Genomic DNA, 67,262 nt, shown 5'->3' on the forward strand with positions numbered 1-67,262 from the left:
CTTACCGGGGCCTGGGGAGGCTGCGAGGGTGCCGGGTGTGGGGGTGGAAGACAGCATGCCCTGTCCGGCCCTCTCCCAGTTGTGGAGGAGGGTGGTGACAAAGGAGGGCATGAGGCCAGTCCCGGAGGAAGCGTGTGTATCTGCCGGAGGTGGCAGAAGGGAAGGCCCATTGCAGGGCCTCAGTGGTGTGGCAAATGGGGGCCTCCATAGATGGGGGTCTCTGCAGATGGGGGCCTCTGCAGATGGGGCCTCCACAGATGGGGGCCTCCGCAGATGGGGTCTTCCATAGATGGGGCCTCCACAGATGGGGGCCTCCGCAGATGGGGTCTTCCATAGATGGGGCCCTCCATAGATGGGGGCCTCCGCAGATGGGGGCCTCCATAGACGGGGGCCTCCGCAGATGGGGGCCTCCGCAGATGGGGGCCTCCACAGATGGGGCCCTCCGCAGATGGGGCCCTCAGCAGATGGGGGCTCTGCAGATGGGGGCCTCTGCAGATGGGGTCTTCCAGAGATGGGGCCCTCCATAGATGGGGGCCTCCGCAGATGGGGCCCTCCAAAGATGGGGCCTTCCACAGATGGGGCCCTCCACAGATGGGGCCCTCTGCAGATGGGGGCTCTGCAGATGGGGGCCTCCGCAGATGGGGTCTTCCAGAGATGGGGCCCTCCGCAGATGGGGGCCTCCACAGATGGGGGCCTCTGCAGATGGGGTCTTCCAGAGATGGGGCCCTCCATAGATGGGGGCCTCCGCAGATGGGGCCCTCCAAAGATGGGGGCCTCCGCACATGGGCCCTCCGCAGATGGGGCCTCCGCAGATGGGGTCTTCCATAGATGGGGCCTCCGCAGATGGGGCCTCTGCAGATGGGGCCTCCACAGATGGGGTCTTCCAGAGATGGGCCCTCCATAGATGGGGCCCTCCGCAGATGGGGGCCTCTGCAGCTGGGGCCCTCCAGATGGGCCCTCTGCAGATGGGCCCTCCGTAGATGGGGCCCCCGCAGATGGGCCCTCCATAGATGGGGCCTCCGCACATGGGGCCCCCGCAGCTGGCCCCCGCAGCTGGGCCGCACTGAGGGCTGTGGGGTGCATGTGCAGTGCAGGCTCTGGCACTGGGGAGCGGCCCCTGCACTTCTGTCCGTGTGGTGCCCCCACAGTGGTGGGTGGGTCTCAGGAACAGCCTGGGCTGAGGATTTGAAATAGCTGGGGTCGACCCTCAGAAGAGCGACCTTCTGGCTGTGTGTCCGTGGCCGGGTTGCTCGCCTTCTCTGAACCTCCTTCATTCACTCCACAAGCATCACTTGAGCTCTTGCCGCGTGGCAGGCATTGGGAAGACAGGGACGGACAAGTGAGAGAGAGTCCAATCCCCCAGGCAGCCACCAGTCTCACCTGAGCGTCCCCATTTTTAAAGTGGGGGTGGCAACGCCTGTCTCCCAGATAGTGTGTGCCAAGGGCAGGGCCTTGGGTCTCAGTGGTCTGTGGAGACTGGTTTTCCTCCTCGTCCTGGAAACCTTGGAGCTGCACCCCTCCTTCCAAAGGACACAGCTCTCAGCTGGAGGGGACGGGGGCCAAGGGGGCCCCTTCAGGTGTGACCCAGCGCCCAGATGGCCCTTGTCCTGCTCCGTGGGCCTGGGGAGCCAGTGGCAGAGGCAGGTGGGCCGGGGTGGAGGAGGTGGGGGCCGGGGAACCCGAGAGCCTGGCACCTTCCTGGCACCAGTGCAGGGACGATGCGGGCTAGGTGCGGGCCTGGAGCATAGAGAGTCTCTGTGGGCACCCCCGCTCACCCCCCACCCCACCCAGGACGGGTACAGGTGAGGGACGGACAGAACTCCTCTAACGAGTTGGGGCACCCTCTTCTCCCAGGGCGGGGCTCCGGGGAGAGGGCTGGGGAGAGGGCAGCGGAGGCGGCTGCCAGTTTCCCACTGGGCTGCTGTTTACACCCAGGCGGTGAGCTGGCTCTTGGCTTCGCTGCCTGCTCACCTGGCCAGGTATGTCAGGAGAGGTGGCCCGGCAGCTCCATCGGCACCCAGCGCTCTGACCCTGCTGGGTCTGGGCCAGGAGAGGTGGCAGCAGAGGAGGACTCTAGGCCCCTGCTTACAACTGTCTGATTTTTCTCACCGCCTGCTTTCTGACATGGGCCAACGGCAACTCCTCTGAGTCTAAGGAGCTGCAGATCCTCTTGTGGGGGGAGGAAGGTAGTGCCTCAGGCGCCCCTGGGCCGGCAAGGCAATCCCACGGGGGGAGCTGGTGACCTCTCTTCTGCACCCACGGGCTTGGGGTGGGGGGGGTGCATCTCTACAAGGGCAGCTGCTAGCTGCTGGCCCAGAGGCAGGTGAGGAGGAAACAGGCCGCAGCTCATGCAGGAAAGATGCAAGTGAGGCCCAAGAGAGTCAGAATAGTCAAGGGGGGCGCTGGCTCAGCAGAGAGGCTTGCAGTTGCTGACCTGAGCCGTCTCAGGGCCAGCCGTTCACAGCAGTGGGGAGGCGGTCCAGCAGAGATGGAGGAGGGGCTGGGAGTCCAGTCCCCTCTCCTGACACCAGCTGGAGGGCACATGGATCCTGTTCCAAACTCACCCACCCACCTGTTCCCTTCCACGTCCCAGCCATAGCCGTGGAAAGAACCAGGCTTGGGAGCTGCTTGGTCAGAACTGTGCAGCAAACCTCTTCAACCTCTCTGAGCCTCAGTTTTCCTCTTCGAAGTATGATGGGCAAAGTGTATCTGCCTCTCAGGGCCCGTGTGAGGCCATATGATGTCACACCAGTGGTCAGATTGTTGTTGTTCAGTCGCTCAGTCATGTCCGACTCTTTGTGACCCCATGGACTGCAGCACGCCAGGCCGCCCTATCCATCACCAACTCCTGGAATTTACCCAAACTCATGTCCATTGAGTCGGTGATGCCATCCAGCCATCTCATCCTCTGCCATCCCCTTTTCTTGCCCTCCATCTTTCCCAGCATCAGGATCTTACCGATGAGCCTTCACATCAGCCAGCTGTGCCAGGCAATTTGTATCTGCCACGCATGGTTTAATTTATTCCTCTTGTCAGCTCTCTGAGGCAAGCGTCATTATAGCCCCATTTGACAGTCAAGGAAGCTAGGGCTTAGAGAGTCCAGGGAGACACGCGGTGAGCTGGGAGAAGGGAGGCCTGTGGCCACTCCTGTTGCTCTCAGAGGACAGAGGAGGGAGGCAGGGGCTTGGGTCGGGGCCTGGACGTGTGGCAGCTGCAGGAGAACAGACCTGCAGTGCGGTCCCGGGCTGCAGCTGGCCCCCTCGGAGGGGTGTCTCACCATCCAGACAGGGGTTTCCTTCCAGCCACCTTCCCGACTTTCATTTTCCGCAGCAAAGGGTCCCAGCTGCACGGCTGGCTCCCTAGTGACATGGACTGGCACCCAGGCCCCCCACCCCCAGCTGAGGGGGGTTCTGCTCGCAAGGATGGCCTCGGCTTCTCAGTCCTTGCCCCAGGGGACACTGCCTCCTCCCAGCCCCTCTGCTGTCCAGGCCAGAGCCCTGCCTCCATCCTGTGCACGTTCCCTGCTTCCTTGGGCTCCTGTCGCCCTGGTCTAGGCATCCTCTGGCCGGGGCACTGATGCTGGGGCATCCAGAGAGAGGTGGGGAGGGGTTCTGTTTTGGCCCAGTTCTGACCTCACTTTCCTTTTAGGGGCAAAGAGCAAGGTGCAGGGACTTAAGGCGCCATCAGCACACAGCCTCGGAGGAGGAGCTGGGAGTGGACCCCAGGGAGCCCACTCTGGTGCCCGCACGTCCACCCCCACTCACTCAGCCTCTGCTAAGCCCCACGGCCCCTTTTCCAGACCCCCGCTGCCGCCCAACCTGCGGCCTCCAGTCTGCCCCTTTCAGAAGCCACATCTGGACCATCTCCTGCCCCTCTGCTGAACCGTCATCGGCTCCGCTGCGCTTCCTGGTGACGTGCTGGCTCCTAGCGCCCTCCCAGTGGTGACCGGCCAGGCCACAAGCCAGCTGGGCCTGGGGCCTCCTCCTGGCCCTGCGTCCAGAGTGAGGGGGGCAGAAGTTCCCCGTAAGTCGCCAGGAGACCCCTCACGTGCTCTGGGTCCCACTTGGGCAGTCCAGCAGGGCCCCGCCCAGGGCTGAGTCCTCCCCCTGGAGACCCCTAGGCCCCTGGAAACCAGAGCTGGTGAGCGGGCAGGCGGCCTGTGCAAAGCTCCCTGCGGCGCAGGCGCGCACCGGCCCTGCTGGGCACCCCCGGCCCTCTCCTCCCCAAGCAGGTCCCCTTCCAGGGAGCAACGAGCCGACCAGCTGCCTCCTGGCAGGCAGGCTTGAGGGGCAGGGCGGCGAGGCCTCATTTCTGTGTATCTCCACCTCCCGGCAGGGAGGCCTCCGCCCCAGGGCCCACCCCACGTGCCCAGCCGCCCCCCGCAGGTTGCTTTCCGGCCTGGGCCCGGCTCAGCCTCAGGACTGCGGGTCACGTAGCCAGGCTCGTTCGGGCCGGGCTGCTGAGCACAGCGGTTTCCTGCCGGGAGCACACAATGAGGCCTGCCGCGCGGGACCCACCCGGGGAGGCGTGCCCGCCAGTGCTTAGCGCGGCGCCCTGGGACAGGCGACGCCCTCTCCGAGCCTCGGGTGCCCTGGTGAGAAGTGAGGGGTGAGACAAGGTCACGGGAGGCCACTCTCCCACGAGGATAAGAGAAACTCTCCGTGAGTCCCGAGTGTGCGTCCTCATGAACACCGCAGAAGCTGGCGCCGGGCGAGCGCACAGCCACACCGAGCCCCGCTCCGCGGCCCCGCTCCCCCTCCGCGGTCCAGCCCCGCTCCGCGCCCGGCACCCTTCCGTGGTCCGGCCTCCCAGAGCTTCCCCTGCTGCTCAGAGGTCTGCGCCCCGCGCCAGCCCCACGCTCAGCCCATGTCTCCCCATCCTCCCCACAGAAGGCACCCAGCCCAGATGGGTTGAGCACGAGAGGCATGTTGGTTCAGATCCGATCAGAGGGACCTGGCCTGCGGTGACCCGAGTCTGCGGACCCCGGGGGGCAGTGGGACAGAGGGTTAGGGCGACGTTGGAAGCGGAACTGAAAACGGAAGTGAATTGAGGCTGAAGGGAGAAATGAAAGCTGAAAACGGCCGCAGGGGCAGACGGAACCAGCCACCTTGGGACCAAGAACCGTGTGACAAGTCCCCAGCCAGGGGGTTTCCAAGCCTGGGAGCCCAGCATCTTGCAGAGTTAACTTCTGACCCCCACCTGGCTTCCCCTCCACAGGACCCTCAGCCTCGACAATCCCTTATTAGTCTCTGGGTTTGGACCGGGCTTTCTGACCCAGAGCCTAGGCCCCAGGGCCTGACCATGAACCAGAGCCTCCCAGTGGCCGGGAGAGGGGATGTGACCACACTCTCCAGGTGACAGCGCTCCAGGATGGACCCCAGAGCCCCCTGGCCTGACTCTGCCGAGGATCAGGGTCGGTACAGGGGGTTCCTGGGAGAGCGGGCCCCAGGGAGGGTCTTCCTCAGAGCAGGGCAGGTGTCTGTGGATGAGGAGACAGCTTTCCGCCTGGACGCTGAGGCTTCCCTGAGGGTAGGGGTCGTAGCTACGGTCCCCACGGCGTGTCTCCCCCTCCTCAGGCTCAGTGTCCAGAGCCTGACAACGCCCCTGCCTCCTCACCAGCCCTCCAGGATTAGAATGGACCCTGGTGATGGTCAGCCATGACCTGCATCCTGCCCCCCGTCAGCCACTCAACTCTGAAGCTCAGGGTCCCCAGAAGGATCAGCCCTGGACGAAGCCCCAGTGATGCATCCTCGCCTCCTGCCTCTGGTCTTCTCCTCCTGACGTGGAGTGTGGCCGCCCTGCTCTCCTGGGCAGATGGCATGCAGGATTCCGGCACTCATGTCTGAGTTTCCTCAGCCGTACAAAAGTCCTTAAAATAACCCCACTCCCTAGGTCAGCTGTTGTTTAGTTGGTAAGTCGTGTCTGACTCTTTGCGACTCCATAGACTGTAGCCCACCAGGCTCCTCTGTCCATGGGATTCTCCAGGCAAGAATACTGGAGTGGGTTGCCATGCCCTCCTCCAGGGGATCTTCCCAATCCAGGAATCGAACCTGTGTCTCCCGCATCGGCAGGCGGATTCTTTACCACTGAGCCACCTGGGAAGCTCCTAAGCTTTTAGGACCAGAAGGACAACATGTATGGGAACCTCCACCCAGGGAGGTGCAGGATCCTGAGGACTTTAATAAATTGTTAACAGGATTGACTTGCCGTCCCTCTGCATGCCTGTTCCTTCCCCTCTGCCTCCCTGCACTTCTGACTTCCGTATCTCATGGTTGCCACCACCTTGGGCATCCAAGCCTGCTGGAAGAGCCCTCGGTCCTCAGACAGACCCTGCCCCAGAGCCACTAGCTCTCACGCCACCACAAGCCTCTCCCCAGATCAGCTTCTGCCTCTCCCAGCAGGCCTTGCTGGGCCTACTCCGTCGGATGGCCCAGGGCTGAGGTCATTGCGAATCTAGGGAATTGGGACCCGGGTGGTAGGGCCTGTGGGAGGACAGGAGCAGGGTCCTGGGACCTGCATGTTGAACCTGCTTCCCAGTGGGTTCTGCTGCCCACTGTCCTGCCAGCTGGAACAGGAGCATCTCACCTGTCAGCTGAGTCCTGGGGGCCCCTATGTCAGCTCTACCCTGACCTGGTTACTGCCACTCCCTGCACTGGAAAGAAACACTCGCAGAGTGTCTGTTTCTCCCCCGACTCACCCCACCTGCTTCTTGGGCCGCAAAGGCAGGAGTGGGCAGGGCAGGGCTGGGCAGGGCTGCAGAGACCAGCTGGGCTGTGTTTGTGTTGGGGGTTTTCCTCTTTAGCTGGTTTTCTAGACAAAGAACCTGGGAGGTTGTGGGGCCAGAGCCAGACCCACCCCATTATGGGACTGGAGGGGTCACAGTGGAAGAGGCGGGCGTCCCAGAGCCAGGCGCTCTTAAGGAATCCTGCAGCTCTGTGATGCAGAAGCTATTACCCCATTTTACAGAGGAGGAGACTGAGGCTCAGAGAGGCCCAAGGACATGCCCAGGAGCACACAGCTGGGGAGGGAGCTGGGAGGGGTGACTCAGCAGGGAGCCGAGTCTGGGGCTGCCGCACTGGGCCCCCAGCTGCTCTTTCCTCGACCCTCCTGCCTCACCACGTCCCTCCTCCCCACTCTGTGCTCCTGCCCCCCTCAGGCAGCCTCTTTCCTCTTCAGGAGGCCGGTCCTCAGCCTGTCCTCAGCGCTCTGCTCCTAAGTGGACGCAAACTCCTCGTGGCTTCACCGGTCAAGGTGCAAACTGTCCAGACTGGGTCACAACGGCAACGTTTAAGAGGCTGGCCCAAGTCACGACCTGCTCTCAGGTGTCATCCACGGCTAGCTCGTTCGGTTCTCACAGCAGCTGTGTGAAGCGGGTGCAATTATTACTCCCATTTTACAGGCGAGGAGCACGAGGCCCGGAGAGGCAACCTGCCTGCGGGGGGCACAGCCAGGATTCAAGTCCAGACAGCCCAGACTCTTCTCCACAGTCTCCGCCTGGCAGTCCAGCCCAGACCGCCGACCTCCTGCTTTCTCCTGGGCCCCCGGCCCGGGGGGTCACTACCCCTGCCCGGCCCTGCCATGCTGCCCATCGCTCGCTTCAAGTGCCCACCGCCGCCCCATCGCGAGGTCGGGGGTCTCTCAGGCCCCTTTGATGAGTCCGCGCTGCGCGGTGCAGGTCCGCGCTCAGAGGGACAGGGCGAGTTCGGCCTCCGCTTCCCCACAGCGCCCCCTGCTGGTAACAGCGAACGCTGCCCCGGGACCCCCGGCTCAGGCCAGGCCCCACCGCCCTAGGAACCCTCTGGGTTTATAGAGACCCTTTCTTCCAGCAAGCTCAAAGCACTTTCCCATCTGTGATCTCCCTGGCCAGGGCCCAGCCTCAGGAGTGTGGGAGGGCTCAGCATTTCTCTCCCCACTTTACAGAGACAGACCGAGGCCTGGAGACAGACGGGGCGAGCCCCAGCGTGCCGCTGCAGATCCAGAGAAGAGCTCTTTTCTCCAACCTTCTCAGCTACAGATGAACAAACTGAGGCCCAGAGGGGAACAGGCTTGCCCAAGTGATACCTGGGCTAGAGCCCTGGGGTCCTAAATACTGTCCAGGGCTTTCCCACGACATCAATATCTCTGCCTGCAGCTCAGCTAGACTCGGCCAAGTCATTAAACGTAACGAGCCTCTGTTGTCTTGGGTGTAAAACCAACCCTGCTTCCCGCTCTGCCTGCCTCCCAGGGGACAGGGAGATGGCGGACAGTCATGACCGGCTGAGGTCTGGTGAGGTGAGAGAGAAGGCGGTGACCCCTCAGCACACATTTCAGTAGGACCCCACGCCTGCCGTAGACACAGCACAGGAGGAGACTCCAGTCCCAGGCCCGCCCTTCAGACAGGCCAGTGCGTTGATGTTCTGCCCATGTCCTGCCCCCACCGACTGCTCAGAGAATCAAGGGCGGGAGGGAGGAAGTGGTGACCGTCTCACCCTGTGTCTCAACTCCTGACCCTTGCGGTGCCCCTCCTCGCACATCTCACCATTTGTCAATTTATTTATTCCAGTGACTTGTTCTTGTCTGCCTTCTCTGCCAGACTCTAATCCAAGTGTCAGCAAACTTTTTCTGCAAAGGGCCAGGTAGCAAATATGTTTAGCTTTGAGAGCCATGGCATTTCTGCTGCAAGAACACAATTGTGCTGCTGTCAGGCAGGGCGGCCATACATAAACAAATGAGTACAGATGTGTTTCCACAAAACTTTATTTTAAAACGATGGCCAAGGGCCAGATTTGGCCCATGGGTCATAGTTTGCTGACACCCACTCTAAACTCCATGACAGCTGGGGCCTTCTGATTACTCTCAGCTGTGTACCATTATCTGTGCAGACAGCACACTGCTGATGCTGATTTGATCAATATTTGATGAAGACATGAATGAGGAGGGACACAGGGAAGGCCTCTGCGGCTGAGACTCGAGGGATGGATACAGGGGACATGAACTAATCGAGGGGAATGCACAGTCTGTGCAAACATCCAGAGGCGGGAATAGGGGCAGACTTCGGGACGGGCACGCCTGGAGTCTCCCGGCTGCCCCAGCACGGCCACAGCTCGGGCCTATCTTGCAAGGTTCCTGGAAGGATTAGTTAAACAGGACAGGACTGGGAGGGTCTCAGTACAGCAGCTGGCATACAGGAAGGCCTCAGCTGCCATGATTATCATTGTTGTTGTTATTAACCCAAACATACCCACCTGCCCCCCAAGCCCACACCAACGGCCCCCTGAAATCAGGAGGCTCTCCCACACTGGGGGTGTGCCTCTGATGCCCATGAGAACGGCCCCCGAAACAGCTGGGGGACAGCTGTCCTGACGCAGGAGACACCTCACCCCGCTGGTGCCTCCTCAGTGCCTCGTGCTGTAACTGATCCTCCTCCATCAGACTGGGGCCATATTCCCTGTCCCTCCCCCGTCTAGTCCCCCTGGTCGCCTGGAGGGACTCCGACCTGTCATCTCAGTCCAGCTGGAAGCCCCCCCAATCTCGAGCCTGGAGCTGAGAGTGCAAAACTCTGAGGTCAGCCTGCGGCCTTTCCTCTCACTTCCCTGAAAGGCCCCGAGCCCTGGTCTCCGGGACCCCTAGGCAGGGCCTGACCTCCAGAGGAAGCCCCTGGCAACTGAAGCCTCCAGGTGGAGCAGGCAGTCCCTCCAGCTGCAGGGTTCCAGGCCCAGCTGTACTCCTAACTGGCCTTGGTTGGCTTCCCAGGCCTCGGTGTCCACATCTGTACAGTGGGAATCAGGACCAGGTAACGTGAGCTCAGGAGTGTTGCTGGCCTAAATGAAGACTGTGTGCAAATCTGGTCAATGCAGCCTTGTATTCTGAGGCATGGAAGGGAGATAACAACTTTGTGCTAATAAAAAGGCACCCTGGGACTTCCCTGGTGGTCCAGTGGCTGAGACTCTGTGCTCCCAATGCAGGGGGCCTGGGTTCGATCCCTGGTCAGGGAACTAGATTCCACATGCCACAACCAAGACTTCACATGCTGCAATTAAGACCCAGCAGAGCCAAAAAAAAAAAAAGAGGCAGCCCTTACTAGGGCACACCCAGCCCGTGCCAGAGCCCAGGGCTTGCTGACCAGAGCACAGGCAGGGTTTCCATGTCCTTCTGCTTGGCTGGGCCCCCTCGTGCAGAACACACCACGCACAACCTCACACAGTGGGTGAGTCCGAGTCGCTAAGCTCCCGTACTTTCCAGGTAAATTGGCCTTTGAAGGTTAATGACAGCCGTGAAGAATGAGGCTGTCTCAGGCTGCCCCCTGGTGGTCAGATAGCGCATGACACACACGGCCCCGGAGGCGCATCTCAGGGGGGCCTTAACCCGCCTTCGTCCCTGCAGGGGGCCTCCTCCCGCCGGCAGAGTCAGGGTACCAGCCTCGGAGCCCTGAGAAACGGGTCCTGTCATGGAGCAGCTACTGTAGGCCAGGCCTGGGCCGGGCACTTTAGAGATGAGCTCAGTGAGCCGCGCTCACTCACTGGGCCAGGGCCGGCCTCACCCGAGTATCACCGGTGCCCATCACAGCAGCTCCTCTGTCACCTGGGAGCCCGGTGCAGAACTTACCTTTTTCCGTTTTCCGGTCCCACCCAGTCATGAGGGAGGAGGCGGAGCTCTCACTAGGCTCCCCGCTCTGGCTGGAAGCCGCCGGCCGACGCTGGATTGCAGAGCAGGCACCGTCTGAGGTCAGCAGTGGGCTTCTTGCCCAGGCGTCTCAGAAAGGCCCCCGGCCCTGGTCCTCAGGACGCCTGGGTCAGGCTGGGCCTCCAGAGAGACAAGGAGCTGTACTGGGGCCCTCATCCGGGCCTCGACAGCCCCCAGCCCGCGCCCCAGGGGTGACTGGAAGGGAGGCTGGCTTGCAGATGGAGAAGGAGGATGGGGCTTCCCAAGGCCCTCTGGATGAAGACGAGATCCCAGCACCTGGGGATCTGCGCCCACGGCCTGGCCAGCTCTGCCACCCCACCAGCTCACCCTGTGCGCGCCAGCCACACAGGCCTGGCGGGGAGGGAACGGTGCAGGGCAAGGGGAGCCACACGCAGAAATAGCTAGGTCAGGGAGGCCAGTGGTGCACACCCGTTCCAGCCGAGTGTGGCAGAAGAAGAGCTGGAAGGCCAGCTCGCAGAAGAAGAAACACAGACTCGTCCTGCTGAGAATCGGACCCTTCCTCCCTTCTCCACACCATCACCCACGCCGTCTCTCTGCCGGGCCGGGTCCCACACACCTTCCATCTGTGGACTTATCACCGTCACCTCCGCTGGACGCTCCATCCACCTGAGAGACCAGACCAAGTCCTCCTCTTCCACCCTCTCAAGAGCTCTTGTCTAGAACCTTCCAGGGCGGTGGGTCTCAATTTGCCTGGGCCGTTATCAGGTTAATGCCAACCTCCCCCACCAATCTGTTCTCCCTCCCCAGGGAATGTGTCTCCATCACCACCCCACAGCTCTGGGCACATAGTAGGTCTCTGGGAGTATCTGCAGGATGAAGGAGAGTGAAATCAGACAGCCCTGGCTGCAACCACTTTCTGGATGTGTGGCCTCGGAGAAGTCTCAGGTTCTGTCCTCTTTCCACTTATCCAGCTCTGTCTTTCCTGAGAAAACCGGTGTTGAGGAGATGTCTGAGGCTGGGAGGTGGGCACCTCCAGTCTGAAGTCTCATCCTCCCCCACTGGACCCTGGGTGTCATAGATGCCAGTCCCTGTGGGCCCGTCAGCACCCTGCCTCCGAGTCTTTGTGGACACGGAGCCCTCCTTCATCTCTGCATGCCAACATCCCTCTTAACCTTTAAACTTCCACTGCGGGCTCACCCTTGCCTTGACACCGTCCTCCTGACCCTTGGCAGAAGCAGCTCTCCCCCGACCACCCCTCGCTGGCGTGGGGTGCCCCTCTGGCCACCCTGACCAGAGTTACTTATGCACGTGGCTCCCCTGCACCCCGCCGTTCCCCCTCCCGGGACTGGGCGGGGACCGAGTCCGACTCATCCCTAACCTCCCGTTGGTTGACCTCTCTCCCAACAAATGCCGCAGTGTCTCCTCTCCATGCTCCAACGCCCGCCCAGGGCTAGGCACTCAGCATGGTGGACGTTCACTGTCCACCAGGAGCAGCGGGGCAGGCCACGCAGAGGGGGTGCTGGCTGGACCCCCCAAACCATGTCGGGAGAGCACAGCTGGCACGCTCCTCTGGCCCCTCTCCCACCAGGAGCCCCCCTCCCCCATGCATGGCTGGGGGTGGGGGGTGGAAAGTCACCAGGCAGATGGGCTCTGGGCTGAGCCGGAAAAGGACAGCCTGCCCCCGGGGAAGGACAGCCACACATCTTGGCGCTGTTGGGGAATCGTCCACTTCGGCAGAATTCCAAGGACTGGGAAGGTGAATGTGGGTGTGCTGGGGGTGGCCCACCCCCTGAGGCCCAGTTTCAGCCGAGGGCCAGGGCTGGGCTGACGGGCAGCAGGCCTGCGTTCCAGTCCTCACTCGGCCACCAGCTGGCTGTGTGACCTTGGGCAGGCCCCTGCCCCTCTCTGAGCGTCCATCTGGACAAAGAGAGCAGCAGTCAGTGGAGAGCTGACCAGCGTGAATGCTGAGGCTGGGCTGGCCAGAGCCCCACCCTGGACGTGTCTCTGGCCGGGGGGCAAGCGGCCTGGGGTGGCACACTGCCCAGCCTGCCCGCGGGCCTCTGTCTCAGCCTGAAGGGGTGCCGTGGCTCCCCAGGCACCCTCCCCCGTGAGTCCGGCACCCCCGCTGCCCCCGGAGCGGTGGGCCACCAGCAGGGAGCCTCCGAGGCTATGACCCAGCGTCCTGCGTCAGGGTGAGTCACAGCCCTCCCTCCAGCCGGAGCCAGGCACCCCATGCCGGGAGGAAGAGAAAGCCCCCCCCCCCCCCCCCCCAGCCTGGGCCGCAGAGCACGGACGGGGCCTGGCTGCCGGCGCAAGGGCGAGGGCACATGGCGCACGGCGGGTCAGAGCTCCCCTCCAGAGCAGGCTTGGCGGCAGGCTGGGGGTGTGAGGCAGGCAGGGCATGGCGGCCTGGAGCAGCCCAGTCCGAGGGCCGTGCTGGGCTCCAGGACCAGCGCGTCTGTTGTGGTCACGCTGGCACCTTGTAGGCGCTTTGCATGCGTCTGCTGAACAGAGCTTCCTCAGCATTCCCGCTGCGTGAGGAAATGCCGCGCACCTGTGTTCACCATCACTCTATTTTTGCTCTAAGTACCTACCACGGCGTAGTCATCTTGCACACATTACCTCACGGGGCCTTACAGCAATCCCGTGAGGTAAGACTTCTACCCCAGTTAACAAGCAAAAACCCTGAGGCTCAGAGAAGGGAAGCAACGCAGTGGGTGTGAGCTGAGCCCACGTTCTCACCAGCTGTGGACACCCCTGGCCCGGGTCGCTCCCCATCAGGACTTTTCTCCGGAGAAGGCTCCAGGCCTGAGGAAAGAGGAGGCGGCAGTGCCCACCCCAGGCCCGGATCCTGCCTGGCAGCAGGCCCCGAGCCCCACCACACGGCCACCCCAGCTGCCTTCATCCCTCAGAGCCCTGCTGGGCGGGCACCAGGGAACCTGGCCTGCTCACTCGTAAAAGGGGCACCGTGCTACCCGCCCTGCCTGGCGCACACGGAGGTGTCAGGATGGATCGAGATGGAAGGAGGCGACAGTGAGCGCTCGGTGCCTGAGGGCTGTGTGGGACCGCGGGCTGGGGAGCTGGGGTGTCTGAGCACGACTGCGAGTGGCTAGAGTGTGTGAATGTGGGCGTGCGCGGCGGTGAGCGTGTGGGTGAAGCATATGTTCACACGTGCAACTGTACGCACGTGTACTCACGGGTGGGCATGTGAGAGGGTGAGTGTGAGTGACTAGAGGGGCCCCGGTCACCCGCCCTCACGCGGAGGGGAACGCAGGCCCTGACCCTGACCTACGGCTCACCATCCCCACCGTCTACAACCCCGGCCTGGCCCATCGACCCCCAGTGAGGGGCTGACGGGCAAAAGTCGCGGTCCCTCCCCGCGCAGGAGCCCTGGGCAAGGCGTGTGACCGCCTCTGTTTCTTCCCTGCAAAGCGGTTCACTGCCGGTCCTGCGCTCCGCCCGGCTGGCCGGACGCTGGAGCCTCCCCGCCCCCGCCGCCCGTCCCTGCCTTTCACCCCGCACCCCGGCGGCCGGAGGGCCCCGGGTCCCCACCGCAGCTCCGCCTCCGCGCTCAGCACCGCCCCCGCCGCGCGGCCACAGGTGCGCGGCCGCCGGGGCTCGGGCCCCGCCCGCGCTGACCGCGGCGGGGCGGTGCCAGGCTAGCGGGCGGCGCGATCCGGACGCCCGGGCGGCGGCGGGAGCCGCGGGCCCGACCCCTCCCCGCTCGTCCGCGCCGGCGCCGCGCGTGGGCCCCGCGCCCGCGGAGACATGAGCGCCCGGCGGCCCGGCCCCGCGGCCCCGTGATGGGCTCCTGCGTGTCGCGAGGTGAGGGGGCCCGGGCCGTGCTGGGGGAAGGGGCCCCGCGCCGGGGTCGCGCGCAGTCCCTCAGCCGCTCCGAGGGGCCTGGGCGGGTTTGGGGGAACCACCTGCCCTTCCCGGCGGCCGCACCCCACCGGCGCCCCGGGGACGCGGTGCCCCGCCTTCATCCACACCCCAGCAGGCGGCGGGAGCCGGGTCTCTCCCTTCCCGGCGGCGCACACCCCTACCTGGGGCGGGGGACACGGAGCGTCTGAGCGCCCCCCCCGGCCTCTCCGGAGGGACTCGGGGCACTCGCGGCGCAAGCCGACCCCCGTTCCCACACCCCCCAAGACGCAGGGCCCACCGCTGTCCGCGAACCCCACTCCCTGTCTTCAGACTGCTTGAACACCCACGGCAGGGGTTAGTGGGATGAACAGGGTCTAAAGAAGGCCCCCTCCCCTCCTGCCGGCGCCTCACCCCCCCCCCCCAGCCTGGTCCGGGGACAGGTGGGGACAGGCAGGGACAGGCGGGGACAGGCGGCCGGACCCCCAGGAAGCTGCGGCCTGTGTCTCCACCCGGATCTCTGCTGCCCGCCGGTGCCTGACCCCTGGCTGTCCTCGGGGTGGAGCAGGGAGCCCCCGGAGCTGCCCTGGGGGGCGGTGGGGTGGGCAGGGAAGGGGTGGGCAGGTGTGGGAGGCTGCGCCTGGTCCCTTCAACCCTGCAGCGGGAGCAGCTGGGCTGAGGTGAGGGGGGACAGACCCTGGCTCCCACTCTGCGGTATGAAGCCAAACCCACTGACCCCAGGCACGGCCTTGGGGGGCCGCCGCCTCATCATGCACCCCAGCCCTCCTCAGGTGTGGAGGGGTAACCAGGCATTGGGAAGGGGCTGGGCTGGCTCCAGGGGACCCGCCATGGGAGACAGTGGGGAAAGGGTGCTGCCTGGGCGCTCTGCTCACCAGGCCCCTGGGCTTCTGGTAAGCCGCTCAGGATGTCTCAGGAGGGTGGGATTGTGCGTGGGGGCAGGGCTGGGTGAGGTTCTTTCGTTCATTCATTAAACTGACGTCAGCCTGACACCTACTGTGTGCCAGCCACTGTGTACACGCTGGGTGCCGAGAGGCGGTGAGCCCAGCACAGCGTCTGCTCTGAGGCCTCCAGCCTGGCCAGAGGGGAAGGTACTGTTTAGAGTGGAGAGTACTTAAGTTTCTTTAGAACCGGCAGGCTCTTGGTGTGTCTGCAGAAGCCCGGAAGGCTGGGCAGGCTCCTGGTGTTGGGGTCCTGGGGTTCCCTTTTCTGTGGCCCTCCCGCACACTCGGCTGTCCTGAGCCAGGTGCCGGAGGCCCGGCCCCAGGGGACTTGCCCGTTAGCCGCAGACCAGGGCGGTGCTGTCAGGACTGGGGTGGGGGCTCGAGTCCTCTGATGCCCCTGTAGCTGGTGCTGGGACCCTCTGCAGTGCCCTCTGTGTGAGGTCACCCTGAGGTCTCCACCCTTCCTGCAGTGGCTTGGGCTCCTCGTTGTGTATCCTGACCTTGTGCCCTCCTGAGGGGGTCTGCCCACTCCCAGTGCCAACATGCCCTCAGGCAAGTTGGATGCAGGTACAGAAAGTGTGAGCCATTACTCTGGTTCTGGGGGTCTGAACCCCTGAGTGGAGGCCACCTGCCCCTCTAGCTGTCACTGCTCCTCCCAGAGTACGCTTGGCTCACCAGGGAATGTTCCAGGCTCAGCTCGCCAGTGCGGGGTCTGTACTAGCACAGCCCCCATTTTACAGACAGGGAAACAGAGCCTGGGCTGCATGGTTAAGAAAGAGCAGAAGCGAGGCTTGAACGCGGTCATGCTGGCTTCGGAACCTGCGCCCTTGTTCTCTGTAATACACAGCCAGCCGTTGGACCCAGGGCTGGCCTGGCCCGCTCCTCTCCAGCCCCCGGCCTCTGGCTTCCAAGAGCCTCTGAGTCTCCACGTGCTAAGTCACTCAGTCGTGTCTGACTCTGTGCAACCCTACTGGCTGTAGCCCTCCAGGCTCCTCTGTCCACGGGATTCTCCAGGCAGGAACACTGGAGTGGGTAGCCATGCCCTCCTCCAGGGGATCTTCCCGACCCAGGAATTGAACCCGCGTCTCTTAATGTCTCCTGCATTGGCAGGCGGGTTCTTTACCACTGGCACCACCTGGGAAGCCCTGGGAGTCTCCACACCCGCCCCCATTGCTAACAACAGCCCCCCGTACTCCACGTACCAAACTCGCAGCCCAAAGCCAGGCCAGAGACTGCATCCTGCTGCTGCCCATAGACACCCAGAGCCCGCAGGCGACTGCCGCTGCCCAGCCAAAGTCCAGGCTTCGGGCCACAGCTGAGAGAGCCACCCCGCCCAGCCCCGGGCAGCAGTTAGCCCCCTCAAGCAGGCCCGAGTGTGAACTTTGGAGCCGGCCAGCCTGCTCTGCCACCTCAGCAAGTTACTTAACCTGTGTATGTATCTCAGTGTTCTCATCTCTAAAATGGGAATAATACTGCTATGGATGTCTTAGGGGGACTGAAAGTGAAAGTGAGAGTCGCTCAGTTGTGTCCGACTCTTTGCAACCTCATGGACTGTAGCCCGCCAGGCTCTTCAGTCTATGGAGTTCTTCAGGCAAGAATACTGGAGTGGGTTGCCATTCCCTTCTCCAGTGATCTTCCCAACCTAGGGATTGAACCCAGGTCTCCTGCATTACAGGAGATTCTTTACCAGCTGAACCACCAGGGACACTAGGAGGGGATTAAATGACTTAATTCATGTAAAGCACTCAGACCACTACCTGGCATGTAGCAAGCCCTCTAAGTGCTGGCTGTCACTTTAGTTTTTAATTTTTATTATTACCCTTCTGTGCAGACAGCTAATCCAGACCCTCTTGGCTGGGACAGGGGAAGCTACAGGGGCTTTGAGCACCATCCCGCCTTGTAGGAAAAGACACGCGTGAGGGGCTGAGGACGTGGGGAAAGTGATTGGGCCCAGATGGAGGCACCAAACGCCTTTCCTCAGAGCTGTTTTGTGTTGTCTTGAGTGCTTATCCTGAGCTGGCTGAGGCATCACTCTCCTGACCTTGTTAGACCCCATTCAACCCCGAAAGGGGGGTGTAGGGCTCAGAGATGGGAAAGGTCTTGGCTGAGGTCACACAGGCAGGACCCAGAGAGGCAGGATTTGAATCCAGGACTGCCTGATCTTGGAGCCTGAGCAAAGAACCCCTGCCTTTTGCTTTCTCGGGTCCCCACTTGGAGAGCGGTGCCGAGCAGGTGGCCTGTGCTTGAGACAGTCAACTCTGGAAAAACGCCCATGTTGGCATTCGGTTTGGCTTTGCCGCCACCCACGGTGACAGTCTGTACGGAGCGATCTGTGTCTGCCCGCCTCGCTCCAGCTCCAGGTCTCTCCGGGCCCATCTCCTGCCCCTGGGGCTGAAACTCTCTGCCTGCCCCTGCCGACTGCTCCAGACCACCCGTCACCCTCCTGGCCCCACCCTGGGTCCAGTGCCCTGGGAGCTGTGAGTTGTGAGACCGGGGAGTTCCTTCTGGAAGGTCAAGCATCTGATGATGCCTGGGAGGGGCTGCAAGCTCTAAGGGGCTGACCCGAGCACCCCCAGCACCCCCAGCGCTCTGACCCCTGACTGTGACCCCCATCCCCACCCGCAGTGCTCTGACCCCTGACTGTGACCCCCCCATCCCCCACCCCCAGTGCTCTGACCCCTGACTGTGACCCCCATCCCCCCACCCCCAGTGCTCTGACCCCTGACTGTGACCCCCCATCCCCACCTCCAGTGCTCTGACCCCTGACTCTGCCCCCCCATCCCCAGCACCCCAGGCCCATGAGCAGAATCCCTCTGGGCACCATGGGGGGACTGAGGAAGGGGTGGATGGGGCCCTGCCCTTAGAGGCTCACAGTCTGAGGCGGAGACGCAACCTTGTCCTTGCAGCTTTGTCTCCGGGGGAGGCAGGACACACACACTGGGACAAACAGCCTGAGGAGCCGCTCAGGAGCTCAGCGCTGGCCAGCGGGCAGGGCACACGCTCTGGGGTTTGACTGGCCCAGGCTTCAGCCTCTTTCTGCCACTTACGAGTAGGTGCCCTGAACCTCTCTGAGCCTCAGTTTCCCCATATGTAAAATGGGTGTGAGTGAGTGAAGCTGTGCAGTTGTGTTTGACTCTTTGCGACCCCATGGACTGTAGCCTGCCAGGCTCCTCTGTCCGTGGAGATTCTCCAGGCAAGAATGCTGGAGTGGGGTGCCATTTCCTTCTCCAAGAGATATTCCCGACCCAGGAATCGAACCCGGGTCTGCTGCATTGTAGGCAGACAGTTTACTGTCTGAGCCACCAGGGAAGTAAATGGGCGTTCAGTTCAGTCGCTCAGTCATGTCTGACTCTTTGCGACCCCCTGAATCGCAGCACGCCAGGCCTCCCTGTCCATCACCAACTCCCGGAGTTCACTCAGACTCATGTCCATCGAGTCAGTGATGCCACCCAGCCATCTCATCCTCTGTCGTCCCCTTCTCCTCCTGCCCCCAATCCCTCCCAGCATCAGAGTCTTTTCCAATGAGTCAACTCTTCGCATGAGGTGGCCAAAGTACTGGAGTTTCAGCTTTAGCATCATTCCTTCCAAAGAACACCCAGGGCTGATCTCCTTTAGAATGGACTGGTTGGATGTCCTTGTAGTCCAAGGGACTCTCAAGAGTCTTCTCCAACACCACAGTTCAAAAGCATCAATTCTTCGGCGCTCAGCTTTCTTCACAGTCCAACTCTCACATCCATATATGACCACTGGAAAAACCATAGCCTTGACTAGATGGACCTTTGTTGGCAAAGTAATGTCTCTGCTTTTGAATATGCTATCTAGGTCATAACTTTCCTTCCAAGGGGTAAGCGTCTTTTAATTTCATGGCTGCAATCACCATCTGCAGTGATTTTGGAGCCCCCCAAAATAAAGTCTGACACTGTTTCCACATCTATTTCCCATAAAGTGATGGTACCAAATGCCATGATCTTAGTTTTCTGAATGTTGAGCTTAAAGCCAACTTTTTCACTCTCCTTTTTCACTTTCATCAAGAGGCTGTTTAGTTCCTCTTCCCTTTCTGCCATAAGAGTGGTGTCATCTGCATATCTGAGGTTATTGATATTTCTCCTGGCAATCTTGATTCCAGCTTGTGCTTCTTCCAGCCCAGCGTTTCTCATGATGTACTCTGCCTATAAGTTAAATAAGCAGGGTGACAATATACAGCCTTGATGTACTCCTTTTCCTATTTGGAACCAGTCTGTTGTTCCATGTCCAGTTCTAACTGTTGCTTCCTGACCTGCATACAGGTTTCTCAAGAGGCAGGCCAGGTGGTCTGGTATTCCCATCTCTTTCAGAATTTTCCACAGTTTATTGTGATCCACACAGTCAAAGGCTTTGGCATAGTCAATAAAGCAGAAATAGATGTTTTTCTGGAACTCTCTTGCTTTTTCGATGATCCAGCGGATGTTGGCAATTTGATCTCTGGTTCCTCTGCCTTTTCTAAACCAGCTTGAAACAGCTTGAAAACGGGCGTAATTTGTAGAGCTGTTGTTTGCCACTCTGACTCTCTCGTTTGGCACCTGGCTTGCAGGGTCTTAGTTCTCTGACCAGGGATTGAACCTGGGCCCCCAGCAGTGGAAGCACTGAGTCCTAACCTCTGGACCATCAGGGAATTCCCTGAAGGGTTGTTGTTAAGATAAAATGGGAGATAACAGATGGCAAGGCCTAGCAGAGGAAGTGTTCAGTCAACAGTGTAAGGAAATCACTGTACACCAGACTATGCCGAGTAGGGCTGCTGGTTAGGTAACGGCCTAATGCAGCTGAGGCTGATCTAGGCAGGCTGCTTGGAGGAGGTGAGGCTAGATCAGGGTGTTCAGAGAAGTTGGGCTCTTGTTGCGCAGGCACACCAGCCCGGGGAGTGAGGGGCCAGGATTCGTGCTCGGGGCAGGCCCCTGGGGGGAAGGCTGTGCCTGCCATGCTATCTCCAGGGTGGGGCTGGAGCCTGGCCCGCCCCTTGCACTCAGCCCTGGGGCCCCGAGACGCATGGGGGAGGCCCGAGACGGCCCAGGGAAAGCATTACAAGGGCCTTCGGGCCTTGGTTGTGTCTCAGATCCTGCGTGTTTTCGAGAGGAGCCTCATCCTCTCTGGGCTGCTGGGCTGGAGCAGGGTGAAGCCTGGGACCACTGTGCCCCCCAGGGCATGGGCCCTGGGCAGACGGCAGGCACTGACTGATGGGCAGGGGCACCAAGGCCCAGCTCAGGGGCTGGAAGGCAGAGAGAGGAGTGCGGAGGGTTACGTGGCGGCCTCACCCCAGGCACGAGCGGAGAGGACCAGTGTGGGAGCTTTGCCGCAAAGGGTGAAGCATCGGGGGCAGCTGCCTGCGTGGCTGGACGCGGGCGGACTGAGGAGCCGGCATGGGAAGGCAGGGGGCACCTTGGCGTGCTGAGCAGCTCTGGTGGAGGCAGGGGATGGGGGGGATGGAAGGAGAGGATGGCGCCGCCCTGCAGGGCCAGAAGGCCCTGCTGTCACAGTGACCGGGCCTGTTCTGCGCCCGGCCCGTGGTGGAAGGGCAGTCAGAGAAGGGACCTCAGACTCTGGGTTCAGGGGAGTGGGCTGTGCACTGGGAAAGAGCAGGTGCCCCACGGCTCCCGTGGGAGAGGAAGACGCCCCCAGGAGCGCAGGCTGGGGGTTTCTGCAGGCTGTCCCCCAGCCCCCGCCTGCATGAAATGCTGTGTTTTTCCAGTTGCCTGTGGTGACGTGGCCTCTGGTCCCAGCTGGGCGAAGAGCAGCCTGTGATTTCCCTCGGGGCTGGTTCATTACCTGACGTCTCCATGGCAACCAGCCTGTGACATCACGGGGCCAGAGTCCTCAAGGGGAGAAGGCGGCTTTGGCAGAGGCGCCTGCACCCCTCCTGAGCTGGGGGGTAGGAAAGCTAAGGAGGGGCTGGGAGCAGGAGTCCAGGTCTGCACCACGTCGACAGATAGTCTTGTCCGAGTCCCATCTCCTCCAGGCTTCAGCATTACTTGCCATCTCCCCTCGTTTCCACTCTGTGGTCCCAGTTTCCGAGCAGCTTCTGGCAACGGGCAGGGGCCTGGAGGGAGCCCTGCACCCTCGGGAGTTCCCGGGGCAGCTGGTAGCTAGTGTCACCCGGCCTGAACATTGGAGGCCCTGGCTGGTGGGTGCAGGACCCTCAGAGGTCCTTTCAAACTTTTCTGACTGGACCCATAAGAATAAATGTGCTTTGTATTATAACCCAGGACACACACATAGAAAATCCTTACTGTATACACACGGGTGTCTTTGCAATTCAAAAGAGGCTTCACGAAATAAGGCTTAGCCTGATTGTGCAGTGAGTTCTGATATTTTTCTGTTCTACCCCATTCTGTTTCATTCTTTTAAAATACGACCTAGGAAATTGCTTGCTTGACCCACTGAAGGTTTCCACCTGCCCTCCGCCTGGTTTGAACACCAACTCTGAAGGGCCTGGAACATGGCGTCTGTACACTGGAAAGTCTGAGGGCCAGTGAGGCACAAGATCTGCCCAGAGTCACACGGCCAGAGCTGAGGGTAAGGAGCACAGTGCGTTGCACGCTCCGGGGGCACACGGCCCCATCCTCATGGCCCTGCACTGCCCCACTGCTCCTAGCGCCCGGGTCACTGAGCTCTGGATCCAGGGCTGGAGCTTCACCTGACTCCACTTCCCTTTTCTCCAGTCCCTGCCCCAGACGGTCTCACTGAACCGCCCCGACCTGCCAGCCCGTAACACCCTTTGAGCAGATCACAGAACCCTCTCGCCTCTTCTGGACATAAGTCCAGTCCATCCAGTTCAGATGACAGCTTTCCTCTCCCGTCCCATCTGACCCTCCCCTCATCCCCTGTGGCTGAGGCTTGTTCTTGTTTTGTTGCTAAATTGTATCTGACTCTTTGCGACCCCATGGACTGCAGCATGCCAGGCTTCCCTGTCCATCACAAACTCCCAGAGCTTGCTCAAACTCATGTCCATCGAGTCCGTGAGCCCATCCAACCATCTCATCCTCTGTCATCTCCTTCTCTTCCCACCTTCAATCTTTCCCAACATCAGAGTGTTTTCCAACGAGTCAGCTCTTTGCATCAGGTGGCCAAAGATTTGGAGTTTCAGCTTCAGCATCAGTCCTTCCAGTGAATATTCAAGACTGATTTCCTTGTATTCCAAGGGACTCTCAAGCGTGTTCTCCAGCACCACAGTTTGAAAGCATCAATTCTTTGGCGCTTGGCTGGCCGTACCCAAGGGTCATGGTCTGCTCTTTGCTCTGCTGGCCCCTCTCTCCTTTGGGTCCCATTCTCCTGCGGCATGCTGGAGTTGGGCACAAAAAACTTGAGAAAAAATGGGGCAGAGACCATTTTGTATTTGTATCTATCTGGAGCTCTAACAGTCTCCCTCGGCTACCCCTGGCTCACTGGTGACTCCTCTGTGTGGTTAGCACCCAAATGTTCATTCCTTCCTTCTTACATCGAATATTTAACGAGCACCTACAGTGTGCCAGGCCCTGGGCAGGTGCTAGGGCCATTGTGGCAAATAAAACAGACAGAGTCTCAGCCCTCCCAGAGCGCGTGTTTTAGGGGAATCCATGAACAAGGAAACAGACACACGCTTTGTGGAGTGATGGGTGTAAAACAGGGTGAGGGGCTGGAGAGGCGTGGGTGTCCTGTTAAATGAGACAGTTGGGGAGGCCTCACTGAGGTTATAGCATCTGAGCAGAGACCTGGGCGGAGTGAGGCATGAACCGTGTGCATGGGGAGAGAGTCCCAGGTGGAGGAAAGAGCGGCCGGCTCACAGGATCTGATGCAGGAACGCCTGGAGTGAAGGGGCAGAGGAAGGCTGGGGGTGGGTGGTGGCCAGGGTCTCCCAGGTTAGCACGGGAGATTCTCCAAGCCCATGGCAGTGGAAGGGGGTGGGCCCATCATGGGAGATCTGATCTGGTCTGACCTCTTCATCCCCTGTTCAACTCGCTTTTCTCCCTACAGTGGTCCATCTTCCATCCTCTTGGGGCTGGGATCCCATTGCCTGCAAGTGGCCCTCTTAGGGGGCACCAGCAAGACACACCTGGCCCCTCTGTGTCTGCCTGAGCCGTGACAACACAAACCTTGCCTTACTGGAGGTGGGAGGGCAGGCTGCCCCTGCCCCAGTCATGGACATCCAAGCAGGGAGGGGTGAAGTGGGCAGATGTGGTGGCCTCTCCTCTGCAGGCTTCCCAGATCTCTGCAAGTGTGTCCCTGACATCCCCTCATTCAGCCTGTGGGGAGAAACGGGTAGAGTCAGAAGACGCTTGCTCCTTGTGGTGGGGGGGCAGGAACTATGACAAACCTACACAGCATATTCAAAAGCAGAGATAATCACTTTGCCGACGAAGGTCCGTACAGTCAAAGCTATGGTTTTTCCAGTAGTCATGTATGGGTGTGATTTTCATTCTTTATGTGATTCTCCATAAAGAATGTGCAGTGCCAAAGAATTGATGCTTTCAAACTGTGGTGTTGAAGACTCCTGAGAGTCCCTTGGCAGCAAGGAGATCAAATCAGTCCATCCTAAAGGAAATCAGTCCTCAATATTCATTGGAAAACTGATGCCGAAGCTGAAGCTCCAATGCTTTGGCCACCTGATGTGACGAGCTGACTCCTTGGAAAAGACTCTGATGCTGGGAAAGATTGAAGGCAGGAGGAGAAGGGGATGACAGAGGATGAGACAGTTGGGTGGCATCACCGACTCAATGGACATGAGCTTGAGCAAACTCTGGGAGACAGTGAAGGACAGGGAAGCCTGGTGTGTTGCAGTCCATGGGGTCCGAAGGAGTTGGACACGACTGAGTGACTGAACAACAAGAGTCAGAAGGGGGTTGACGGCTGGGGCGGCAGAGCTGGTTTCAGCTGCTTTGAAGAGGGTGTTCGCTCCCCCCACTCCACGTCCACCCTCTGAGTGGTTTTCTTCAAAATCGGGGCCCTGAAAGCCTCCTGGGTCTTAGCTTTGGATCCTAGTAGACAATTCCTAAGGAACGAGAACCACCTCCCTCAGTTGCCCGTTTTACAGATACGGAAGTGGAGGCTAGGAGAGGTGAAGTCACTTGTTCAGGGCCCACGGGAATAAAGGGATTTGAACTGGACAGTCTGGCACCAGAGCCTCAGCCAGCTGTCTTCAGGGCAGTTCCTCGGGAGCCGACCCTGAAACTGGGATTTGGGTGCGACTGGAATGTGAAGGGAACCTTCCAGATGAAACCAGTGCAGAAGTGGAGAGAGCGGGGCGGAGGAGACGTAGCCAGGAGAGGTGTCCGTTGTCTTGCAGGGGTGGTTTCAGCCTGATCCCACCGGGGACTCGGATGAGAGTGAAGCTCAGAGTTTTCCCACCCGGAATAAAGTACCTGGGGCCCTGCCCCTCCAGTCACGGGCGAGGGCCGCTCCGCTGGGAGCAGCATTGCTTCTTGGCTAGTTTCAGCCCAGTTGCCCTTGGGCAGCCGTCTAGGAAGAGCCTCAGGAGCTGCCTGGTGGAAGCCCAACCCGCGGGGCGGGGACTGTGGGCGACAGAAGCAGATGGGGGTCCATGGGGCCTGGGGGGGCTGGGTGGGGCACCCGCAGCCTCCCCTGCCTGCTTTCCCTCCTCGTTAACCCCGATCTCTGAGTCTCCAGTTCTGCCCACTCTCCTCCGCCCAGCCCTGCCTTTGGGGTTGCCTGGCGCCTCCCATCTCCAGCCTCAGACCCTCTCTGGCCTCCGCCTCCTCCAGGAAGCCGCATCTGTGTCCACGCCATCCGTTCGTCTGCTTCTGTCCAGGCGGCTCCCAGCCAGAAAGGGTGATGGGAGTCAGTGCCCAGGGCAGGACAGTGGAAGCCCGGACAAGCGTCCTACAGAGGCTCCCCTCCCGGCATCGCCCCAGACGCTCCTTCCAGACTCCATGGCTTGGCTCAAGCCCCGCCCGCCTCACCCCCTCCCCGCCCTCCTCACCCCCCTCCCCTCCCCACCTCACCCCCTCCCCTCCCCACTTAACCCCCCTCCCTTCCCCCCCTCACCCCACCCTCCCTACCATCCCTCCCCGCCCTCCTCACCCCTTCCCCTCCCCACCTCACCCCTCCCCTCCCCCCAATCCCTCCCTGCCCACCTCACCCCTCCCCGCTCGCCTCACCCCCTCCCCACCATCCCTCCCTGCCCGCCTCACCCCTCCCCTCCCCACCATCCCTCCCCACTCGCCTCAATCCCTCCCCACTTGCCTCAACACCTCCCCGCCCGCCTCACCCCCCCCTCCCCACCATACCCCTCCCCTCCCCACCATCCCTGCGCCCACCCAAACCGTCCACCTCCAGACACCCCCTCCTGGCCAGCTGCCCCATCAGCGCTCCCATGCAGCCCCTAGTCCCCACCGAAAATCATCACAACTCCTCCTGTGCTTTGCGAGAGGAAGAGCCTCGGCATCAGATCCGCAGGGTTCAGGTCCTGACCGCCCGTGGAGGGCCGTGTGCCTGGGGCTCTGACCGCCCCCACCTGCCCTGGGTTTCCTCACCTGCCAGGCTGACCACGGAGCCCCCTCTCTAGGTCATGGTGAGGACTCTGCGACCACGCCCGGACAGGAGGGTGAAGAGAACAGCAGTCGGCGGGTGCTGGCGTTCCTGCCGCTCAGCCTTGGGTTTGAGTGAGGGGCTTTGCAGGGCTTCCTGCATGTAACTGTGAGCTCCCTGAGGGCAGGGACAGAGTTGATCCCACCTCGGTCCCCAGGTGCCTGCACAGTGTAGACGTCCAGGAGATGGGTGCTCAGTGGCTGAAGGAATAAATGGCTACATGGGTGAATGAATGAATGATCAGTCTACAGCTCTTCATATAACTGGACTTTTCTGGATACCCAGACCTCAGCTCTGAGCAGCTCTCAGAGCTTGTGAGTTCTGGGTTAACAGTCTGTCTCACTTACTAGAATGTCAGCTCCACGAGGGCAGAGAAATCATCTCTGTCTTTTTTTTTTTTTTTGGATCATGCTGCACAACATACGGGATCTTAGTTTCCCAGCCAGGGATCAAACCCACGCCCCTTGCAGTGGAAGTGCAGTTTTAACCACCAGACCACCAGTGAAAGAAAGTAAAAGTGAAGTCGCTCAGTCGTGTCCAACTCTTTGTGACCCCATGCACTGTAGCCCACCAGGCTCCTCAGTTCATGGAATTCTCCAGGCAAGAATACTGGAGTGGGTAGCCGTTCCGTTTTCCAGGGGATCTTCCTGACCTCAGGATCGAGCCCAGGTCTCCCACATTGTGGGCAGATTCTTCGCCATCTCAGTCGCTGGGGAAGCCCAGGCTTCACCACTGTGTCCCTAGTACTCAGAACAGTGGCGGCACATAGTAGTTGCTCAACTAATACCGTTCAGTTAATAGAAGAGTAAGTAGCACATTAATCGGATAAAGTGTTCCCTGTCATCCTGGGGGACTGGAGGATTCCTCTTGGTTAGACCAAGGATTTAGTCCAGCAATTCTAGTTGCTTGGTTCAAGGTGTTCACTCCCTCAGCAATGACTGTGAACCTAGTATGTGGTAGGCCCTGATGATTCGTCAGTGGCGGGCTGATCTGGCCCTCCCACACGTAAGTACTTTTACCAGACGGTAGACGTCATCCCCCAGGTATTTACAGAGCACCTATTAAATGCAGGTGCTGTGGACGCAGAGCCCCAAGCAGAGCTGCCATGGGCTCCACCCTCGCGGCACTCACATTTGTTGTGGGGGGAGAGGCTGGACACTTAAATAAACACAAATATCGGGGTGATGACTGTGGGGGGGTGACTGGTGGCCGACATGGCAACAGGGAGGTGGCCAGGGACGGCCTCTCTTGAGCTGAGCGCTGGATGATGAGGTTCCAGAGGATCTGGGGAACGAGTGTTCCAGGCACGGGGGGGACAGCAAGGATGAAGAGCAGGCCTGGCCATTTGAGGAGCAGCACGGAGCGGAGTGCCGAGGACAGTGAGCGCGGGCGTGGGCCGGGGACTGTGGTCAGAGTGGGCCGGCTGGAGGCCCCCAGGCTGCGAGGCTGGAGCTGGCTTTGACCCTAAAGGTGATGGAAGGGAGGGAGCCGGGCAGATGGAGACAGCCTGACCGGGTGTGATGTCTGTGCTGCTGGTGGAGAATGGATGGCCAGCAGGGGAGGGAGGAGGAAGGCGACAGCTCTTGCGGGGCAAAGCGAGAGGCAGCAGTGCTGATGGAGAGGGCTAACTCTGGGGCAGAGGCCAGAGAGAGGGCCCAGGGGGCTTGCTGGGTGATGGATGGGCTTGGTGGAAAGAGTTGGGGAAGCAGGACTCCAAGAAAGTGCCTGGGTTTTTCATTGGGATAGCTGGGTGGACCATCGCATCATTTTCTAAAGCTGGGGAAGGAAAGGAAGATGGATTGTGGCTCACAAATTCCATTTTGCCTGCGTTTGCTTGACATGCTTAGTGGGCAACCATGTAGGGAGCTGGAAATTCAGTCAAGAGCTCCAGCAAAGTCGGGGCTGGAGGCATAAATGTGGGTGTCAGCTGCAGGGGTGAGACCTCCTGGCAGAGGGGAGAAGGGAGGTGAGAAGGGGCCTGGAATGAGCGGTGGGTCGGCTCCGGGGTTGAGCAGAGGAGGAGGAAGAGGAGCGGCCGTGGAGGTGGGGGGTCAGGAGAGGGTGTGGCTGGAGGGGGGGCACACTCGTGCCTGCTGGGGGGCCGCCTAGGACGGGCCAGAGGTTCCCTCTGAGCTTTCTGGCCACTTGCCAAGGGCTGTCTCAAGGAAGGCTGGTTGGAACCGGTGCAGGAGAACAGGAGAAGACGGGGAGTAGAGGCTGGAGACAGCTCTAAGTTGGGGGCAGAGGCTTAAGCAAGGAGCGGAGGGACAGGGGTTGGGAGAATGTCTTCCAAGGGTGGAGAGGCTTGGGTTGCCAGGACGGGAGGGGCTGGGGGCCAGCCCAGTGCTGAGGGGACCCCACGCGGCAGGAGACAGGAGAGGCGATGCCAGCAAGAGCCCTTGAGCCCAGAGGCAGCGCAGCCACACCGGTGGGCCGACTCTGGGGAGAGAGACTCGGACAACATGGGAAGAGAGAGCACGGGGCCCCGGAGGAGAGCAGGCACAAGACCCCAGTGGACGGGCTGGGCTTGGACTGGGCGGACGGTTCTTCCTTTGTCACAAGAGGGAAAGTGGACGGTGTGGCATGCGGGCGGGGCAGTAATTTGAGGCAGAGAGAATGGGTGATACCTGCCGAAGGCCCCTGGATTGCACTGAGAGCCGGAGAGGAGCCGGCAGTAGGGTGCAGGGACCCACAGGGGTGTCAGTGTGAAAGTTCGAGAAGGGAAGAGGAGCAAGTGGTCAGCCTCACAGGATGCAAACTCTCAGGAATCAGAGACACGTAGAGGGATCCCTGGGTAGACCGGTGGGCACCAATTTAACTTGACACCCGTGACTTCCCCCGGCAGCCAGCAGCTCTGAGGGTCCCCACAAAGCGGGCGGAGGGTTAGGCCAAAACAGGGTTAAGAGAGGCGAGTCAAGGACATCTGCAGAGGAGACCTTTAAGGATATGCCAAGGAGTCTAGGTGGGGCACAGAGGGAAGCGGGGACATGAGTGTCTTACAAAAGACAGGCGAACAAACGGATTGGAGGTCTCCGTGAGGTCAAGGAGTTGCGGGAGTGTGAGGACTAGAGGTAGTAAAAATGGAGTAACGAGGAGAGGGCAGGCAAATCCCACTGGTGGGATCTGGCTGGACTCCTCACCTGCTGTGGGCCTGAGTCTGTGTTCTTTTTCTTTTTTTAAATTTTGTTTACTTGGCTGTGTCGGGTCTTACTTGCGGCACGCGGGATCTTTTGCTGCACTGCGCCAGCTTAGTTACTCCAGGGTGTGTGGGATCTTAGTTCTGTTATCAGGGATTGAACCTACATCCCCTGCATGGCAAGGCAGATTCTTAACCACTGGACCACCAGGGAAGTCCCTGAGTCTGTCTTCGATGAAATGATGTAATAATAAAGTAACGCCATCTCTCTGAACTGGCTTGTAATCAAGAGAGCTCTGGGCTCGTGTCTTCCTTTTTTCCAGATTTGCTCACAAGTGCCCACAAGGACTGCCCCATGCCCCAGGGCACGGCCCCCCTGAACCCAGACTTGCCCTCCATCGTGGCTCCAGACCATGTCACTGGCAAGGTAACTGGTCATGCTTCGTCCCCCTGGTTCCTGGGCTGTGCCCTGGAAGCAGAAACTGTTTCAGCCTCCTTCTCTCCCCGCTGGGCCTGGCTCCTTCCTGCAGGGTCAGGCCACCCAGGGTTGTATTCAGCTGATGAAGCTCTGAATGGAGCGGGGCATCCAGGCCCTGAACCTGGTCTATATAGATAAGAGTCCCATCATGAAGGGTCTCCCACCCAGATTCACTCAGTCCTGCAGAAAAGATATTGTTACGAGCCCACGACTCCTTGGCCGCCTGCACTGCAGGCTGGGGAGTAAAGGAATGAGTCCTCAGTTCAGACAGATCAAGCCGAACTTGTTAGGGGCCTCAAATCTGGTGCACAATTTTGACTTTTGCCCCAGAAGCTGTGGCCTGAACTGACAAGTTGATATATATATCACAAATCTATATATATGATATGTATATCATAAACAAGTGTGTACACACACACACACACACACACACACGATTGCCAAGTGGCGCTAGTGGTAAGGAAACTGCTTGCCAATACAAGTAGACGTAAGAGGCGTGGGTTTGATTCCTGGGTCTGGAAGATCCCCTGGAGAAGGGCATGGCGACCCACTCCGGTCAGTACTCTTGCCTAAAGAATCCCATGGACAGTGGAGCCTGGTGGGCTACAGTCCATAGGGTTGCAAAGAGTCAGACATGACTGAAGCTACTTAGCACGTAATTATGTTGTTTAATCTGTAAGTCATATCTGACTCTTTTTGACACCATGGACCAGAGCACCAGGACCCATGGCTCCTCCACCCGTGGGATTGCCCAGGCAAGAATACTGGAGTGGGTTGCCATGCCCTCCTTCAAGGGATCTTCCTGACCCAGTGATTGAACCCGCATCTCCTGCACTGGCAGGCGGATTCTTTACCACTGAGCCACCTGGGAAGCTCAGTGGTAAAGAACTGGTGTGTGTGTGTGTGTGTACATATGTATATATAGAGAGAGCCCACACACCACGTGCTCAGTGTTGTGCCGGCACTTTGCCTACATTATGACGTTTACGCTTCCCCACAGCCTGTGGGATGAACGGCACTGTCCCATCTTACAGAGGTGCACAGTAAGGCTCTGGGATGTGAGGTGACTAGTCCAGGGATGTCCAGGAGAAACGGCAGAGTCACAGTCTGAGCCCAGGCCTGCTTGGTCCCCCACGCCCGCTGTCTCTCCTGCAGAGTCATGGTCGCCCCGTACCCACCCGCTTCTCTCTGCATGCCAGGGGACAGGAGGGCATGCCCCAGGAGCAGGCAGACCCCTGCTCAGTCAGGGAGCACCGCCCCCTGGGGCTGCAGGAGCTGTGCCCTCTGCCGGCACAGCGTGCCCGGCCCAGCCTGTTCCTTTTTCCCCTCTTGTTGCAGGACAAACGGATGGATTTCTGTTGGGATCCTTGGCAGGTGAGTGCGCTCGCCCCTCCCGCAGTCTGGCCAGCCCCAGCTTGGGCACACAGCGCTGCCAGCCCTGGGGGGGTCTGATGGACACAGGGCTGGGGAAGGTCCTGTGGGGGTTGGCAGGACCGCCCAGGACCTGGGGAGGGTGGGTAGTGGGGTGGGAGGGGTGGGGAGTCATCTTGCCCATCTACCCCCTTGCTCACCCCGCTCCACTTCCTACAGAGGTGCTTCCAGACCACCAATGGCTACCTGTCCAACTCCAGGTCCTGCTCCAGCAACTACAGCGTGGCAGCCCTGGCCACCTCGTCCCTCGTGGGTGAGCTCTGGCTGCCCCCTCCTGCCCTGGGAATCTGCACAGCGTCCCCTAGCCACTGGCGGTGGGAAGGTCAGGGCAGAATTGCAGCTGGAGGGACTGCAGCCCTGTTGGACGCAAGAGTTTTCTAAGCGCCCCGCTCCGTGCGGGACTCTGCAGGACTTGGGGGTTCCTGCCCCTCGGGGGGGTTCAGTTGCTGGGTTCTCCTGAAGTTCTGGGTGTCTCCCCGGTGGTCTCCCTGCCTCTCTGCAGCACATAAAGCAGCCAACGTGTGATGGGTCCCCTAGAAGCAGAGCCGAGAGGGGCGCTGCGCCGGGGATTCACAGAGGGGTTGTTCTCGAATGAACCCTTCGGGGAGCGAGGCGGGCAGGGCAGGGGCGGGGCTCGGGGCGGGGCTCGGCGGAGGGCCGCTTGCAGGTCTCCTCTCTCCCAGCCTGACCCACAGAACCCGCGGCTCCGAGGCCGTGGCTGATTTCACACGGCTCCTCCTTCCGTCAGTGTCGGCTGCCACTCGGGAGGACTCCCAGCTTCCGGGCCTCTCTGGGTGAGGCAGTTCCCGTCAACCAAGGGCAAGGCTCCCGAGGGTGCAGGTGTGAGCACAGGTGTGAGCACAGGTGTGCTCCCGCGGTGCCCGCAGCAGCAGGGGGTGGTCGCCCCGGCGCGGGGCCTTCCGGGCTCTGCTCAGCCGGCTCTGCTCACAGGCTGCTACATCCTCAGCCCCTCGCAGCCCCCCCGAAGCTGCCCCCTATTTCCTCCACCCGAAATCCCTTCCCTCCGCCTCACCTGCCCCTCGGGGGCTACTGAACCACCCCCTTCAGAAACGTCCTCCGGTTGCCAGCGCTCCCCAACCTGGGGGCCTCCACCTTCTTTCCTACCTTCATCTTTCCCATTCTCCCAGAGTTTTGTCTCAGCTTCTTTCATGGATGCCTTCCTTCCTTCTTTCCTTTCTTTTTCTAAAGCAAGTCAACATTAGCTTTTTTTGAATTATTATTTTTAATTATGTATCTGTCTATCTGTTTGGCTGTGCCAGTTCTTAGTTGGGTCGTGAGGAAGCTCAGCTGTTGCATGTGAGATCTAGTTCCCTGACTGGGGATTGAACCTGGACCCCCTGCATTGGGAACGTGGAGTCTTAGCCACTGGACCACCAGGGAAGTCGCCCTTCTTTCTTAAATATTGCTTTTCCTCATGTCCTGCTTTCTGGGACCAGTGATCCGCAGATCTTTGTTCTCAGCCTGGGTTCGAGAAGATACTGGGGATCGTCCTTGACAACGTGTTGTCCATCAGCCTGCTCATCCAGCTGGCCTGCTCCTGAGAGCCCCCCAAGCCCTGCTCCCCATCTCCTCACCCTGTCCGGTCCCTCTTTGACCCCCTTCAGTGGCCCCTAAGGCCCACCCTTGGCCCCAAGTCCTCCAGGGAGGACATTCTTCCTCAACGGCGGGCACACCCTGTGCTGCTCTCCTGCTCGTCACCGAGCCGTCGCCGTAAGGACAGGGCTGGTCCGCCCCAGTCTGGACTGTGTTGAGCTTCCCAGACTCTTGCGCCACCCTGTTCCCAGGGTTGCCCTGTGGGTTGCCCCCTGGTGGTCCTGGAGCCACGCCAGACTCCTCTATGCCTTTATTCTCTTCTCATCTCTGAAATAGCCTCCAGCCTTGCCTCTTTTTATCCAACCCAAACTGCCTTCAAAGGCTGCCTCCAGCCCACCTCTCCCAGGAAGCTGTCCCTGCCTGCTGCAGGCCTCGCCCTGGGAAGAGCAAGCAGTGTCTAGGCACAGAAGATGCTGTCCCCTAGCTTGTTAACTGCTGGAGGAAGGGACAGCTGGTGGGTCTTGAAGGATCCACGAGTGAATCTCCTTGAGCAAATGGGTGTGAACTTGGTCAGAAGAGAGCAAGGGGTGTGGCAGGTCTGGAGAAGAAGGGCCAGGTGGGCGGGAGCACTGCCTAGGAGCAGACCGCTGGGAGGACGTGGGGCCTGCAGGTGGGTGGGGAACGTCTGTGCAAGGGGACCTCGGGGTTTGGGAGGGTGTGGGCAGGCGGGGCGTGAGGAGCGGGGAGGGTACGGGCACTGCGGGTGGGACTCTGAGGACACGGCTCTGGAGGGACATGGGGTACAGGGCACTGGACCGGCTGGAGGTTCTGGGAGGGCTGGGGCTGGCTCAGCCGCCCTCAATCTCCGCAGGAGTGGTGCAGAGCATCAAGGACCACATCACAAAGCCCACGGCCATGGCCCGCGGCCGCGTGGCCCACCTCATCGAGTGGAAGGGCTGGAGCGTGCAGCGGGCGGGCTGGGAGCTGCCCCCGGCCGCCGACGAGGAGCCTTACTGCCGCCTCCCGGATGAGCTTCGCGAGGCCCGCTTTGCCGCAGGTCAGCAGGGGCGGGGGCTGGGGGATGAACTGGCCGGGTCTGGTCTTGAGAGGCCCTGGGGTACCCCCTGTGTGTTGTCGGGGCGTGCTCAGTCGCTTCAGTCATGTCCAGCTCTCTGTGACCCCATGGACTGTAGCCCGTCAGGCTCCTCTGTCCATGGGATTTTCCAGGCAAGAATACTGAGTGGGTTGCCATTTCCTTCTCCAGGGGATCTTTCCGACCCAGGGTTTGAACCTGCATCTCTTATGTCTCCTGCATTGGCAGATGGGGTCTTTACCACTGGTCTGAGCAGGGAATTACAGTGCTGAGTGTGGGGGCATTGATGGGAAGTCCGATCCCCTGGGCCATGGATGGGCAGCCTCGAGAGCCAGCATGTGGTGCCCACCCACCCGTAACTTCTGCGCCCCTGCCGAGCTGGGTCCATCCCCACAGGGGTTGCTGAGCAGTTTGCCATCACGGAGGCCACACTGAGCGTCTGGTCCTCGTTGGACGATGGAGAGCTGGGCCTGGAGAGCGGCCCCGCGGACATCCTGCAGCTCCAGGGTACGGCCTGGGGGCCGGGGTGGGATGCCGCGGAGCCGGCGTGCAGGCCTGCTCTGCTACCTGTGCCCTGGGACCTCAGAGAAGCCCCCCGACCCTCAGCCTTAGGTTTTCTTCATCTGAAAAAGGGGGCTGGTGATCCTTGCCCTGCCCATTGCCCTGGAGCGCCATGAGCATAAAGGGGATGACAGATAGAGAGGTAGGCGATAGGTCAGATGAGGGACGGAGAGATGACAGTAAGTAGGTGGCAGACAACGTGCATCAGGTGCTCACTGTGCCAGGCACTTTACACATGTTATTTCGATTTATCCTGTGATACTCTGAGAAGCAGAGCGGCTATTATCTCCATTTCACAAATAGGGGAAACTGAGGCATCAGGAGACTTGCCTCAGACACTTCCCTGGTGGTTAAAACTCTGCGTTTTCACTACAGGGGACATGGCTTTGACCCCTGGTTTGGGAACGAAGGCCCTGAATGCTGCATGGTGCAGCCAAAAGGAGACTGGCCTCAGACTGTGCTGTGTGCTAGTTGCTCAGTCGTGTCCGACTCTATGTGACCCCATGGACTGTAGCCCTCCAGGCTCCTCTGTCCATGGGATTCTCTAGGCAAGATTACTAGAGTGGGTTGTCATGCCCTCCTCCAGGGGATCTTCCCAACCCAGGGATGGAACCCGGGTCTCCCACACTGCAGGCGGTTCTTTCCAGCTGAGACACCAGGGAAGCCTCAGATTACACACGCTGAAAGCATCAGGATCTGAACCTCAACCTCAGGCACCATCAGTCACCTCTGTAGATACCCCGTTACCCCTGAGGGCTTCCTGGGTGGAGCTCGCAAACCCACTGTGTGCTCCTCCTCCTGACATGAGCAAGGGGAGGGGCTGAGGCCTGGGGAGAGCACTGGTCAGCCCAGTTCTCAGAGCACAGAAGGATTTGAGGCCAGCAGGCTGGCTCCAGAGTCTGTTGTTAACCATGCCGCTCACTGCCACCACCACGCCATCACCCAGGGAGAAACAGGCTCAGAGGGTCAGTGACATGACCGAGGCCACACAGCTTGGTGCTGATAAAGCAGGATTCCGAGGCAGGTCCTCTGCCGCTGGCCCCCACCTCCTACCCTGGGGAAGGCGAGGGGCAGGGCCTTCCCAGCTCCATCCTCACCCCCACCCCCCGTTGCTTTTGCAGACCTGGGGAGTGTCTACCTTCAGGACAGCCTTCTGAGTGTCCGCTCGCAGGACGACAGTCTTCTGGCCTTCTCCTCCCCCGACGGCTGGCCCTCCCCTGACGAGCCCCCCAGCCCCGGATGGTAGCTCTGGCCGCGGCTCCCAGGGGCCCTGGGCCTGAGGCGGGGCCGGACCGCAGGGCCCCCTCCGCTCCGGGGACGGCGGCCTGCCCTCTGAGGAGGAGGATGAGGTGTTCTACAACTGAGGAGGGCCAGGCCGCTCCCGCTGTGGCCCAGCAGGCAGCCCAGAGCCATCAGGACCCAGGGCGCTGGGTGGGCGTTTTGTGACCCCTCGGGGTAGGCGCGGGGTTGGGGCGGCACTCCTGTGGAGTGTGCCTCCTGGACATCCCCTGCCTCCCCCATGGGAGCCGTGATCCCCTTCCCCCTCTCTACCTGGCTCAGGAGGGCGCCTTCCCTGAAGGGTGTCTGCCATGGGCAGGCTCGAGGACTCTCAGCAGACACCCGGGCAGACTGCCCAGAGGAGCCTACAGCTACGCAAGGGCGTGGGGACCCCGCTCAGCCCCAGGCTCAGCCCTCCGCCCTCTGCCTGTGCTCTGGCCCCATCAGAGGCGGCGGCCCCTCGGGGTGCTGACCCCTGCTTCTCGGGGCGCTGACCCCTGCTGCTCAGCGCTCTTCACGGGACTCTGTCTCGGGGTGTTTGTTGGCCCCTCACTCTCCAGATCCACTCCCTGGGGCCCTGCTTCCCCTCCTCACACCCCCTTCCACCTCCAGGAAGGTTCTCGGCAGACATTAAAGTGGTGGATTCTCCATGGATGACCTTGGCCTGGTCTCTGCAGGGGATGGCATGTCCTTCGGCTCCCAGCTCGCGAGAGAGGGCCCTGACCCCTCAACACAAAGACTACCGGTCACCCTGCTGCTGGTGGCCAGGATGGTCCCCATGGAGGAGACTTAAGGCTCTGTGGACCATGAGGAGCCCCACCTGGGGACCCTGCTTTGTCAGCCCCGGCTCAGCCAAGGAGGAGGCTGAGGCTGGAGTGGAGGTAACTGAGTCACAGGGTCATGTGTACCCATGAGGACAGGCTTCATAAGACCCAGTGGGAGCCCGCTCTCCCCCATAGCTCCCTGCCAGGAAGGGGGCACAAGGAGTGGGGGTCCAGGGTCCAGGCCTGGAATGCCCATGCAGCCACCTGGGGACCCCCGAGAGCTCACTCGGGGTTGGCGCAGGTGAGCCGCTAAGGAGGCGAGACACCTGGATGCTGAGATGAGCGCGGAGCGCAGCTCTGGGAACCGGCTTTATTTGCCTTGGAAGCCTCCTGTTGGGAGTCACACAACCCCCAGAGGGCACCTGTGCCTGCCCTTGCTGACAGAGGACACCAGGCTCTTCATCTGTGAATCGGATGCTTTCTTGCAGTACCCACCACATGGCTGCTTTCTGCTGTCTCACATCCTGAGCTCCCAGGGTGGGGTTTGTCCTTCAGGACATGTGGCACTTGTCCCACGAGGATGGGACATGGCGACCGTGGTAGGTCAGTGATAGGTCAGCCGCCTGTTTCGCTGAGGAGTTGAGCTGGGCTGGAGGGGAGGGGTGTGCTGTCGTGGGGACACAGGCAGGGTCTTTGTGCTGCTTCCTTCACGGGGTAGCTGAGTGGCTCTGTTTCATCCTGCCAGGCTGGCTCACTTTGGGGCCTGAGGGTTTGTCAGCTTGGAAATCGCTTTCTCCAACTAGAACAGAGACCAGAGAGAGGGAGAGTGAAGAAGAGACTGAAGATGGAGGCTGCAGTATAGTCTGCCTCCTCTGAGGGCTGATTTTGGAGTGAGTTTTAGAGCCAGTGCCTCTCTACTGCATAAATGGGATCACAGAGGCCCAGAGGTAATGGCAGGGCCGGCCAGTGGCTGCAAGATAAGGTAGGCGTAGCTGGACCGAGTGGCCGGCTCATCAAAGTCCCACGAGGCCCCTCCCCATGTGACGGCGGTTACTGGTCCCCCCGCCCCCACCCCCAGCTGCTCAAGCTTGGCTGCTCCCCTTTGTTTCACCCTCGGGGCCACGGTACCTCCACCCAAGACACGAAGCCCACAGCTCTGCCCTGAGATGTCACGAAGAGGGACTGAAGATTCAACAGCTCGAAGAGGTTGTGTGCCTGCAGGAGAGGGGTTAGGAAATGCTGGAGGACCGGCTCCCACCTCAGTTTCTTCCCAGCCTGTGAGTCCTGCGCAGAGATGAAGGCCCTGGCCAGCCTCTGTCCCGGGGTGCTGCCCCCGCTCCCCCTGCCCGCCCCGCTGCTTCCGAGCGGATTCTGAGCTGTTTCTCAGCCTGGAGGGCTGGGCAGTTGGGATGGGCCTGCAATGTCCACTATGACCACCAGGGGTCCCCAGAGTCCACACAAGGGACCAGTGGGCCTCACCACTCAGGATCATCCAGCATCAGCCGTGGACACAGGGGTTGAGCCACCTTTAGGCCCCCAACACGCTCTGTCCCTCCATGGCCCCATGTGCCAGGCTCTGTGCTTGCAGCGGGGAGGGACCAGCAGTCAGAGTGATTAAGTAATTTGCCCAAGATCACACGGGCAGAATGTGGGAGACCTGGAATTGAAACCCACGTGTGCCTTGATGAAAGACAAACTTCTAACCACTATTTCTGTCCGTCCAGAGTCTTCAGCTTCCTAAGCTCTCCCTTTCCCCGAGTCTGTGTCCCAACAACCCTGGGACTGAGGGGTAGAGAGGTGGGGACTGCACGTGCCTTCCACAGCGGGGAGGTAGACGCAGGAGGAGCAGAGCACACTGTGTGTCGAGGACTCGAAGCTGAGTTTCCCTCTCAGGTTCCTCCCCTCCGTCCCAGGACCAGGTCTGCCCACAGCTGGAATTTTGCCCATTACCTGGTGCAGGGACGTCTCCGGGGACAGCTTCAGGGTCACTGGCTCCACGGGGCACCCCTCAACCAAGATGTCCTGGAGGCACCGCTGGGGATGCGGGAAGGGTTATGGGGGCCTGGGATAGCCCCCTCTCAAACCACAGGCGATCAGCTGGCCACTCTGCGAAAACCCTCCTGACTCCCCATCCCCTCCTGACACCTCACGAGAATACTCACCTGCTGTCCTGGAGCCCAGGAGGGTGGCTCAGCTTGGAGGGCCTGCACCAGCTGTGCCCTTCGCACGGTGCCCACCAGGGTCTGGGACTCTGGACAGGCAGAGAGGGAGATGGAAAGAGCCACGTTATGAAAAGGAACTTCTGTTTCCTGGGCTTCCGTGATGTGCCAAGAACCGTGCTGGGTGTTCTCATGACTCTCAGGAACCTGCAGCAACCTGTGAGCCAGGAACTACCATCACCCATTTTACAGAAGAGGAAACAGGCTCAGGGGCACAGAGAGGTTAGTTGTCTTGCCCAAGGTCACTCAGCTTCTGAGGGCAGCTGGGCAAGGATGCCAGGGGGCCAGGAGGTCACTTGCCCACCCTGAAATGCCCCATGTGGTGGGGCCTCAAGCAGGAGCAGGCCTGGGACACCTCCTGAGGACAGCTGTGCCCTGGGGCTGGGCTTTGCCTCTCATTTCCCAGTGAGGGCGTGAGTCCAAAGCCCACCTTGTCTGTCCTCCCTACTTTCCAGCTGAGGCAACTACAGTTCATAGAGTTTAAGGGGTCTATTTACCGTTCTGCTGCTCATAATCGCTTCACGCTTCTTGGGTTCGGGATGTGGATGGCACGTATGGCTGTGCAGGTTGCTCAGTGCCCAAGAAACCGGCTCACAAGACAAGCGGGGACCAACGTCCAGCCACACTACGCTTGCCAAGTGTGCACCTTTCCTCATTTACACAAAGGGGATGTACAGGCTGACGGAGGCCCTGAGTGGACACGGCTGTCCCCTCCCTAAGCCCTGCTTATCTTTCCCACTCACACTGTCCTTGTCCAAGAGAGAAACGATGTTCCAGCTAGGCCCTCCCTCAAGATTCAGCTTAGGAGGCTTTTAACAAGGGCCCCCATCCATGTTTCTGTGAAAAGATCTTTCTGATGGTGCCAGGACTGAGGGAGGTAGTTAGTTAGGCTGGGGAACGCTGGGCGGGGAGGCTGAGGGAGGAGCCTCCTGGGAGGAAGTTGTGCTCCCATCATGCTACCCTCCTCCCCAAGCACACCAGGCCTATTCTAGGACTCGCACTGTGCCTTACCAGCCCCCTCTCATCTCTCATTCAAATGTGTCGGGACGTCCCTGGTGGTCCAGTGGTTAAGATTTTGCCTCCAATGCAGGGGGCTGTGGGTTCAATCCCTGGTCAGGGAGTGAAGGTTACACAAGCCTCATGGCCAAAACAAACAAACAAAACCCCGAAAAACAGAAGCAGCACTGGGACTTCCCTGGGGGCACAATGTATAAGAATCCACCTTCCAGTGCAGGAGACAGGGGTCAGATCTCTGGTCCGGGAAGATCCCACATGCTGTGGTGCAACTAACCCCGAGTGCCACGGCCACTGAGCCCGAGTGCCTGAGATCAGGAACCACAGCCACTGAGCCCGAGTGCCCGAGACCAGGAGCCACAGCCACTGAGCCCGAGTGCCCGAGACCGGGAACCACAGCCACTGAGCCCGAGTGCCCGAGACCAGGAGCCACAGCCACTGAGCCCGAGTGCCAGGGACTGGGAACCACAGCCACTGAGCCCGAGTGCCCAAGACCGGGAACCACAGCCACTGAGCCCGAGTGCCCGAGACCAGGAGCCACAGCCACTGAGTCCGAGTGCCAGGGACCGGGAACCACAGCCACTGAGCCCGAGTGCCTGAGACCGGGAACCACAGCCACTGAGCCCAAGTGCCAGGGACCGGGAACCACAGCCACTGAGCCTGAGTGCCCGAGACCAGGAACCACAGCCACTGAGCCTGAGTGCCAGGGACTGGGAGCCACAACCACTGAGCCTGAGTGCCAGGGACCGGGAACCACAGCCACTGAGCCTGAGTGCCAGGGACTGGGAACCACAGCCACTGAGCCTGAGTGCCCGAGACCGGGAGCCACAGCCACTGAGCCCGAGTGCCAGGGACTGGGAACCACAGCCACTGAGCCTGAGTGCCAGGGACCGGGAACCACAGCCACTGAGCCCGAGTGCCCGAGACTGGGAGTGCCCGAGACCAGGAGCCACAGCCACTGAGCCTGAGTGCCAGGGACCGGGAACCACAGCCACTGAGCCTGAGTGCCCGAGACCAGGAACCACAGCCACTGAGCCCGAGTGCCCGAGACTGGGAGCCACAGCCACTGAGCCTGAGTGCCAGGGACCAGGAACCACAGCCACTGAGCCTGAGTGCCCGAGACCGGGAACCACAGCCACTGAGCCTGAGTGCCCGGGACTGGGAGCCACGGCCACTGAGCCTGAGTGCCAGGGACCGGGAACCACAGCCACTGAGCCTGAGTGCCCGAGACCGGGAGCCACAGCCACTGAGCCTGAGTGCCAGGCACCAGGAACCACAGCCACTGAGCCTGAGTGCCAGGGACCGGGAACCACAGCCACTGAGCCTGAGTGCCAGGGACCGGGAACCACAGCCACTGAGCCTGAGTGCCCAAGACCAGGAGCCACAGCCACTGAGCCCGAGTGCCCGAGACTGGGAGTGCCCGAGACCAGGAACCACAGCCACTGAGCCTGAGTGCCCGAGACCAGGAGCCACAGCCACTGAGCCTGAGTGCCAGGGACCAGGAGCCACAGCCACTGAGCCTGAGTGCCCGAGACCAGGAGCCACAGCCACTGAGCCTGAGTGCCAGGGACCGGGAACCACAGCCACTGAGCCTGAGTGCCAGGGACCAGGAACCACAGCCACTGAGCCCGAGTGCCAGGGACCAGGAACCACAGCCACTGAGCCCGAGTGCCAGGGACCAGGAACCACAGCCACTGAGCCCGAGTGCCAGGGACCGGGAACCACAGCCACTGAGCCTGAGTGCTGCAACTGCTGAAGCCCTTGAGCCCTAGGGCCCTTGCCAAAAATAAATAGATAATTTTTAAAAACCCAGAAGCAATATTGTAACAAATTCAATAAAGACTTTACATGAAAAAAAGAAAAAAAAGAACCTTTAAAAGAAAAGGACTGCAAGGTCAAAAAAAGATCAATAAATAAACATGTCGAGGACCCCAAGATGGGATGGTTATTATCTCCATTTTACCAATGAGGAAGAAGGCTCAGAGAGGTGAAGTGACTTGCCCCAGGTCACACAGTTGCAGAGCCTGGGTCTGGATTCAGGTTCCTGACAGGTCCAAGGCCCTGCTCACCCTTTGCTGAGTCTGACTCTCCCAAGTGCAAGAGGGAGCAGATGGAAGCCCCTTCCCCATCCACACCCCGCTTCCTGTTGGGCACCTGTGCTCGCCACCAGTGGATACTCGGCCATGTCTGTGGAGGTCACGACCTTGACCACCTCCTCCTGTGGTGTGTCTTTGGCCAGCGTGGTGATGGCTCGGTTCATGAAGTGCTCCACAGTCACCCTGTGAGAGCTGCAGGCAGAGGAGTGCTCCCATCAGGCCCTGGAGCAGTGTGTCCTCCAGACCCAGGGCAAGGCGGGGTCCCGGGTGAGTTCCGCTGGTTCTCCAGTGCAGGCCAGGACTAAGGGATTCCTAGGAGGAACAGTTCCTCACATCCCAGGTTGGGGAGGAGCCTGGGGAACGACTCACCTATGGCCTGGCTCTGGATTCCCAGCCCCCCAACCTCTATCTCCCCAAGACCAGCTCCAGTTTCATCAGAAGCCATCCCTGGAGAATTTCATTTGAAGAAAAGCTTTATAGCATAAAGGGGGGAAAAAACTTCAAAGTTTGAAAATGACTGGAGTAACCACCCCCATTTAACAGATGGGGAAACCGAGTCTGGAGAAGGCAGCAGCTTGCTCATCTTTGAGTTGGGCCTTGGACCCAGGAGTCTCAGAGGCTCTTGGTCCTGCTTTGCTGGGGACAGAGGCTGCTCGACCCTGTGTGGTCGAGCGAGGCCCTCAAAGCCTGTTTCCCATTCTAGTATTCCAGCCCCACCTCTAGCTCCCAAGGCCCCAGTGAGGACCGCAGAGCAGGAGCAGGGGGAGGGGTGGGACCTCCCCGAGCTGGTGCTGACTCGCTGTGTGACCTGGATCAAGACACGGCACCTTTCTGAGCCCCAGCATCTGTCCTCCTGTTGTGAAGACAGACTGAGGACCAGGAAGACACTGAGGCTCGGGAGGCCGAGGACTCATGTGAGGTCACACGGGGAGCTGGAGGGCATGCAGACTAGACAGCCGCGTGTGTCAGCCCCTCCCACACTCACCCGGGACCGGGTTCAGCCCACCCGGACTCTGTCGCCTCGGTCCAACCTGAGCGGGCACCGCTCACCTGATTTTTCGGCCCCGGATCCACGGAAGGTATGGCAGCTTCTTGACGATGATCGTGCCGTCGTAGAAGGAGGGCTGGCAGCTCTGGGCGATGGCGTTGGCAGCCAGCACTGCCATCAGCACGGGCAGCGCGTGCACGATCTGACCAGTCATCTCGAAGGCCAGCAGCGCAGTGGAGATGCTGTGGGTCACGGCCCCTGAGAACGCAGCAGCCCCTGCAAGCCGGGGAGGGCGTCACAGCCAGGGAGCGGGGTTCAGGCTAGGAGACAGCTTCGTGCAGAGGGCAAGGCTGCTGTGAGGATGGCTGTGGGCTCAGCTGGGAATTGTCCAGAGGCTACAACTGGCTACTGTGAGAAATGCCTCGGGCCTGGGCTTGGTGACGGAGAGAGCAGTAAGGGAGAGGGGGCATCAGGGCCCAGAGAGAAGCTAGAGAGTAGTGGGGGCTTAGAGGAGGGGTCCAGGGTGGGGTGGGGCTCATGGGAGGCTACTGACCTCCCCATGCCCTGCAGAGCTGCTAGCTGATTCTCCAGGTCCAGCCCAGACCCATGATGTATGCCCACCCAGTAAGAACCTGGTCCACTCACCTGCCAGCGCGTACCCCCCAGGCATGATGGGGTTGGTGACCCCTCCGGCCACGATGCCCTCGGGGAAGGCCACAGAAAGGGCCTCTCCTAGGAAGCGCCCAATGGCAGCTCCTGGCCACAGACTTAGTGTGAGGATGGGGGCTAGGCTGACCTGCTTCCCAGAGCCCTCCCCACCTGGGGACCAGTCTCAGCACCATACTGGGGAGGCAGGTGGACGAGTGGCCACGGCCCTGTCCCAGCACCCTGAGCCTCAGACCCTTGACTCACCGAAGATAAATATGGGCATGAAGTACCCGGCAGGCATGGGGATCGTGGTGGCCAGAATCAGCATCCAGAACTGCGGGGAGAATGGGGCAGGGTTGTGGGGGCGGAGGTTAGAGGCGGCAGAGGAGGGACCAGCTGGGGCGGGGAGTCTCCCTGGAGGAGGAGGAGGCCCAGGCGCACACCGGTCAGCAGCGTCCGGTGTGAGCGGAGGTTTGAGCCGGGGAAGGACCTCCACCCTGGCAGCGTGCCTACTGTGTGCCTGGCACTGCACCAGAGCCTCTCGTTTCTTCCCTCCCAACCTGCTATGATGTAGGCCCGGTGACGACCCCACTTTAAAGACGAGGAAAGCAAGGCTCAGAGAGTTGAAGCAACTTGCCAGGGACCACACAGCAGGCAGAGGTCAGGGGAGGGGGTCTGGGGGAAGGTGCAGGCCCTGTGCTGCATGCATGTCGTGGGGAGGCACCCCGGCCCACCCAAGCTCTGTGCACACCCCTGGGGGCCCACCTTCATAACGAGGAAGAAAGCGAGGGTCCCGAAGATGGTGAACTGTGGGTGGTACCATTCGAACCACAGGTTCTGGGGGTCGGGCTCCATGGGCCAGGGCGGGGACGCGTTCCGGGTCAGCAGCGCCCATGAGTTATGGTCGAGCAGGGAGTCCAGATACTCCCTCATGGACAGCTGGAGGGGAGGGGGGTCAGAGTTCCGCCCAAGGGCCGGGCAGCAGTGTCCCCACCCCTCACGGCCTCAGACCCCCCTCTGTCACTTCCTGCCGGGGAGACTCCTTGGGAACCGCTCTGTCGCTGCAGGAGCGGCTATGTGCTCAGTCGCGCAGTCGTGTCCGACTCTTTACCACCCCATGGACTGCAGCCTGCCAGGCTCCTCTGTCCATGGGATACTCCAGGCATGAATACTGGAGTGGGTTGCCACGCCCTCCTCCAGGGGGTCTTCCTGACCCAGGGATCGAACCCAGGTGTCCCATACTGCAGGTGGATTCTTTGCCATCTGAGCCCCCAGGGAACTGCCATGGCCTCCCATGAAAAGCGCCACACAGCCCTCCTCTTCTGGGTGTTGAGGGGACTCAGGGAGATGGTGGACACAAAGCGGACAATGATGGGTGGCTCCCCCCGGCTCCCCCAGCTCAGGCCCTTACCCGAGACGCCATGAAGCGGCCCGCGCCAGGGGGGTAGGTGATGGAGGCAAGGACCAAAGCCGCCAGTGCTGAATACAGAGGCTTGCTGTGGGGGGTAGGTGGGGCGTCAGCGCTGGGCCAGCCATCGACTCCCCTCACCCCACCCCACGGGCAGGCCCGTCAGTCTGGGGGCGACGCTAAGGCAGGGATGGGGGGAGGGGGCAGGAGCAGGGCTCTGATTCGGGGGGCCGCCTCACACCACTGGGTGACCGGAGGCGGGAATATAGGAGAGTTCAGGACAGTGGCCACCGTCTGCCAGGCGGGAGTGACCGGAGTGGGACCGGCCTGGCGAAGGAGGGCTGAGTCTGAAACAGCAACGCCAGGGCTCAGACTAGGTTGGGGGAACAGGGCTCAGTGAGGTCTTGGGCTTCGTAGGCAGTGGGGTGGCCGTTAGCAAGGGAGTGCTGGAATGTTGACGCTGGTGGCCGAGTAAGGGGGAGGCAGACCCTGTGGGGGCCTGCAGAGGGTGGTGGTGACCAGGGACAGAGGGTCTGGGGCATCACCCTGACGGGTCCCGGACCCCACCCAGGGCACACCTGGTGGCCATCAGTTTGGAGAGGACTGGATTTGTTTTGACAAAGCCGAGAAACTTTCGCTGGCAGAAGAGGTAAGCGCAGCTCGCCACTCCGCAGATGGCCCTGCAGGGGCGGGTGTGAGTCCAGAGCCCCTCCTGGACCCAGGGCAGCTGTGCAGGCTGGTGGCGCCCCCACTCACCCCAGCGCCACGAAAAAGAAGATCTCTGGCAGGTCGAAGGGGACTTCCACCCGGAAACTGGTCTTGTAGAGGGAGGTGATGGTCTCTGGGGAGATGGGGAGTGGGGTCAGGGCCCGGCCCAGCCGAAGGCTCAGAATCAGCGGGCAGGAGAGGAGGCCAGCAGGTGTGCCCCAGACGCCTTCTTCCGGCCGGCCTCCCTGACTGGCTTCACCCGCTTCTACCCTGGGGGCTCCCATCCTTCAGGCCCAACACAGGTCAGTTCCTTCCAAGCGCCTAGGAGGGGGCAGTGGACGGGAGGAAGCGGAGAGGGAGGGGAAGAGATGGGAGGGGGGAGGGGCGGGGGTCAGGGGGCAGGGGGCAGGGGGCAGGGCCAGGGGGTTAGGTTAGGAGGCGCTCACCCTGCTCGCTGTTGAAGACCGCCAGGAGGCGGAACATGAAGGCCCCGCAGGTGGCGGCGAAGAAGCCCCTCCAGTAATCCCAGACAGAGAAGTGAGAGGATACGACCTCGATGCAGAACAGGACGCCTGGGGGCGACGCGGGGCTGAGAGCCCGCCGTGCTGGGCCTCCCGCCGCCGCCGCCGGGTTAGGGCCACCCGCTCCCGATTCTGAGCTGAAGCCAAGGGCGGGCACGCGCGGCGGGACCCGGCGCCCCCATCCTGACCCCTGCGGTGGGGAGGGTGCCCGCCCTCATTTCACAGACGAGGAGTGAGGCTGAGAGCCGGGCTCAGCCGCTCCGGGACGCGCAGGGGGCCCGAGTTTAAAGCCCAAGTCTGTCCAGGGGACCGCCGCGCGTCTCGGCGCCCACCCGCGGGACGGTCAGCGCTCCCGGGAAGACGGCGGGAAGGACCGCGACCGCCCCATCTGCCCCCCAGGTCCCTGCGCCGGGCGGAGTGGCCGGGCTGCGCCAGGGGCCGTGGGGGCCGGGCGTGGGAGCCCGGGAGCTGTGGGGGCCCCAGGGGTGTGGAGGGTCCCCGGGGGTGTGGGGGCGCCCGGGGGGTGTGGGGGCGTCCCCGGGGGTGTGGGGGCGCCCGGGGGGTGTGGGGGAGCCCGGGGGGCGGGTGTGGGACCCGGGGCCGGGCGGGGCCTCACCGCTGAAGGGCGCTGCGAACACCGTGGCCACGCCCACCGCCGCCGCGGCCACCAGCATTTCATTCCGTTTGCTCTTGTTCTGGAGGGATCCAGAGTCCCGGGCTGAGAGCCAGCCCGCGCCCACCCCTCCCTCTCATTCCTCCAGCGGAGGGGGTCCCCACGAGCCCCTTACCTCGGACTCCCCAGTGGCCTTGGCGCGCACGCGGCCCAGGTAGGCAGCGATCATCACAGACAGGTGCACGAAGGGGCCCTGCCAGGGAGGTGTGGGCACAGCGCGCGGGGTCGGGCCTTGACGGGAGCCCCCGCCCTGCTCCTCCCCTTCTACTCCCTCGGTCCCAGGGCCCCTGCTCATCCAGGGACGGCGTGCCCCCCGCCCCTCCACCCCACCTCCCAGGTTCCAGAGTCACACTCTGGGGACCTGACCTGCCTCCACCCTCAGGTGGGCACTGGCCTCAGTGGGTGATGCAGAAAAGGCAGCAGGGGCTGGAGGGCAGCGGGGGGGAGGGGGGGAGGTAGTGGTGCGCTCACGCCCGTCCGTACCACTTTGCCCAGGAAGATGGTGCTGCCGCTGGCCAGGGTACAGGTGAGGCCCACCACCTTGGCCCCGAAGTTCTTGATGTCCAGGTAGTCCTCCAGGACCACGCCTGACAGGATGGTCTTCAGCTCCGGAACCCCAGAACCTTGGTGGGGTGGGTGGATGGGGGCAGGGGAGGACCACCTTTAGATTAGCCCTCACCCCTAACCCTGCACAGAGCTCCACACTCGGGTCTTGTCGGGTCCCCTACACCCCGTCAGTGAGGAGCTGTGAATGCATTCTGCGGATCAGGGCTTCCCTGGTGGCTCAGACAGTAAAGAATCCACCTGCAACCAGGAGACCTGGGTTCAATCCCTGGGTCGGGAAGATCCCCTGGAGAAGAGACAGGCTACCCACTCCAGTATTCTTGCCTGGAAAATTCCATGGACAGAGGAGCCTGGCGGGCTACAGTCCATGGGGTCACAAACAGTCAAACGTGACTGAGTGACTAACACTTTTCACTTTCTGCGGATGAGAAAGCTGAGGGTCAGAGAGGGGATGCGAACATCCACCTTCCTCCAGCTGGGCCTGCTAGATGCTACTGCAGGATGGGGGGAACCAGGAGGGGCTCTCAGACCTCGCCCCCGGGACGCACCCCTGCACCCCCCTCTGCTGGCCGGGACGGGAGGCAGAGCTGCTAGGCCTGGCAGAGACGTGCGCCTCCATGAGCCCCTCAAAGCAGAGTCAGCAGTGACCCGAGGCAGGCTCTGTCCTTTTCCCTGCGTGACTTCGGGCAAGTGCCACGACTCTTCCAAGCCTGGCTTCTCTGCTGATAAGTGAGGTTACTGCTTCCTGCCATCCCCCAGCAGGAGCCCAGCAGAACAGGAGTCTTTGGCCAGCAGTCACTGCTGGGCAAGGCACACAGGCGGATGGCGTGGTGACTGGGCTTACCTCCCGAGAAGGGCGTGATGCTCTGAGAGAAGCCTGAGGAGAAGGAGACCAGGGCCACGGGGTACACGGTCCAGGAGAGATACCGGAGGAGGTGGCTGTCCCCGATCTCCCGGTACAGCCACTTGTGTGCTGGGGACAGCGGGGCATCAGGGAGCCGTCCACAGGCTGCACAGCCCTCAGACGCCCGCTTGCTGGCCGGAAAGTACACGCCCAGAGGCCGCCCAAAGAGAGGTGACCAGGGCCGCCCTGTGAGCAGCAGACCCCCAGGAGGAGGAGGAGCAGGACCCTGGATCCCTATCTCAGCGTTGCCACTCCTTAGCTGAGTGACATTTTGCAAGCTGTTCAACATCGCTGAGCCTCTGTTTTTCCCATCTGTCAAATGGGCTCTGATGGTAACTCCCTTACAGGGTGATTGTAAGAAAGCCAGACGTGGTCTGGTGCCCGGCAGGTCCTTGTAATGCCACCAGAGTAACTTCCTGTCGCTCACTCCCCTTGCAGGGGGACCTCAGGTGGAGGGAGCCTGCGGAAGCATGGGGAGGGATTGTCCTGTGCCTGTGGTCTAGACGAGGGCCCTACCCAGGGTTACTGGGCTGAGACCAGGGCAGGGGGAGCAGGGGCAGTAGGCAGGGATGGGCATAAAGCCCAGAGAAAGGACGGTTTGGTCTCTCGTCACTGTGCAGACATGGAGTCTGAGGCCCAGGGAGGTGCCCAGGGTCACCCAGCATGCCAGGACCAGACCCAGCGCCCTCCCTGCCCCCTGCACCTGGCGGCCCCCTCCATCCCTGGCATCCCGAGAGCGTGCTCAGAGGCCTGGCTCCTGAGCGGGCGGGCGTGTCGGGGGTGGGGGGGTTACCTCGGACCACACGCCCAACGGTGAAGCTCATGGTGAAGCTGATCAAGGCCATGAGCACCCCGAGGACCATCAGGAAGTACCAGTCCTCACCCACGCAGAACAGCTTCCGCTTCAGCCAGTCCAGGCCACCTGGGGCAGGGGCAGCGGGTCAGAGCCCAGTGCCAAGGAAGGCAGGGAGGGAAGGTGCTGTGTAGGGCTGGGGTCAGGTGGGCCAGTCCCGGGAGGCTGGGAGGGGGCTCTGCCTTACTTGAGGGACGGCAGGATTTGTGGCAAGTGGAGGCGGTGGCACAGTGGGTGCCAGGCCCCACCAGGAGGGTGCCTCTGATCATCTGCCCCCCGCACCCCTGCCCCTTCCTGAGGCTCTGATGGAGGAAGAGAGGGGCAGGGCGTGGGGGCCCCGGAGTGGTGCTCTCTCCAGCATCTCTGCAGGGTCCACAGCAGAGAGAACGTCGGTGTCTAAAGAGACTGCTCTGTTGTCCCAAGAGCTCCCCAAAAGCAGAGAGCCAGCCGCGAGCACGTCTGACCCACAGACAGGCGGACAGACCCCCTCCCTCCATCCTGTCACCCAGGAAACGCTGGACCTGGGGAAGGAGGGGCTGCTCCCAGGCTCCAAGGAGAGTGGGGAGGCGGGCTGGGCAGGGTGCTGTCACGAGGGGACTCCCACCTCGCGATGGAGTCAGGGGTATGGAGCCCAGCTCTCACCTCGGATGCCTCGGCGGACGCGGGGACATGGGCCCCAGAGCTCCTGGAGTGTCACAGGGTTCCCCGAGGAGCCCTCACGAAGCCCCACCAGCTCCTCCATCGGGCCCCTGAGGGAGTAGACGGGCCCTGGTGGGCGGCTCCAAGGCCCTTCCCCTCCCCGCCACTGGGCCCTTCCCATCTCTGCTTCCCCCATAGGAAGGAAAGGAGGCGTTTTCAGGAGCAGACACAGCTCTGATATGCCTTCCTTCCTGAGGAGGTACCCCGAGGCTGCACGCATGCGTGTTAACATTCGGGGTGGGGCTGGGGGTTTAGAGTGGCCCCTTCCATGTCTAGCAGCTGGTTGACCAAGGCCGGGCCCCCAGCTCTCTGGGAGCCGTTACTCCACCTTCCCAGGACGCTCGACTGTTAACACTGCTCGGGGCAGCCTCCTCGCCCAGGGGAGTCACCGTCTCACTGTGGGGTCCATCAGTGAGCCCCCTGAGTCCCCTAAGTCCCCATCCCTGAGCCCCCCTGCCCCTGCAGCTGAGGCTTGAGTCAAGAAAACCCCAGGTCCAGAGGGAGAACCCCTGAGGGTCAAAAGGCGGTGCTGGCTCCCTGTCCCCAGCCTCCCATTCCCACCCTGCGCTAGCCCGGGCAGGTTTCGTCCGAGTCCATCCTGGCGCTGTACCCTGCGGACTCTCACCTCGGTCAGTCTGCTCTGCTGTGGCCCCAGCCAGCACGCTTCTGACAGAGACTCCTTTGCTTGCAACTCAGGTGCACCTGTATAGGTGTGCATTCCACCAATCAACACCTGGCCCCCGTCCTCCCTGCCCCTCCCCGCCGGGGTTTACCCTGGCCTTTAAGAATGTCCTTGACAAACCGACTGGAACTGCCCCGGCCAGCCGAGCAGTACAGGCCAGAGCCGCCAGGAGGGGCCAGGGCGGGGGCTCCCCAACCTGCCAGAGCCATGCAGAGGCAGGGGCACCCACCTGAGCTGCGGGCTGGTCAGAGGGCCTGCGAGGGGGATGCTCATGATGCAACAGGACAGGTAGGGGTCATCTGCAGGGGCTGAAGGTCAGGGCTGCACACTCTCAGAGTTGGGCATGGGAGGGATTTGGAAGATCAGAGGAGAGAGAGTGGAAGGGTCCACCCAAATGGTGATGCTGTCCCTGACCGACAGGGCTGCTGGGAGGAGGAGCTTGATGCAGCCGCTCCCACGCTCTGTTGGGGCAGGTTAAAGTCTGTGGCCTTTACCCGGAAGCCTCAAGCACAGCCACTGCCCTTGGGGTGCTATGGTGGGAGAGGCAGTTTCGCAGACTGGGGGGTCTGGACATGAAGATCTAGTCCAAGTTCCTCCCCCCGCCCCAACTCCCTGTTCCTGCTCCAGCCTGTCGGCCCCCTGCCCCCAGCTCTGAGTGAGGCAGGTCATCAAGGCAGGATCTTGGAGAGGTGTCCAGGCTTGGGAGCCAGGCAAACCAGGGTGGAACTTTGGGCTTTGTCCCTCGGCCTCTGTGACCCTGGGCAAGCACCCTCGCCTCTCTGAGGCTCCGTTTCTTTAAAATGGGCTGACATCTCTCACCTGCTTGGGTTTCCCTGAGCACTCACTGACTTGGAGGAGGATTGAGCACAGTGCCTGGACACAGCAAAGATGCAGTAACAATAAATGGAGCATCGGAGAGGGACACTCACTCATCTAAGATCACAAAGCAGACGCTGAACCCAGACTCAGATGCTATGGCTCTTCCTCTGCCCAGAGTCCTGCAGTTTCTGTGGCTTAGGCATTCAGGACGAGGGTTTAGGCATAGAGAGCAGAGGATCTCTGCCCGATACCACTTTTTGAAGACTTGGGCCAGAGATCTGGGACAACTCCCGCCCTCTTCCAGACAGCGCCCCCTTTCTGAAAATCATAATGGACCTTCAGTGACTTAAACTCCTGAGACCCTGAGCCACCCTCTGCCCCTAGACGTCAGGCCAAGTCAATCCGAGCTAGGAGCGCATGCGTGCTGTGAGGGGTGGGGTGGGGGCTCACTGCTCTGCACGGACCGGGGCCCACCATTGCTCGGCTGCTCCAACCCGTGTATAGTGACAGTGTTACCGGCCGCCCTGTTGACACCCCAAACCCGCGTCTCTGGTCTCAGGCAGCCTCGGCTGGCCAGCCAGCAGCAGATGGCCACACCTCATCCCCTAGCCCTGCGAGCATCGGGAACCTGGGGTGAGGGTGGCGGGCGGACACTGTGCCCGCGGCGAGTCCCCCCAGAGCCAGTCCCTGCATTGCAGCCCCCCGCGTCTCCTGCTTCTGCGTCAGGCCATGGGGGCGGAGGGCAGGCTTGATGCCAGGATAGCTCTCTCACCCCTAACTGGTCCCTCACCACTCGGGGCCTCGGTTTCCTCTTCTGTCCAGTGAGGGCTTCCCTGGGGGCTCAGACTATAAAGAATCCACCTGCAACGCAGGAAGCCCAGGTTCCATGCCTGGGTCGGGAAGATCCCCTGAGGAAATGGCAATCCACACACCAGTATTCTTGCCTGGAGAATCCCAGGGACAGAGGAGCCATGGAGCTACAATCCATGGGCTCACAAAGAGTGGGACACGACTGAGCGACTGACACTTCACTTCTTTCAATGAGGGGAGCGCGAGAGCCATGGGGCAAGGCTCTGTCTCTGCCTTGCTCATCACCGTCACAGGTACCCCAGAACCCAGACAATGCCTGGCACAGAGCAGCTGTTCAGCAGTTACCTGCTGAGCCGTGAGTTGTTTCCAAACATTGGCCTGTGGGCTGGTTGAGCAGGAAGCTGACTGGAGCAGATTCCCATCAGAATCTCTGGGCATGTGGGAAGAGTCTGTGTTTGTTAAAATTTCCTCCAGGAGGCTGAGGTGCCCTGGCAGGTCTGGGATTGAAGATCTGGTCATCTCTGAAGCCCCTTCTGTCCCTAGGGTCTGAAGGGAGAGACAGGCGCAGAGACAGAGGAATGCCCTTAATGACCTTTCAGGGTCCCTCCTGGCCTCTGAAGCCAGTAGATCCAGTGCCTGTGTGGGTGACGCCTCGGGGACGGGGGAGGGGGAGGCACGGGGGGCGGGGGTGGGTAATGAGAGCTGACGTCCAGGAGCAGTGACTCAGGCCTCCACACCATGACTGTGTGTCTGCATTTAGCCACGGGCTCCTGTTTCCTGGCGGGCGGGCGGCAGGCCTCTGGGCCCCCCAGCCCCACCCCCACCGTCCCTCTGTCTCACCTCAGTGTTGGGGACTTCCTGGCAGCCCTGCTGGAAGCCCCTCTTTGGGGTGGGGTGACCCAGCCAGGCAGGAATCTCCACTGGAGAGACAGACCCCTCTGTTCCAGCCGCCACCCTGACCCCACTGCATGGACCACCAGCCCCAGTCATCACCCTGTAGCTGGACCCCCACCACACACACACCAAGGAGGAGGGTGTGCAGGAGCCAGACAAGAGAGGAGCCCCTGTTCTGATGGGGCAGACAGGCGAAAACCTGCCCCAGGGAGCTGCCAGTCTGAGAGGGGATGGGAAACTGGAAGCCCGAGTCACACCCAGTGCCGGAGTGGGCAAGGCCAGCTGGTACAGCAGACACCTGGGCAGGACCTCCTGTGTGGGCTGCAGCTGTCAGAGAGGCCCCACGGGCAGGAGGAACCAGGGCTGGCCTGGGCAGGAGGGGAGCCAGCCTGGGGCCCAGGCTCCCAGGTCAGCCTTCCCTGGCTTCACCCCCTGATGCTGCGTGACGTCAAGCCGGGCTCCGCGGACCTGTCGGTGGGCAGGGGCCTCTCGGGGGGTTCTGGGCCAGCCTGTCTCCTTACACAGATGTTCAGGGTGCCCTGGCTTCCTGAGGGGTTTGGGTCAGATACCTCGTTTCAGATCCTGGCCCCGCCACTTCCCAGGTGCAAGCCCCAGTCTCTCTGTGAGGCTCCGTTTCTCCATCTATATAATGGGAACACCCTCTCCTTGCAGGGATCGAATGAGGCCACGCTGGAAAGCTCCCAGCCAGGAGCCCTGGCCCAGCAGGCCCCTCAGAACTCAGAGCTAGAACGACCGTCTCACCGAGCCTCCTTTACTCTGAATAAAACCTCGCCTGCTGCCTCCCCGGCCTCTCCTCTGAGCTGGAGGTCAGGCAAACACCTCCTGGGAACAGAACCTTCTATATCGTTAAGGACCATTCCTGAATCATCTGCTCTCCTCCCCTGAGTCCAGACCCAACCCACCCTGCCTCAGCTTTCTCCTCTGGGTCTTGAAATATTCCAGAGTCGGGGTGGTGGAAGGGGCAGGGGGCAGGGAGATAAGCCTGACATCTGGGTTCCCTGGGGGGCTGGGAGGGGAACAGCTGCACGTTCTATATCCTCCTCCAGGGCCGTCTCAGGCCTCCCAAGAGATGGCCGTGAACGTTATCTGTTCTGGCTGGGGAAGCCCTTGCCTCACACAGGGATCCCGTGGGTGGGGGTCCCCCATGCACCCCTGACCTTGCATCTCCTGACCTCCCCAGATCCAGGGCCTTGGGCTTCTGCCCTGATCCCTGGCACCAACGACTGAGAAAGAAAACCCTCTGCAAGAGGTCTGCAGTCTGATGGGGGAGGCACAGTTCTTCGACTGCTGGGGGAAGACAGGCCCAGAGACAGGAACGCACAGGGTCCTGAGGTGGGCCGGGGTCTGAGTGGTGGGGGGGACAGCACAGGACCCCACGCCGTTGCCACGGCGGCTCCGGGGCTGGAGTTATCAGCCTGGAATGCTGGGCAGTGAGCTCAGCCTCGCGGCCTCCCGCGCTGGACTGTCAGCAGGGCGGTCTCACTGGAGAAGCTCCCCAGCCCCTCTGGGCCACGGAGAGGACTAAATTTAGCCGGTAGACAAGGGGCTGGCCCTGTGCCCAGGGCGGCCGGGCCTTATAAAGCGGCGGTGGCCGGTCCCCGGCAGCTCCCCGAGCCCGCTGCCCCCGCGCTGCCTGTCTGCCCAGCCCGCCGGCTGGGGCTCGCTGCCGCCCCGTGGATGAGCCACAGGACGTCCTCCACCTTCAGAGCGGAGCGGAGCTTCCATTCCTCCTCCTCCTCCTCGGCCTCCCACAGCCTCCCGGCCCAGGACCCACCCATGGAGAAGGCCTTGAGCATGTTCTCCGAGGATTTTGGCGGCTTCATGCGGCCCCACTCGGAGCCCCTGGCCTTTCCAGGCAAGCGCTCGGGCCCTGTGGGGAGGGGGGCCGCGCAGGGCGGGACCACCCGCTGCCACTGCGCCTCCAGCGACAGGTGCTACCGCTGCAGCCCCGTGCAGCCGCCGGGGCAGATGTGGCCGAACAGACAGACGTGGCCAGGACGTGCAGGCCTTCAGGAGACAGTGCTGGCCTGGGGTCAGCTCTGGTGCCGGGTTCCGCGGGGCCTGGGGCCAGATCCTCTCTGGAGTCCTGAGAGCTGCGGGGCTCCGGGGAGGCACGCAGACCCCCTGCAGGCCTGGGGTGGGTCCCTGCAGATTGTCCTACATGCACACCCCTCCCCCACAGCCTCTGCTGGGCAAGGCCCCGCCCCCTCGGTGCAGAAGGTGGGCTGCAAGAGGTGAGGGGGGCGGGCTGGTTAGAAGTGGTGGTTGAGGGGGCAGTCAGGCCTTGGGGTCTGCCCCTTCACGCCACACCCGAGAGGGAGCCAGAAACCTGGCCCTGGGGACAAGCCTGCCCTGTGCTCTGCCCACCCAGCACTCCCCACGGCCCGTGCTGGGGGGCCGGGCAACATCAAGACCCTGGGAGATGCCTACGAGTTTGCTGTGGACGTGAGCGACTTCTCACCTGAGGACATCATCGTCACCACCTCCAACAACCACATCGAGGTGCGGGCTGAGAAGGTGAGCCCGTCCCCCTGCCCCAGTCCTGGGCTTCACACCTGTACCCTCTGCACAGGGGCCCTCTCCCAGGTCCCATCCTGGGACCCTGCACCCTGACCGCAGCCCTCAACCCCCAGGACAAACAGGAGGCCTTGCGCCTGCAGCTGGTGGGCCACAGGACCCCTGTCACTAACCCAGGCTCCCAGGTGCTTTCTTCAGGAGCCAAGGGAGCCACAGGGAGGGGTGAGGGGCAGAGGGGTGCAGGAGGGGGCCCCTGGGAGGTGAGAGAAAGGGAGCTGAGAGGAGGAGGACGGCCCTCCCTCTAGGCCTGTGGGTGGTGGGCACCCCATGCCCGGAGGCAGCCGGGAGAGGAGCTCTTGCCCCTGATGCCCCTCAAGGCCTCGTTTCTCCCAGACCCAGGGGCCCGGCTAGCGTCTCATCTCGGGACCCCTGAACTGGGCTCAAGGCTGGGCAGAGCCCTGCAGGTCAGGGCCTCACACCCTCCAAACCCCATGCTGCCTCCACCCACAGGTCCTCAGGGTCAGGAGGCTTGCACCCTGGAGGAGGGGGTGGCTGTGGCTGAATGGGGAGGTGCCCCTTAGAGGAGAGGGGCTGCCCAGGGCCGCCTCTGATTCCCACGGCCCGGCTTCCTCCTTTGAGCCCGGAGGGCCCCCATCAGGGAGCCAGGCCCTGCGGATGCCAGGACCAGCGGGCAGCACGTGCCCACCCTGCCCCCGCCAGTGACTCAGCGGCCCCGGCTCTGCTGGACACTGTTCTGGCAGTGTCAGGGAGCGTGCTGCCAGGGGCTGATGGGCACCCACGAGCGGGAATTCCAGCGCAGGGACCCGGAAACGCCCCCTCCTCCTCTGAGCTCCTCCACCAAGCCCCGCCCTCCCCCGGCCCGCTGGGGTCCTTTGAGCTCCTCTGCACGCGTCCACGCTCGGCGCTCAGCCCGTGGGCACCACTGCCCCAGGGCAGCTCCGACGCCAGGCTCTCACGCCTGAGAGCAGGAGCCCAGGGCGCGTGGGGCCCAGCTGGGGTGGGAGCAGGGAGCAGGGGCTGGGGCTTGACATGAGCAGGCGGGGCGGGGTACAGCCAGCCCTGACCCTTCGCCCCTTCCCCAGCTGGCAGCCGATGGCACCGTCATGAACACCTTCGCTCACAAGTGCCAGCTGCCTGAGGACGTGGACCCCACGTCGGTGACCTCGGCCCTGCGGGAGGACGGCAGCCTCACCATCCGGGCCCGGCGCCAGCCCCCCACGGAGCACGTGCAGCAGACCTTCCGGACGGAGATCAAGATCTGAGGCCGCCCCTGCCCCACCCCCAACTACCCCGTGTCCTGTTCTCCCCGCTGGCCAGCCAGAGTGGCTCTCCTGATCCCCTCGTGACAGCGCTGGGGACATCTCAGCCCAGGTTCTGGGCCCTGACACCCCACCCCACCCCAGACCCCAGGTGGGTCACCCCCACCCCCAAATGAGGGCTTCTGATCTACCCAGGGCAGGTCGGGGACCCCCCGCCTCACTCGTGACCCCCAGATTGCAGATGCGGCCTTAATCCAGAAGAAAAGGTTTGCGATGGGAACAGGAGATCCAGAGAACCCGGTTTGGAGAAGGGGCTTAGGACAGGCAATCTGGGCAAATAATCTGCAGGACAGACAGACAGACATATTCTTTCATCTTTGGAGTCTCTGCAGGGCAGGGGAACTGGGCGCCCGGGACCCCCTTGGCCAAGGGGAGCAGGAGGGCGGAGGGAGATTGCCGGCAGAGGTGCCCACAAAACCGAACTGCCCAGGCACAGAGAGGCCAGGAGACAGCCCTGATGGTCCGCTTCCCCGCGGCCGCTCTCCAAGCCCCGAGCCGGCTGCCAGGCTGCCCGCCCACAAGGTGCCCCATCCAGCCCGCTGCCCCCCGGGCAGGGCCATGTTGTGTCTGTATATAGACGGGGTTTTTCCAATACAGCTGGTTCGTGATGAACTGTGTGAACCGTCTGTTACCTGCTCATGCCTCCAGGGAAGGCTGGGCCGAGGGGCGGGGCTGACCCTTCCTCCTCCCACCCGGAGACCTGGGCTCCCAGGACTGTCTCCGCTGCATACAAGTCACCCCACAAGAGGAAGTATGGATGGGGCTTGAGTCCTCAAGGTAGGATCCCAACTTCCCACCAACCTTCCCTTGTGGCCGTCGGCCTCCCCCATCCTCCCTATCTATGATCTGTGAAGCGATAGGCGTGGCATGTGTGTATAGCACACACACACACACAGGTGCACACACACACATGCCCGGTTACCCTTGTCCTTCAAATACAAAGTGTTACACCATTGATTGCAGCCAAATTCAGAACATTCTATTTTTATTTCTCAATTTTTGGTCACACCCTGCAGCCTGTGGGGCCTTAGTTCCCTAAGCAGAGATTGAACCCGCACCCGCAGCGTGGGGAGGTGGAGCCTTAACCACTGCCACCAAGAAAGTCTCAGAGCACTCTAAAAGCAGGTTTACAATCTCCACTTGTATCAGTGGGGACAGAGTCTGAGCAGCTGAGCGGCCAGCTTGCCCACTGAAGGCTGGGTTTGAACCCAGGATGTCAGAAGCTGCTCTCCAACCAGCCGTGCCCCTCCGTGCAGAGGGGAAGAGCTCCCTGTTCTGCCTTTCAGCCCTGCACCCACCCCACAGCTTCCTGTTAGAGAGAGAATGCCCCACCCCGGTCCCTCCTCATCTCCAGGCCAGGACAAGGACCTCCTGCCATCCTCCATTCTGGGGACCTCCAGCTGCCCCCCACGGCCTGGTGCAGTCTCCCACATTCAGAGGCAGGGCTGGGGGGGTGCAGTAGGGGGCCCCAGCTCTGTGAGGTCGCCTCAGGGGACGACGGGGGTGGTGGGGTCCTTGTGTTGTATCCTGCACACACAATAAACAGCAGAATCACCGGCTTCTGGAGGTCACCCGCCTGAGGTTTTCAAGCTTGGGGTAGGGCAGGAATGGAAAGCTGGATAAACGGCGTCTTTCTTGAGATTGGGGAGTGGGGTGGTAGCTCAAGTAAAGGTCAAGACCACACAGAAAGGTGGGTTCCTTTGGCCTCCTGCCTTGGCTCCCAGGCCCACGTGGGGAGTCTTCTGGGAATGGTTTCCCTGAAACCCTTGTGTCGCCTTCTCTTCCAACTGCCTGCCCCTGCTCCTACCTGCCAGGCGCTGTCCCAGGCATGGGGACGCCTACAGTTGGTCAGCTGCACTGGGCGGCTTTTGAAGCCTGTCTTGTACCAGCTGGGTGCTGACGACCAGTGAGGCTAAGGGACTAACCTAGGGGCACACAGCCCCGGGCAGAGGCCGGCTGGGACCTGGCTGGGGAGCAGACCGGTTCAGGGAGTCTGAACGCCCTTTGGAAGGACGCCCCACACGCACCACCAGGCGCTACTGAAATCGGAGTTCCAGGCAGCTCGGCGCAGTCTGGAGGAGGGGAGGGAAGGGAGGCAAGGGGCGCGGTATTTCCAGTCTTCGTGACTCACTGATTCCACCGGGCTATTTGCAGCCCCGACACTCATCGCTGAGGAGCTGGGGGGAGGAGGGACCAGCTCTTCCCCTTCTCCGACCCCCACTTGGGGCCAGGCTCACCTTGGCGTCCCCAGCCCAGCGGCGTCCCTCCCTGGGCCAGGAAAGGGGGCAGCTCCCCGGTGGCCAATGGGGCCGAATGTTCCCACCCCGCGGGCCCCAGCGGCCCCTCCCCAGCCTGCGCTTTTAGAGGCTGAGGGAGCTCTGGAGACTGAAGGCGCCCCACTGCCAAGGTGACCCGCGGAAGAGGAGGGCGGGGCTGGGGACAGCGGGCTCCGCGCGCTGGCTCCGCCCCCTGGCGGCCGGGCTGGCGGCCGCGCTTTGTCTCCACTGGTCCCCTACGCTTTCCCGGCTAAAAATAGACCTGGCTGCGGGTCCTGGGCTCCGCCCCTACCACGTGAAAAATAATTATAGCAGCCCCATTCATTGAGCGCCTAGTGTATGCCAGACACCTGCTCATGCCCACCATCCTGCGAGGTGGGCACCAAGGAAGACAGGAGGCTCAGAGAAGTCAAGTAACTGGGCCAAGGTCACACAGCTGGGAAGTGGCATGGCTAGAATGTGAATCACTGTGGCTCTAGAATGTCCTCTGCTGGGTCAGCTCAGATCAGTCCCCCACTCCCTGCCCTCCTGTATAGAGAAGGGGAACCCTTACATCTTATAGCTTTAACAGAGGGTGTGGGCAGGAGGCAGGGGAGGTTGAAAGCATGCAACCTTCCAGGGCTGGAGATCTGTGAGCAAGTCCAGGTCCAGTACCTGATGGGTGTGGAGGACCTAGGAGGTGCCTTCACTTTCAAAGACCTACCCCAGACCAAAAGCCTTCTCTTCCTGGAAGTCCTCCAGAGTCACCACCTCAGAGTCACAGAGCTCAAGGAACCCTAGGCCCAAAACTTGTGTTTAAAAGAAGCTCAGATTCAGATGAGATGAGCACATGCCTGGGGCTGAGGGCAGACCTGAAGCTTGGTTGGCTAGCCCTATATCCTCTGGGAGTCACTCCCAACTCCTCATGGTTTGATGGGGGGACCCAGGCCCTGGGAGGGGTAGGGCCTTGCCTTCAGTCACACAGCAAGTCAGTGGCAGAGATGGGGTGAAGACCAGGCCTCTGGAACTGCAGGCCAGAGCTTCTTTACCAGACCATCCCCTAGCCCCAGCCCACCGTTCCCTGACCCACCTCCCCGTTGCACCCCTCCATTGGCCCTCACCCCTTCTGTTTCCCTTCCGCTTTGGATCCCAGGTCTGCGATGGCAGAAGATGCCTTATTCTGCCTTCTTGCTTCCAAGCCCAGCATGGGAAAGGAGCTAAGTAAATGCTTGTGGAATTTTTAAAAAAGCTCAGAAGGCTTAGTAAAGAGTGGAGGGTCCCTGGTGGCCCAGTGGAGAAGAATCCACCTGCCAATGCAGGGGATGTGGGTTCATCCCTGGTTCTGGGAGATTCCACATGCCGCGAAGCAAGCAAGCCCCTGTGCCACAGCTACTGAGCCCGCGCGCTGCGGCGGCTGAAGCCTGCACGCCTAGAGCCTGTGCTCCACGGAGAAGCCCGTGCGCCGCAGCGAAGAGCAGCCTCCGACGCCGCAACTAGAGAAAGCCAGGGCGCAGCGGCGAAGACCCAGCGCAGCCAAAAATACACAAATAAAATCTAAAAACTTCCTTTTTAAAAAAAAAGAGTGGGGGCTCAGGACTTCCCTGGTGGTCCAGTGATTTGGGTTTGACCCCTGGTCAGGGAACTAAGATCCCACATGCCGGGGCGGGGAGGGGGGCAACTAAGCCGGAACGCCGCGCATATGCCGAGCTGGCGCGCCACAATCAGAGTCCGCGAAGCCTCAACCAGAGGCTCCTGTGCGGGGCAGCTGAGACGCGATGCGGGCAAATAAGTCAAAGAGCATGGTTCAAGCGGGGCCCTAGACATGGGCAGGTGACTAACGATCGAAAGTGTATGATGTATTAAGCGAAGTGAACTGAAGTCGCTCGGTCGTGTCCGACTCTTTGAGACCCCATGGACTGTAGCCTACCAGGCTCCTTAGTCCACGGAATTTTCCAGGCAAGAGTACTGGAGTGGGTTGCCATTTCCTTTTCCAGGGGATCTTCCCAACCCAGGGATCGAACCCGTGTCTCCCGCACTGCAGGCAGACGCTTTACCGTCTGAGCTACCAGGGAAGCACGTATAATGTATGCTGCTGCTACTGCTGCTGCTAAGTCGCTTCAGTCGTGGCCGACTCTGTGCGACCCCATAGACAGCAGCCCACCAGGCTCCCCCGTCCCTGGGATTCTTCAGGCAAGAGTACCGGAGTGGGTTGCCATTTCCTTCTCCAATGAATGAAAGTGATAAGTGAAAGGGAAGTTGCTCAGTTGTGTCCGACTCTAGCGACCCCATGGACTGCAGCCTACCAGGCTCCTCTGTCCATGGGATTCTCCAGGCAAGAGTACTGGAGTGGGTTGCCATTTCCTTATCCAATGCATGAAAGTGAAAAGTGAAAGAGAAGTCCCTCAGTCGTGTCCAACTCTTCACGACCCCATGGACTGCAGCCCACCAGGCTCCTCCGTTCATGGGATTCTCCAGGCAAGAGCATTGGAGTGGGGTGCCATTGTTTTCTCCCGTATGATGTATAGATTTCATTAAAAGAAAAGGAGTGGAGGATCAGTTGTAGATTCTGGAGCCACACCACCTGGGTTCAAATCTCGTCTCTGCTGCTTGTGAGCTCTGTGATCTTGAGTAAGTAACTTATCTCTGTTGCACCATGGCAAGAACACACAGAAGAGCTGGACAAAAAAGATCTTCATGACCCAGATAACCACGATGGTGTGATCATTCCCCTAGAACCAGACATCCTGGAATGCAAGGTCAAGTGGGTCTTAGGAAGCATCACTATGAACAAACCTAGTGGAGGTGATGGAATTCCAGTGGAGCTATTCCAAATCCTAAAAGATGATGCTGTGAAAGTGCTGCACTCAATATGTCAGCAAATTTGGAAAACTCAGCAGTGGCCAGCAGGACTGGAAAAGGTCAGTTTTCATTCCAATCCCAAAGAAGGGCAATGCCAAAGAATACGCAAACTACCACACAATTGCACTCATCTCACACGCTGGTAAAGTAAGGCTCAAAATTCTCCAAGCCAGGCTTCAACAGTATGTGAATCGTGAACTTCCAGATGTTCAAGCTGGTTTTAGAAAAGGCAGAGGAACCAGAGATCAAATTGCCAACATCCGCTGGATCATCGAAAAAGCAAGAGAGTTCCAGATAAACATCTATTTCTGTTTTATTGACTATGCCAAAGCCTTTGACTGGGTGGATCACAATAAACTGTGGAAAATTCTTCAAGAGATAGGAATACCAGACCACCTGACCTGCCTCCTGAGAAATGTGTATGCAGATCAGGAAGCACTAGTTAGAACTGGACATGGAACAACAGACTGGTTCCAAATAGGAAAAGGAGTACATCAAGGCTGTATATTGTCACTCTGCTTATTTCACTTGTATGCAGAGTACATCACGAGAAATGCTGGGCTGGATGAAGCACAAGCTGGAATTAGGATTGCCGGGAGAAATCGCAATAACCTCAGGTATGCAGATAACACCACCCTTATGGCAGAAAGCAAAGAAGAATTAAAGAGACTCTTGATGAAAGTGAAAGAGGAGAGTGAAAAAGTTGGCTTAAAACTCAACATTCAGAAAACGAAGATCGTGGCATCTGGTCCCATCACTTCATGGCAAATAGATGGGGAAACAGTGGAAACAGTGGCAGACTTTATTTTTTTGGGCTCCAAAATCACTGAAGATGATGATTACAGCCATGAAATTAAAAGACGCTTACTCCTTGGAAGGAAAGTTATGACCAACCTAGATAGCCTATTAAAAAGCAGAGATGTTACTTTGCCAACAAAGGTCTGTCTACTCAAGGCTATGGTTTTTCCAGTGGTCATGTATGAATGTAAGAGTTGGACTGTGAAGAAAGCTGAGCACCAAAGAATTGATGCTTTTGAACTGCGGTGTTGGAGAAGATTCTTGAGAGTCCCTTGGACAGCAAGGAGATCCAACCAGTCCATCCTAAAGGAGGTCAGTCCCGAGTGTTCCTTGGAAGGACTGATGTTGGAGCTGAGACTCCAATACTTTGTCCACCTGATGCGAAGAACTGACTCATTTGAAAAGCGCCTGATGCTGGGAAAGATTGAAGGTGGGAGGAGAAGGGGACTTCAGAGGATGAGATGGTTGGATGGCATCACCACTTCAATGTCAAGGGTTTGAGTAAACTCTGGGAGTTGGTGATGGACCGGGAGGCCCGGTGTGCTGCAGTCCATGGGGTCACAAAGAGTTGGACACAACTGATCGACTGAACTGAACTGAACTGTTGCACCATAAAACGGTGGCAGCAGGCTCTACCTGCCGTGGTTGTTTTGTGATACACTTAGAGGGCTTGGCACATGACGGTTGACTATAGTTCACATATGCCATGTGCTGAAGACACCCAGAAGGGCTCATTTAGATCCCCTAATCTCATTTCTGTTTGGATCCTGACACTGTCTCTGGCTCCATTAAGATGAAGACTCGGACTGGAAGGGCAGAGGAGCTGCCTTGTACCTGGGGTCCTCTTTCCAGGAAAAGCAGGTGAAGCAGACGGAAAAGGTAGGTTCCTGGGACTTCCTGGTGGTATGGTGGATGAGAATCCGCCTGCCAGTGCCGGGGACACGGGTCCAATCCCTGGTCCCAGAGGACTCCGCATGCCATGGAGCAACTACAGCCCTTGCACCGCAACCACTGAGTCTGAGCTCTAGAGGCACCCACTGAGCCTGGAACCCGTGCTCTGTGACAAGAGGAGCCGCCGAAACGAGAAGCCCCAGCGCCGCAAGGAGCAGACCCCGCTCACCAGCCTAGAAAGCCCAAGTGCAGCAGCACAGACCCGGCGCCACCAAAAATAATAATAATAATAAAGTGGTCAGTTCTGCAAGGCCCTCCTGGAAGACCTGTCTGGGCCCTGAGGGTGGGGGAGGTGGGCCAGAGAAGCACTTGGAAGCCTTGGTTTCTTCTTCCACAAACAAAAATCAGGTCGCACCCTCCCAGGTCCACTGTGACAGCCAGAGCCAGATGGTGTTTAGTGTAAGCTCGGGAAATGCTAAGCTCCTGTAAAATCTCTGTGCTTGTTTTCTGAATGAGGAAACCCAAGCTTCCACCCTCTGACTCTGCCCTCACCCAGGAGAGGGTCTTGAGGAGCAGGGAGGCTGGGGTCTGCCAGGCTGGGGCCCCAGGCAGGAGCCTCTGGGCGGCGGGATGGTGCTGTTTACAGTCAGCACAGCTCACCCCGAGTAGCCCCAAGTCTGTCCTGAGCTCTGGAGCCCTCCAGCGCCTGGACCCAGGGGCAGCTCTCCCTGGGGGTCTGAGGAATGCTGGTGGGGTGGGGGCCCTGGGGACCCTCCCTGAGGGGCATCAAGCTGGGCCGCTGGCCCCAGGGAGCCGGAGGGGAGAGAGTGGACCGCAAACCTGCCTCTCCCTCCCTGCTTCCCTCCCTCCCTTCTGCTTCTCCTCCCTTTCTTCCCTCACAATTCTTGAGCACGCACCACGCCCCAGGCGCTTTTAGCACACTGGCAACGCAGTCCTGATAGGCGTGGCTGCCAACCTGGAGACACACTCACCGGTTCACACTGTTACTCGCTGGTTCAGGAAGGTCTTTCTTCTTTGTTGGTTCATTGTCTCAACAGCTTTTCGGTAAGTTTCTGTTATATGGTGGGTAGATAAAGCTCTGAGGATGCGCCGTCGCTGTTTCAGCCCTGGCTCTGCCACTTGCTGTCTGCATGACCTTGGGCCAGTCACTCCTCCCAGCCGGGCCTCAGTCTCCTTATCTGTACAATGGGATGGCCCCCACAGGACTGTGGGGAAGAGATGAGGTTTCCTCCTCCACCCGTGTGCCCAGCTCAGTGAGGGCCTCAGTCACTTGTTCAACCTGCAGATGCCCCTACCCACTGCCAGGCCCTGGGGACTGCTCCTTGGGGACTGTTCCTTGGAGACTGCTCCTTGGGGAATGGTCCCTGGGGACTGCTCATTCACTCCTTCCGCAAACACGAGCGGAGCACCTGCAGCTCAGTGCAGGCTTATGACGCTATAACTGCACGGTCACCCTGCCTGGGGTTTGGACTTGGTGACCTGGGGTAAATCATTTCATCTCTCTATGCCTCAGTGTCTTCACGGGTCCAGTGTGAGAGGAACTGGAGTGGCATGTGGTGTGTATAAAACCATCAATAGCGGCTATTCCAGAGGAAAGGGACACTGATTAGAGTGAAAGCGGGGCTTCTGAAAGCTCGGCTCTCCCGCAGCCCGGAAGGCGGGGCCGCCCAGTCTGATGCTGGGGCGACACCTGCTGGCAGGAATCTAGGCCTGCAGCCCCACCCTCTTCTGAGGGCTCTCAGACTCCCTTCCAGCCCTGTCTCTGGGCTCTGCTAGTCCAGTGATTCTCAGCAAGGGGAGGACAGAGGAGGGGATGTAAACGGTCCAGACTCCTCTCTCACCACCTCTCTAGGACGGATCATTACTCCCTTTGCCTGGAGTAAGATGCAGCTTCCTCCCCTGCCTTCCTCTCCCAGCACAAGAGCTAAGGAATCTTTTTTTATAAGGCAGGTTGTGATTTCCAGCAGTCCCGACCTCAGAGTAAAATAGAGACCTCCTCGTGGCCTGCGAGGCCTCCCGTGAGAGGGCCCCTGTCGCTTCCCTGGCCTCTCTGTTTTCAGTGTGTATGTGCATCCTCTCCCCCAGCTGGAGGACAAGCTCCTTGATGGCAAAGCCTTGTCTGTCTGTCACGGCTCCATCCCAGGGTCTATCCCAGAGCCTAGCACACAGTAGGCACCCAACAAATACTTGGTGAATGAATGAATGGCTCCTCCAGCCAGACTGAACGACGGGCCCTTCTCCCTGGAGCACTCCGCACCCTTGCCCCTTGCCCTTCTCCCTGGAGCAACCCCCACCCTTGCCCCTTGCCTTGGTATGACTCACTCACTGGTCAGCTTTTAGTTTAGATGCCACTTCCTGCACGAAGGCCTCCTTGATCTCCTCTCCTGAGTGGCCTGGGCGCCCTCCTCCAGCCCCAGTCCCATTCTGTGTGCCTTACTGCTGCACGTACCAGAAGTCACGACAACCAACAGTCGTCTTTCTCGCCTCCCCTACCAGGCTACGAGCTCCTTGAGGACAGGGTCTGCTTTCTCTAGGTCCCCTCTGTTTAGAAGAGACCCTGCCAGAAGGAGAGGCCATGTGCTGTAGGGCTGGTTTGGCTTCTAAGCCCAACTGCACCTGTCTATGGGCCTTGAGTACATTCCTCAACTTCTCTTTGCCATGGTTCTCTAAACTGTGAAATGGGAAAAAAAAAAAAAGCGCTTCTCTGTACTGGCATTTGGAGGATGCCATTTCCCTGGCACAGAGCAAATGGTCAATGCATGTCATCCACCAGCGTTTGTGTGTGCACGCTAAGGCGCTCCCGTCGTGTCCGACTCTTTGCATGTCTATGGACTGTAGCCCACCAGGATCCTCTGTCTGTGAGATTCTCTAGGCAAGAATACTGGAGTGGGTTGCCATGCCCTCCTCCAGGGAATCTTCAGGACCCAGGGATTGAAACTGTGTCTCATATGTCTCCCACATTGGCAGGCAGGTTCTGTACCATGAGTCCACCTGGGAAACCCACCAGTGTTTGTAGAAACCTAGTAAAGCATTAGCGAATAAATGAACATTCAGCAATTTTAATCCAAGAGGCTTGAGACCCTCTTTGTTAGCATCTCTTAGACCTCCCTCTCTCCTCACAGCAGCTCCTACTTCCTGCTGAGGACCAGGACTGCCCTGAGGGAGAGGCATAGAGCTCCCCCACCTACTTTTCTGTCCCTAGGGGCAGTGGAAGCCTGGCATGCAGTGGGTGCTCAGTAAATAATATCTCATTTTCATCTGTTCAAGCATGCTACTCCCTTCCCTTTCTGAGTACTTCCACCCCCTCCTGAGAAGCCAGTTCCCCTTATCTCCCACCCCACCTGGGTCCTTAAATCGCCCATTCTGAGTCCCATGCCCTCCCGGTGATCCCTGGTGACCTATACCCTCGCACGCCAGCAAAGATCGCTGTAGTTACTAACCGCCCCTGCCCGTTGTGCTGGGAGGTTCTGACTCCTGCTCTGGATGAGAAACCAACCAGAGGACCATAGGGAGAGTACTTCCCAGTGCTGTTCCACCATTTTCCATCCCACCACCTTGCTCAGTGTCCACACAGCATTCATTACACTGTTCGAATAGTCTTTATTCGGTTGTTTAACCTTTCTCCCCCACCCTCAAGCTTACAAACTCCAAGAAAGCTGCAGTGTCTTTTCCAGCGCCGTGCAGAGCTGGCAGTTGGGAGATGCTGTGTTAGAGTGTGCTGTGTGACTGAGTCAGCCTCATTCTACGTGGCGGCGCCTTATCCTG

At 60.6% G+C, this 67,262-nt stretch overlaps 4 protein-coding genes and 1 non-coding gene across 5 annotated transcripts in view; 2 read left to right on the forward strand and 3 right to left on the reverse strand.

Moving 5' to 3' along the window:
* Positions 1 to 20,024: 20,024 nt before the first annotated feature.
* TRNAG-UCC (transfer RNA glycine (anticodon UCC)) lies at positions 20,025 to 20,097 on the reverse strand. The gene has a single exon. It is a non-coding gene; the product is annotated as a tRNA-Gly (tRNA).
* A 7,227-nt stretch (positions 20,098 to 27,324) lies between these two features.
* Positions 27,325 to 35,569, forward strand: FAM131C (family with sequence similarity 131 member C). The gene is made up of 7 exons (XM_055574506.1): positions 27,325 to 27,379; positions 29,460 to 29,563; positions 30,953 to 30,988; positions 31,205 to 31,298; positions 33,471 to 33,656; positions 34,089 to 34,199; positions 35,375 to 35,569. The coding sequence occupies exons 1-7, from the start codon at positions 27,325 to 27,327 to the stop codon at positions 35,497 to 35,499; spliced, it is 711 nt and encodes a 236-aa protein (XP_055430481.1). The 3' UTR covers positions 35,500 to 35,569.
* Positions 35,570 to 36,634: 1,065 nt separating this feature from the next.
* Positions 36,635 to 49,633, reverse strand: LOC129647150 (chloride channel protein ClC-Ka). Its single transcript, XM_055574364.1, has 19 exons — positions 49,534 to 49,633; positions 48,832 to 48,960; positions 47,979 to 48,107; positions 47,054 to 47,193; positions 46,686 to 46,763; positions 46,514 to 46,592; positions 45,823 to 45,948; positions 45,425 to 45,509; positions 45,247 to 45,348; positions 44,672 to 44,756; positions 44,026 to 44,199; positions 43,525 to 43,594; positions 43,258 to 43,368; positions 42,675 to 42,888; positions 41,683 to 41,816; positions 38,458 to 38,546; positions 38,246 to 38,329; positions 37,424 to 37,510; positions 36,635 to 37,094 (listed from the first exon to the last, which is right to left on the reverse strand). Exons 1-19 carry the CDS (start codon positions 49,631 to 49,633, stop codon positions 37,047 to 37,049), a joined length of 2,064 nt encoding a protein of 687 aa, XP_055430339.1. The 3' UTR covers positions 36,635 to 37,046.
* A 4,734-nt stretch (positions 49,634 to 54,367) lies between these two features.
* On the forward strand, positions 54,368 to 57,863 carry HSPB7 (heat shock protein family B (small) member 7). Its single transcript, XM_055574363.1, has 3 exons — positions 54,368 to 54,671; positions 55,188 to 55,333; positions 56,437 to 57,863. Exons 1-3 carry the CDS (start codon positions 54,494 to 54,496, stop codon positions 56,614 to 56,616), a joined length of 504 nt encoding a protein of 167 aa, XP_055430338.1. The 5' UTR covers positions 54,368 to 54,493; the 3' UTR covers positions 56,617 to 57,863.
* A 9,218-nt stretch (positions 57,864 to 67,081) lies between these two features.
* Positions 67,082 to 67,262, reverse strand: part of SRARP (steroid receptor associated and regulated protein) — a 3,669-nt gene continuing 3,488 nt past the window's right edge. The window contains exon 2 of the mRNA XM_055574883.1: positions 67,082 to 67,262. This exon is cut by the window's right edge and continues 710 nt beyond it. The gene's annotated coding sequence lies outside the window, so the exon portion shown is untranslated.

This window comes from Bubalus kerabau, chromosome 3, assembly GCF_029407905.1.
Source record: "Bubalus kerabau isolate K-KA32 ecotype Philippines breed swamp buffalo chromosome 3, PCC_UOA_SB_1v2, whole genome shotgun sequence".
NCBI lineage: Eukaryota > Metazoa > Chordata > Mammalia > Artiodactyla > Bovidae > Bubalus > Bubalus kerabau.

Coding starts and splice junctions, on each gene's coding strand:
- HSPB7 (XM_055574363.1), top strand. CDS start 54,494: ATGAGCCACAGGACGTCCTCCACCTTCAGAGCGGAGCGGAGCTTCCAT. Junction 54,672..55,187: donor GGAGCCCCTGGCCTTTCCAG/GCAAGCGCTCGG, acceptor CTGCCCACCCAG/CACTCCCCACGGCCCGTGCT. Junction 55,334..56,436: donor TCGAGGTGCGGGCTGAGAAG/GTGAGCCCGTCC, acceptor CCCCTTCCCCAG/CTGGCAGCCGATGGCACCGT.
- FAM131C (XM_055574506.1), top strand. CDS start 27,325: ATGAAGAGCAGGCCTGGCCATTTGAGGAGCAGCACGGAGCGGAGTGCC. Junction 30,989..31,204: donor TCTGTTGGGATCCTTGGCAG/GTGAGTGCGCTC, acceptor CACTTCCTACAG/AGGTGCTTCCAGACCACCAA. Junction 31,299..33,470: donor GGCCACCTCGTCCCTCGTGG/GTGAGCTCTGGC, acceptor CAATCTCCGCAG/GAGTGGTGCAGAGCATCAAG.
- LOC129647150 (XM_055574364.1), bottom strand. CDS start 49,633: ATGGAGGAGCTGGTGGGGCTTCGTGAGGGCTCCTCGGGGAACCCTGTG. Junction 47,194..47,978: donor CATCACGCCCTTCTCGGGAG/GTAAGCCCAGTC, acceptor CACCCCACCAAG/GTTCTGGGGTTCCGGAGCTG. Junction 38,547..41,682: donor TCCACTGGTGGCGAGCACAG/GTGCCCAACAGG, acceptor CTGCCTGTCCAG/AGTCCCAGACCCTGGTGGGC.